General features: G+C 48.2%; 2 protein-coding genes across 3 annotated transcripts in view; one reads left to right on the forward strand and one right to left on the reverse strand.

The window, feature by feature from the left end:
- Positions 1 to 6748: 6748 nt before the first annotated feature.
- On the forward strand, positions 6749 to 24237 carry ACBD3 (acyl-CoA binding domain containing 3). The gene is made up of 8 exons (XM_048298801.1): positions 6749 to 7022; positions 14004 to 14145; positions 15174 to 15314; positions 16026 to 16184; positions 17607 to 17781; positions 20231 to 20423; positions 21085 to 21369; positions 22143 to 24237. Exons 1-8 carry the CDS (start codon positions 6764 to 6766, stop codon positions 22352 to 22354), a joined length of 1566 nt encoding a protein of 521 aa, XP_048154758.1. The 5' UTR covers positions 6749 to 6763; the 3' UTR covers positions 22355 to 24237.
- A 31074-nt stretch (positions 24238 to 55311) lies between these two features.
- Positions 55312 to 55361, reverse strand: part of LOC125322751 (histone H3.3A) — a 17741-nt gene continuing 17691 nt past the window's right edge. For both annotated transcript variants that reach the window (XM_048296823.1, XM_048296822.1), the window contains exon 4: positions 55312 to 55361. This exon is cut by the window's right edge and continues 600 nt beyond it. The gene's annotated coding sequence lies outside the window, so the exon portion shown is untranslated.

Raw genomic sequence — 55361 nt, forward strand, 5'->3', positions numbered from 1 at the left:
GAAGAAGTGTAAAAGAAAGGAGGCTGCATCTCACGGCAAGCCAGTATTGCCACTGAAACCCCCTCATACCAAAATACAGCCTTCTGCAATGATGGCGAGAGGAGCCACAGCTTTTCCAGAAGGAGCATCTGTAAGCCAAGAAAAGGCACAGTTACTAGTGCAGCCCCTACACAAACTTAGCTTTGTGACTCTGGCTTGCAACAAAGGATCTTGCACTACTAAGAAAGGATGTTGCTGCTTATCTCCCATAAAGACAGCCTACTCACAGACAGAGAGAATGGGAAGTCCTGGCTCAGTAATTTGTTCTGCGCTGTCCATTAGGAAGCTAAACTGAAAAGGCTTAACTCAAACTTTCCATTTTTGTTCACTAGCCTCACTCTCCATAATCTGCTCTGATTTTACTATCCTCGATAAGAAATAAAAAGAAATGAGAGGAGAAAAAGATGTCAAAAGACTATTACCAGTCTGGTGAGTCCTGTGTGATTCTCAGCAGTTCTGCTGTGCAATACATTTCAGTCTGTAGTTGTTGCCACTGTGAGTAACTTCCAAGGTCCACAAAAGCCACAAAGGAACAGAAGTCAATAGATTTAGTCCTGCCAGCCTCTCCACTAGCAGTCCACAAATCAGAAGAGGTTGAAATTGCCTGCTGGAGTGCAATTCTTCTCACACCAAATAAGGGAGATAAAAATACACTTCCTGTACTGAAAAGATGTTCATTAAAGCAGAAGAGCACAGGTAGGGAAGCAAACTGTCTAGTGATCTGACTCTGGCAGGAACAGCAGGATGGCTGGATAGGCGTGGCTGCTCTTTAGGCTGCAGTTTGGTATTGCAGCTGGGCTATGTACAAGCTGGTTTCTGTCTCTGTTTCCCGTTTGCATTGCTTTCCTTACGTTGCATTTAGTGGCTGTGAGGCCAGAGGGTTAATCTGTTCATCTGGCTGACAACAGGGGCAAACCAACCATGCCATAAAAATGAGGAGTTTTCAGGCATGTCAGCCAGCTGGATCAACTCACCCCGAAGCCACTCCACTGCTAGATCCAGTGCAAGGGAAAGGGCAGGAAACGCAGCTGGGAGCAGCGGTGGAGTGCAACCACTGCTATTTGGCATTAGCTTATGGCTGTAGCTGCTGTGCCCAAAGGGACAACCTGCTCCCATCCTCGTTTCCCTGCTCCTGGCAGCATGCTCTTGCTGCTGCCAGTGGTTTCCCGACGCCCTGGTGAGCCAGGCCTGCTCTCCAAGCCAGCAAAGAATTAACCCAGCTGCTTAAAAAGGTGAAGAGGATTGCTGAGAGGTTCAACTAGCTTAAGAGCTGGCAACCAGGATGTTGATGGGAGTGTGTGGTGTGTGGCTGGGAGCAGGCCAGGGCTGCAGACATGTCATGAAACCTCATTCTCAATTTAAATCAAAGCAAGAGAAAAAACCCCAAACAACAACAACATAAAAAAGTGAGCCACAGCTGGGAACCAGCCACATGCTCTCCACTAAAGAGTGCATCAGATAATCAGGTGAAGAGGGACAGGTTTAATGCATGCTTTTGAAAGGTGTGTTATCCTTCTGTTTGCTGAATAGAAGGAGTGACATGGATAGCACCATGTATTGCACACATAGCCTTGCTCTTACCGAGAGAGGCAGGAGGGGCAGCAGTTTTGCAGAGAAATCTCCTCTCTGCCTGTCATTTCCTGTGCCCCTGGACAGCTTGGAGTACCGGAGGTAGATACACTTCACTCGAAAATAAAGCCAAAAAAGGAAAGGACACAGGAGGGAAGACGCTGGTATGTAGCACAGCAGAGAAGAGGACATGTCTGGAACATTAGAGCTCAGCATCAGGTGTGTGCCACCTCTGTCCCCTTTGGGGACACATGTTAGTTGGGCTTAGATCTGCCACAAAGGTACAACTCACTTTCTGGAGGTGTTTTAAAAGAGCATCCATAGGTGCTCTGAATTTACATGGATAGAAATCATTTATCTGGCTGTTGGTTCACAGTTTTTTCTGGGCACATAGCCAAAAATGCAGTTGCTAATTGTATCTATTTCTCTGTTCTCTCTTCTGTAAAATGACTTTATTAGAAGAGTTGGTTAAATTCAGGAAGTGCTCAAATTCCTGGCCGTATCTCATTTGGCAAAGACTTGCAGATAAAAGTGCTGTACTGCTTCTCCCAGGTGCTGTGCCTGTGAAGGGCGTGCCTGTTTACACAGTTACACTGCAGCAGAGGTAATCATATCAGCGTGGGATAATGGAACTGGTATCACTTCATTTATGAGGCTGAACTGCTCTTTATGGTCACCTGTAGCTGGTAGAACTGCGTCCATGCTACGGGATGTTTGCTGTCTCTCAAAACGGGAATATTTAGTGAAGATGGACTTTAGCACGTGTATGTTTCCTCAGGAGTCACTCGAGCACCCTGTCAACAAAGCTGATTTCAGCAGGATTTGCTGACATGGCTAAAAAGGTATTGCCAAGATCCTACACCCCATTAACTTATTCTGCACCTCATATAGTAAATTAGAGAAATCAGTGTGAATAAATTACTACAGGAATTACCATAAATTGCTACAGAAATGCAAGACATTGGAGTGTGATCCTCGACTTTAATATGTCCTGCACATCTAAAGAGTTACTGAGAACATCTGCTGTCTGTCACACGTACATAAGGGTCACCATGAGCTCCTAAACTTTAGGAAAAGCAACAAGCAGACACAAAAAGAGCAGTTTGGTGGTAATGAGGTTGAGTGGTCACCAAAATGGGCAACAGTGGCAGATGATAATGATGATTCTATGATTCACTCTAAGTCCTGGAAAAAGATACTTTCCAACATGCTTCCAAAAAAAGTCAATTTCTATAAAATGACTGTGATCAAGAGAACTATAAGGGGAAAACAAAAATATACTCTTAGTCTGGATTGTATCAGACATAAGCACAAATAAAATTTGTTTTTCTTCATGTTTCTAGCAGAGCTGGGAGTCCACTACACTGTAACAGTGCCTCCCTGGGTGGTTTTACAGTGTCAGATCAGCTCCTAACCAAACAGCTTGTCTCTGTCGTGTAAGGAAAGGCATACAGACAAAGAGAAAACCTTTAATTAAACTAAAAGAGCTTGAAAGTTTCTTCCTTCTGGTCCTGGTTCTACTCAGCCAGTACAACTCTCATGAATAGAAAATGAAGACAGTAAGAAGAGGAATAGGACTGTCACATTATGGAAAAAGGTCAATCCTGTTAATACTCACAAAAGCAATTCAATTTCCAAACTCTGAGGAATTTAATTCATCTATTAACCTGGTCACCCTCCCAGAGATAGATATAGCCTTTCCTTCCAGGCACTCCACTACTTCCCAGCTGGTACCATAGCACTAAGGCTGGGACTGATGGTCACACCCATTTTATTGAACGGAGCCATTCCTGAGAAACTGATAAAAATATTTCCTGAGTGAGAGAGTTGCATTTCTGAGCCCATAGCACAGTGCCAGAGATGTTCATTTGAGACAATCAAGTATTTAGCAGTCGTTGCTGCAGCAAACACCGTGTTTGGCCGCATCTCTCAAAGCGGGGCTCTTCCTCTGTTAGACACCACCACTGTGCAAGTGGGACTCCTCCAAAGGACAGCCAAAGCCACAGGCAGCACATGGGTTTCACCTGTTGCTCTGGTACCTGCAAGAGGTAGGCTCCTCACTCTCCCACCAGGAAGAGTGGAAGAGCTGTTTGTTTACATGAGGCCAGTGCCCTATCAATGTTTTAGTTCTTCACTGTATAATTTCAGTGAGCAGGTTGGTATTTTTAACTGTCAAACATTCAGCAGCTTGAATTAAATAATTGATTTATTCTCTAAAATTTTCTAGGTCTGCATTTCTTACTGGAGAGCACTGCACTTACAGGACCAGACTCCCTCTCTGGGACTTGTATTTCTTCTGTGTTTCTTTTCCCACACAGAACCTGCTGTTCCAAGAAATGAATGAACTATTTCCTGGCTGAACTTAGCATTTTCATCTTATCTGTGAATTAAGCTAAGGGTTTTCTCCAACACATAAATTATTGGAAACTCTTTTGTCATAATCATGTGGGAAATATGTCTTCATTTACAGGATCGATGAGCAATTCACTGAAGGTGTTGCAAGTCATACTGGTTGCATGCCAGGGAACAGTCAGCTCAAATAACCATCACTGCAAATTCAAAATTTTCTTCTAGAAAAATGTTCCATCATTTGTTATTACATTATCCCAGACCAGGACTTCCTGACTCCCCCCCAAGATTGAATTTCCATTTTTTCTCTAAAATACAATCTCACAGCTATTCCCCTTCCTACACCTGATCAGACATTTAGCTGGTTGCACATCACAGCATTTACTGACACCACAGTGTAACAACAGTGAGTTTCCATATTTATCCAACCTGGAAGCACTATGAAAGAGAGGAGTGCTGATGTAACACGTCCATTCCATGCTCTCCAGAGCAGCTGCGCTATGAGAAGGTGCCAGCTCACATTCCTCTTGCATGGTAGAGCAAAGCTGGCACAGCAGAGAGGAATGGCCTCACATTTGCTAAGCACACCAAGCGTTCACTACAGGAGACAGCCTGGCAGGAGATAAATCAATTTTCCGTAATTATTCCCAAAATCGGCCCGTCGACACTCTGGATTTAGCTTGGCCTCCAAACACACAGACAAACTAAGGGCTGCCTGGTTTTGGGCCAATCTCCTTCCATGAAGCAGAAACACCTCTGGTTTAAACAGTATAGAAAGTGAGTATTTTCTTCCATTTGAGTGAAACAGAAAATCGGTAGGGATCAGTCAGAACGTCAGCTTCTCTTACTCCAAGGATGCATTTTAAAGGCAAAGAACTTAGAGTTTCCTACAGCAGGAACTATGGATCAGAGTGTAGAATTGATGCCAGAAGAAAATATTTATGAAGTGCAAACTCCTCAAGCCAAGCAGGAAATGTGTCAGACCAAAACTTTGAAAGCTGAAGTTTCAATAGAAGTGATTTATAAATTAACTATTAAGTGTTAAAGTGAAGCTGGATATGATGCCAAAGTGACAGACCCATAAGGCAGGGTGCAGGCTTGTATGAAGAGATAAAATCATCTGTTCTGCTGTTAGACTGGTCTGTGAGGTAGCACCAAGTAGTCTACGGAGAACTGTGTGCTCTGGAGAGCTCCAACCAATAAAAGGGGATGGTACAGCCTCATTCTGGAGTCTTTGGCAGGAAAAAGCAAACCATACCGTGTTACATTTGATTCTCAATAAACAAAAATCCTAGTGAACAGGGTACAAAGGATTTCCAGTTAGCTGTAAAATTTATTTTGAAGCTTAGGTGACTCATTATCCAAACCAAATTCTGCCCCATGTGTAGTAAACAGTGCCTTGGGTGGCAATCGGTCTCTCAAGAAATACTAAGTGGAAATGAAGTAATTTAATTTAAAGCTTTATGTTTCTTGTCCCTTTCACTCAAAGGCTTCAAAGCACTTTGTAAGTGTGACAATAAAATTTCTTCAACTTTCCTGAGAGATCAACAGATGTATCCAAATCCACTTTGAATGGTGGATAAACTAGGCAGAGTGACAAACTTCAGGGGATAACCCTAGAACAGGTGAGGGGGGGGAACAGGTGAGACCCACACCCCTGAGTTTCAGGAGGCTGCAGAGGTGTGCAGTTCTTTTCCTCAGCATTGGCTTCATGAACCACCAGACATGGATGTGGCACTTCCCAGGCATGTAGCCTGAACCTTGGTTTGGCTGAGAAGTCTCTCAAAATTCCGCAAGGAAGATTGTGTGTGCTGGGAATAAACCCCCTCAGCTGTGTACGAGAGCGACTCTCTCCCGTTCCACAGCACACAATAATAGTATTATTGTAAGCGGTGTTTCACAGTCACAAGGGAGTGAGCTAATTGCAGATACAGCTCTTGGAGAAGTGATTGCCTTGTGCTCTTTTTTCCTTTCTCTGGCTCATTGCGTTCCTCTCCTGCGTGAGGCCTGAAGCATGATTTCGGAGTGAGGAGGAGAAGAGGTCAGTGGCAGACCCCGCACCACCTTCCAGCTGGAGCAAAAGGCTTTCACAGAATCATAGAATTGCCAGGGTTGGAAGGGACCTCGGGAGATCACCCAGTCCAACCCCCAGCCAAAGCAGGGTCACCTGGAGCAGGTGACACAGGAAATCATGCAGGTGGGGTTTGAATGTCTCCAGAGAGAGAGACTCCAAGATCTCCTTAGGCAGCCTGTCCCAGTGTTCTGCCACCCTCAGTGCAAAAGGCTGAGGTGTTGAGGTGGAACTTCTTGTGTTATAGTTTATGGCCACTGCTCCACGTCCTGTCACCCTGCGGGCACCACCGAAAAGTCTCGGCACTTTCAGGTATTTTTATGTATTAATGAGATTCCCTCTCAGTCTTGTCTTCTCCAGACTTAACAGGCCCAGATCCCGCAGTCTCTCCTCATGAGGGGGATAACGCTGCTGAAAAAACATTATCCCGTCTATGAAGTAACCAAGAAGCGCGGACAGGGCGCCCGGCGGCGGCTCCCGCAGACAGTCACGCCCCGGGATTCCCGGGGTCCGGCAGCCCAGCCCCAGGAGCAGGCAGTGTCCCCGAGGGGAAGGGGCGAGGGGGCCGCCAGCCGCCTCCCCGGGCGTACCTCGCGGCCCGGCAGCCGCGGCTCGGGGCGGGGCGGGGCGGGGCCGTGGGCGGGCCCGGAAGATCCGGGTCGGAGGGGACGGGAAGTCGGGACGTGGCCGCCGCAGCGGAGCAGGAGGCGGAGGGCGGGCGGGAGGCGGCGGAGGATGGCGGCGGTGCTGAGCTCGGACCGGCTCGAGGTTTCGGTGGACGGGCTGACGCTGAGCCCCAACGCCGAGGTGCCGCCCTGCGAAGCGCGGCCGGCGCAGGGCGAGCCGGCGGCGGGGCGGGGCCGAGCGGGCCCCGGCTCCCCGGGCGCGGCGGAGGCCGGCGGCGAGGCGGCGGAGGAGGCTGCGCTGAGCCTGGAGCGGTGCTGGGGCTTCGCGCTGGAGGAGCTCTATGGGCTGGCGCTGCGCTTCTTCAAAGGTGAGCCCGGCCGCCGGCCCGGCCCGCACCGCCCCCCGCCAGAGCCGGGGCAGCCACCGGCACCGGGGAGCCCCGGGCGGCATCGCCTGCCGGGCCGGGCTGCGGGTCCCCCGAGAGCCGCGGGGGGCAGCCCCGGGAGGGCTCGGTGTGCCGTGGCGAGCAGCGTGTCCTGGCGGCCCGCGGGGATGCCCTTTTCCTGGTGCCGGACGGGAGCCGGGGCGGGGGGCGGGAGGAGAGGCTGCCCCGGGCCGCGGTGTGGCCGCTCGACGGGGCCGGCGGGCACTGCCGGGGGTCTGCAGCACCCGGCCGAAAATCGGAGCCACAAAGCTCCGTGCTGGTGGCACGGGAAGGGAAAGCTCGCAGACGTGGGCGAGGAGCGCTCGCCGTGAGTGGTGCCGCCCCTGCTGACAGCCCGCGTCCTGGCGGGAGGTGTCGTGCCGTCTCCTCAGCATGCCAGCTCCAGGGCTGGCTGTGCTGCTTCAGGACGAGAGGCCACAGCCTTAAGCTGCGCTAGGGGAAGTTTAGGTTGGACATTACAAAGAATTTCTACACAAAAAGGGTGATTGGACATTGGAATGGGCTGCCCAGGGAGGTGGTGGAGTCACTGTCCCTGGAGGTGTTTAAGGAAGGACTGGACGTGGCACTCCATGCCATGGTCCGGTTGACATGGTGGTGTTCGGTCATAAGTTGGGAGTCGATGTTGTCAGAGATCTTTTCCAACCTAGATGATTCTATGGTTCTGTGTGCCGCCATGACTCCAGCAGGTAGCCACAGAATACCTGGGGTGTAGACCTGGAGTGTTTTTCCCGGGATCCCCTGCAGCCAGGTTTGCTTCTGTGGGAAGCTGGAGTTAGCTGGCCACACTTGGTTTCCTCCGGAGGGGGAAGTGGGCTGTGGTGTTTCGGGGGAAGAGCTATGCTCACTGCATCGAGCACGTTTCAGTGATGTGTCACTCCCGTGGCTCTCAAGCACACACTGCTTCAGGTGGAGCAGGGAGCCCAGCCACATGCCTGCACTAGGGAAGGCAAGCTCTGCACTTGGAAAGGTCAGTCTTGTGGCAGTCAATTGCTAGATGACCTCCCAGAGAGGTTGCCTCTTCTAAGAGCAAGCACTGCTGGCCGGTGGAAATGCTGCTGGAAGGACAAAGTTGTCTTTTCTTCACATTGGCTGACCTGCACCTGCTAGCTGTTAGGAGCATGTAAGGCTCTAAGCAGTTTTCTTAAGCCCTGGTTCTTTGACTCTGTTCTGATGCCCTTCCACAAAGCAGTTATTTTGTTAATATGCTAATATACAGAGGTATTACTTTTTTAAGCTGTAAAAAAAGTAAGAGATTGTAAGATCTTATATTTTTTTTCCTCTTTTATCATAGGTTATCAGGTTGTGGAAGCATTGTACTTAATGTCTCTTTCTCCTTTCTGTAAAAGAAGTTGCTTAAAAGAGTTCTGATTTTGTTTAATGGTGCAGAAAGAAATGTCTCTGCAGTAGCAAATTCCTTGTCTCAGTCAGCTGTGGTCTTCTTCTGTCTTGGGTTGAATATTCTACAGGAACCTGTGTTTACAGCGCAAAAGTGCTGTGAATTACTTAATCTGTATTACTGCTATGTAGATAAGCAATAACCTATATCTATTATATCACGTTTTAACAGAATTTATGTTCTGACTTTATCTCCTCTTGAATGGTGAAGTCTGTGGGGTGTTACTTGTGTGTAGGTTCCAGTTCCTTGCCTTGTACTGTCTTAGCAATGTTTTTTTTTGTTGCTGTCTTTTTAATCAAAACTTAATATCGACATGTTTTAGCTTACTCCCACTCCTTTTTTAGCCTTCTGCAATTTCTTGTAACTCAAGGATTTGCTCGTAAGAGGAGAATTTTCCCCATTCAATTGTATTGTCAGTCTTTCCAGTGAAAACCTTGTTTCTTTATCCTTATGGCTGGAATAACTCACTCAGAGTCATTGGCCATCATTTCATCTGTAGATTTCTTCCTGAAAGTGACATAACACGAAGATTTTTATTTATAGATCTGATGGGGAGCTACAGGAGCTTGTAATACTTGGGTTACTGATTCTGCCGGCTTGTTCTGTATCTGCGCAGCTCCAAAAATAAGTGGTCTCGTTTCCAAATTATTTTCATGCATCTGCTGTTAGAACAACTGTGCGAGTGGGCATACTTGGTTAGCAGCCCCGTGCATGCCAAGGAGCAAACAGGGATTCCTCCTGTACTTCCAGAGGCCATATATCTATCTGAAGGGTGCCCCATGTTAATAGGTCAGTGCTGAGACCTCGTTTCTGACCATTCTTCTAAAAACTCCGCTGATAGTTAAGCAGCGTCTTTTCTGCTTCAGTGTGCAGCCTGAGTTGTCTGTAGCTCAGGGTGTACTTTCTTCCAAGGGAAGTTGAATCTGATCAAAATACTTCGAGTTTGCTTATTACAATGACTGCTAGTACTTGTCAGTGGTGGCATAATGCAGGTAACAGAATTGCTCAGAGACAAGACAGGATGAGCGTGTGTGTAAACAATGTGCAAAGCACGACAGAAACTAGGCTAGGATATTAAAGAGACTCAAAAGCTACTTTATTCTGTCTCTGATAAAGACAAATCTAAAGCAGATCTAAAATGCTTCACCCTGGGTCACTTCACTGTCAGGCCTTAGGCTGTGCTGGAGATGTGCACTATCTTTTTTTTTTTTAACATTCATTATGGCTTGTGAAGAGAGCTTTTCAGAGTAACAGAGGCATAGAAAATAGATGGTAACCATGTTCCAGTACATTTTTCTGTGGGAAACAAGAGCCTTCTTTCCCTTATTCACTCTTTCCCTTCCTGCTCTGTTAAGCCTAGTGCAGGTCAAGCAGCATTTTGGCTACCATTAAGAAGCTGCTCCACTGTGCTGGATCCAGTGTGCAGTGGAGAACAGTCATGTTACAGTCATTGTACATTTCTTTGTCTCTAGGACTGCCTGTAATTGTGAGCCCTGGGGCAACTGGCACAGTAGAAGTGTCTCTGATGGCTTATTCTGCTTGCTTGGTACAGGTTATGCCAGTGAAGGTAACCTGTTCAAGCTCTGTCCTGAAGCAGGAGAGGGTGGCTTGCATAGCTCTGCCAGCAAATCTCTCCCAGGATCAGCCTGGCTTTGTTGTTTTCCACATCCTGTCATTGAAATACCAATGCAGCCAACCTTCAATATATGACAGTCCCTGAAGTGTTCGTGCACTGTCTAAAGTGATTTGCAGTGCAGCACATCTGAGCAGACAGTACACAAACCATATCATTTTGGTATCTAAAAGCTCTCCTGGAATGTTAAGTACTCTAATTTTCTTTGACTGCTCTGAGTTATTTCCTCTTATCCTAACAAGAATGCATCTTCAGCCTCAGCAGAACGTCATTCTCAATTAATTGTTTGACCTCTTTTTTTTGGGCACTAGTTTGATGGCATGATTGTAATGCTTAAGTTAAGTAGGCTCTTGTTTTCAAGAATATGAAAACCTCTATAATGTATCTACATTTGTGAAGTTGAGCTTTGATCATATTTAATTGGAAGGGCCAGTCAGTAATTCTTCTGTTGATGCAGAACACACTTGCAGGAGAGGAGGATTAGGAGTGTAAGGGTGTACTGGGATCTGCAGGCAGCGGTTCAGTCCTTACACTTCTCAGTTTTGGTCTCGCTCATTAAAACTTTGCAAATGAATAGAATTAACATATGTGATTTCTGCTTCTAAAGCTATGAGGTGAAAAATCACACTTCACAAACTGTTTTCTAGCTGCTTCTAGATGACTCAACTGAATGCTGTCCCAAGGAAATCAGGCATTTAGAGTGGGTGCGGTAGGTGAAGTTGGCGTGGAAGGTGCAGCATGGTGTGCCATGTTTCTTACAGGGGGAGAAAAGCTGAAGTTACCCTGGACTAAAAGTGTCTTGCACAATGCAGTCTCTTAAGCATATTTCTTAAACTCCTTTGTGTCTAAACTTGTGGGTTTTTATCAATTCATGTCAATAATACAGTGCCACATAGTGACAAAAGCCCCTCTCATTACTAGTAACAGCTTCATCTTTCTGTTGTGGTTGAAAACTGAGTGCCTTCCTGGCCTTGTTGGGTCAGGGGTACCAGTGGCATAGGGAAGGTTGTACATTTGCTGTACTACTGCTGTGCAGGTCCTTTGGATTTCTCAGTATGTTCCCTGGAGCTCTTTGATGTTCTCCCACTTCCCGACAGCCGTATGAGGTGTGTGGGTAATGCCTGCTGAAATGGTGCGTTCACGGATGCTTGCATACATTTGGCACTTGTACTTGTCTAGACACACTAATGCTCCTTTTGGCATATTTGACTTCACAGATGAGTTCAGGTCCTCTGGTTCATTTAAACACCAACAATTCCAAATCCTTGGGATGATTGTACAGTGTGGCTCATGCTGTAGAGTTTAACTGCAAAATAGTATGAAACTTAACTTCACTGACTGGCTGCAAGTGTTTTTCTGATAATTTGCTTCTAAGCTACATTATCTACAAGTCACTGAAAGCCTGTCTTGTGTTTTTCTCCTCTGTCTCTTTCCCTCTCTTATTTAGCTTGTTTGTTGTTCTTCCCTTGGGTCACCATTCTTTGTAAATGCAGATTTTGGCTTCTCTCAGTAATTAGGGCATGAGGTCTGACTTCTCTGTTCTGTGAAAATGCAGATGTGCTGTGCATTGAATGGGAAATGAAGGGTTTTTCCCTTTAACTCTCTTCAGGAGTGAGTTCAAATACTGATGATGTTATCTGGCTTAGGTAGCAGGTTAGTACAGCAAATAGCTGTGTGTTTTGCCAGACAGATACAGGTACACAGGTTGTGAAAGTAAACTGTGCTATAGGGACCCCCTTGAGAACCACACTTTGCTCAGAAGCCTGGCAAAATTTCAGTGTAGTACCTTTGTCAATTGACTTGCTTTGTAGCACACTGCCCCAGGATATTAAGTATTGCTTAAAAGTACATGCTGTTTATTGAGGCTAATGGAAGTGCTTGTTACCTAATAAGTAAATTCTGAGTTGAGTGTGAAGTGTGAAGAATTGAGGAAAAACAGAGAGGCTCTTTGGAAGGCCTGAGAGCAGGAGTTGAAAGCTTGAGGTGATTTGCATCCCTTAAGGATCACAAACTTGGGGTGGGAAGGGACTGCTGGGGATTGTCAGGTTTAGCCCTCCTTTTCAGTTCAGGCTTCATGGCACTGTCTCCATTTGGGTTTTGAACATCTCCAATCATGGAGACATAAAAACTTCTCAGGGTAACCTGTTCCAGTGCTCCATCGCTCTCAGTTTAAAAAACAAAAACAACATCATAAAAAAAACAACTTAAAGCAAACAAACAAAACCCCACAAAAAATGCTTAAGTGGCATTTCCTGTACTTCAGTTTGTGTCAGGTGCCTCTTGTCCTTTCAATGTATAACACTGAGTAGACTCTGGTTCAGTTTTTACATGCCCTGCCCCCCACTTTCTACCCCACCAGATATTTTTGGAAGTAGATATTTTTGTGGAGAAAGGCTTCTGTTTGTGAAGCTGGCAGCTATATTTGCTGTAAGGTTGTGTGACACTGGGACAAGAGCAAATACTTGAAATTCTGCAAGAGAGATATGAACTTCTAGGAATGGATAATAAGTAATTAAATGTTTGCCTTCCTAATCATTTGATTGTGGCTTCAAAACAAATGGCATGCATGTAGTGGTTCCTTGTGATGTCTCAGCTGAGTAAGTCCAGCAATCTACTGAACTTTCTCTGTCAAAAATAGTGTCTTGCTGTGATCTGCAAGCACTTTGCTGCTGGGATTGTGTCTGATTTCCAGAAGTATTTGCTTCTTTTCCTGTTAATAACTGTTCACAAGTGTCAGCCAAGCAATTTTGCAGTGTGTGTCAGCCTGAAATTTAGGTGTGGACTGTTCAGTTTGGGGCTGTAAACAACTTGCTCCAAAGGAGAACTGGGAACGAGCGTCATCTTTGTCTCCAGCTCCCAGTTACACGGAGAGCCGTGCAGTCATGGGAAGTGACAGTCTTTTACCTCTGGTAGTAGCTTTCTCTTTTCAGCCCTTCCAAAAGGAGATGGTGCTTATTTATTTGTTTTCCTCTCCAAGAAAAATGTCTTTTTCTTAATGAGCAGTGTAGTCACATACAGCAATCCCTGTTTCTTTGATTTGTTTTGACAATTTAAATGTGCTGAAGTAAGTCCTAGCTGAGTAATTCATATATCATTTTAAATCAATGCAAGTATCTTCTTACCAGTAAAAGCGTGCTGGAATCTAACTGAGAATGCTTCAGAAGATGTTCCTGTGGAGCCACTGGAACATGTTCAGGCTTATGTTGCCTTCTTATTGTCAGAGTTCACTGTATGTGTTCGTGCTGATGGAGTCAGCTGCAAGGCTTTTCATTGTGAGGGGCTATTCCAGCTGCCTTGGCCAAGGGCAGCAATTGTATTCCCTCAGGGAAAGCTCTCCTACTCTCCTTGACTCTTAATTTTTCCTCTCTGGAGTTTTCCTTGTCTTCAGCCTTGGTTGTTCAGCTTTCATCAATGTGAAGAGCGTGAAAGGAGAGCAATTTATAAAGTTAACATCATGTGTTTCTTTATGGAAAATCCTTCCTGTGCACACTAGAGTAGACTTGGCAGACACACTTGAATTCAGTTAAGGTTTTTAAATATTTCGGAGATACAGATCCATATAGTGTGACGTTCAACAAATTAATGTAAATATTTATGTGATAACTGACTCACTAAGGCTGACTGTAGATAGTGGGATGCAAAGCACTCTGCACTGAAGTTTTCATTAGCTGAAGTAGATGTGTTTCTTCTGGACAGATCTGTATTTTATTTAAATAGAACTGACTTAATTTGTCTAACCTTTTGTGACTTGACTTTTTAACTTTTTTTTCTTTTTTTTTAATGGTGAAAATCATGGTAATGGTTATGCAACATCCTCATTCCTATTCTGTGCTTAATTAGTCACAACAGTGAAATTTTCTTTTTTTTCCTACAGAAAAAGATGGCAAAGCCTTTCATCCAACATATGAAGAAAAGCTCAAACTTGTGGCACTGCACAAGCAGGTTCTGCTGGGACCTTACAACCCTGACACTTGCCCTGAAGTTGGATTCTTTGATGTGCTGGGCAATGATAGAAGGTAAAAGGGCAGGTGCTTTTGTTGGTCTTAACTCTGCTTTTCCTGAGTGAAGATAACATCATCCAATTTCTACAAGTATGTGGGTTATCTCCAGTGTGTCTATGCTAGTGGAAAGTGAAAGTGGCCTCTTTAAGTACATCTTAGAAGTGTGAGTCACAGTTCAGTACAGGAATGAACAGAAGATTGTTTGGGATTTTTTTTCAACCACGCTAGAAGCTGCTGTGCTGACAGTCCAGTTTCTCATAGAAGTTTAAGATGCATTAATGTGCAGGCCCCTGTTTCATCCAGACTCCACACCATGGTTACAGCTGGCCAAGCCTTTTGCCAGCGGTAGAAGCATTTGCCATAGCTTGTCCCAACACCAAAGATAATTTCTGAAGTCAGATACCTGATGGATTCAAATTCTGAGTAAATATTTTATGAGACATGGGAAGTCTCAGGTATGTCTCTTGTGTTGCTTGCAGCTCAGGCTGTACTTCTCATGTTCATTGTTGCTCTTTTTAGTGATCTAGAGTGAAGGCAAGGTGCAACACAGCAGTGGCTTCTCTGAGATGGGTCCAGTACACTGCTTTTGCACAAATGGATGCAGTTTTTCTTAGGAAGAACAAGGCTGTTTCTTTCTACTGACTGAAGTGCTGTAATCAATAGTTGTCACTGTGTTTTTTCATTCAGGAAAATGTATACTTTTTTTTTCCACAAACTGGAGTGGAAGGAGGTTAAAAAAATACTTTAGATTCACTTGTAACTGGGAAGTTTTTGGACATAGTTCAGCATTCAAAGTAGGGTTGATGGGATGTATGAGATTTCATGTAAGAGCTGAGTTATCGCTCTTTGAAAGAGTGACTCTTGTGCAGGCAGAAGAGAACATTTTACTGTCTTTGGGAAGAAGCTGTTGGTTCTCTGAAACTGCACATGATAAAATTTGGTTCCCAGTTGCCCAACTTTTTCTTTCTTTGCTGGGCTGTCAGAGCTCACAACTGGGTTGAAAAGAGTTCAGTCTGTTATTTCAGCTGATTTCTCTCTCTCAGGAAGGAATGGGCTGCCCTTGGAAACATGTCAAAGCAAAAAGCTATGACAGAATTTGTCAAGCTCCTGCATAGGTGCTGCCACTTGTTCTCGACATATGTCACTTCCCACAAGATAGAGAAAGAAGAGCAAGAAAAGAAAAGGTAACATTTGGGTGCTTTGATGTTGGTATCTATGAAATGTGTAACTCTTGGCCTGTGGACGGTATCACAGCTTAGGTTGGAGTTGTCTTGGGAAGGGAAATGCTTGAAGTGTAGGTGGCTGTGGTATCATTTGATCTCTTTAAGCCTTATTACTTTGCCAGTAGTGAGCAGTTGTTTAGGAGTTTTAAAAATTTTGCTGATACTGTTATCTGCTTAAGAAGAGCTGCTTCACAAAATGTCTGTGGACTAAATATACAGAGAACATTAAATTGTCAGGTTTTAAATTATATTAAACTTTAAACTCCTAATATGGGTTAGCAGCTTGACAAAGGCTGTCTTATTATTGCTTCCAGATGTGATTATTAAACCATGATACCCACATCATTACTGAACATGTGCTAAAGCTTGGAAGATACGTTTAAAGCTTCCAGGCAGCTTTTTCTGCTGCTCTCTGCTACAGGTAGCACAGTAACAGGTTAGCATGAATATCAAATTGTAACACAGAATCTCCCCTTGTCGTGCTGCTGAGTGCAGTGATGTGGTTTTTTCGTGTGTCCGGTAAGACACTTCTCCAGGCCCGTTTAAGTGTGAGGAGATGATACCAAACAAAAAGCCTCACTGGGCAGGCAAAAGGCAGGTTGCAGCATGTTGAAAAGAACTCATCCTAGGATTGTAGGAATGCTGAAATGGCTTATTGAGTGGATGTTGCAGAAGAGAAGAGGAAGAGCGAAGGCGGCGTGAAGAGGAGGAGCGGGAGCGGTTACAAAAGGAAGAAGAAAAACGGAGGCGAGAAGAAGAGGAAAGACTGAGAAGGGAAGAAGAGGAGAGGAGGAGAATAGAGGAGGAACGACTTCGGATGGAACAGCAGAAGTGAGTAGTGGAAACAAACAACACTTCAAAGAAAATAACTGCCTTGCACTTGAGACAAGGAATATACAGTTCTAATTATATTGCATTGTTCCCATCGCATCCAGATGCTGAAAACACAGATCTGGCTTTGCACACGTGATATTTAGGAGAATAGTAAAGCTGTTCCACATCAGTCAGCAACTATTTTCCACAATAAAAATGTCTTTGCAGGGGGTGTCTCTGAAGTAGATCCTGTGCTTGCTATGTAGTGGTTTTGAGAAGGGAGCAAATAATTAAACCTCAAGTTTTACTGCTTGTTTAACATGGTGAGAGCCAGAGGAGTGTAAGAGACAGACATAAATTAACATATACAGTAGAAAGTGTTGCACAGTGCTAAGTAGCAAGAAGTGTGGTATGCCTTGAAGTTGAGGGGGTTTTTTACATGAATGGGAGTTGTGTATTAAGAGGGCATAGCAGGTTACAGAGATAAAAGAGTTTAGACAGAAAAGGAATGTGGATACCAAGTGTATCTAAACTGGTCACAGTTTGCTGAAGAGCAGTAAATCTTGCTCCTTGGGATATTAGACCAGTCTAATACTGATGCTTTAGAACATAATTTTTGGGGATGGAAGAAGAGTGGGAAGGAAAGAATTTTTCTTGCAATTGTGTGATACTTCTTCCTTCCTCTGAAACATTGATAGCTGGTCACTGAAGAATGTAATGTGAGACAGGCCCTGGATCTATCTAGTCATTTTACCATAGAGTTTCTCTTAGTTCTTTGGAGAGAGGAGAAAAACAGCCTGTACATGTGTAACCCATGTGTTCCTCCTAAAGTTTCAGCAGTTGAATTTGCTGGAGATGCAGATGCCTCATATGGCAGCATTTTTTTTGTTGTTCCTGAATTAGGCCACTGTCAGTCATGTTTTTCATACTTGTTTGCATACTGACCAGGGAAACTAAGATAGTAATGTGATGTGTTTTTCTTAGATTCACCAAAAAGCATTGGTGTGCTGTGCCACAGCAGGTTTGTTCTTACCAATATTTTTAGCAGGTCTGCTGGAAGAGTGGTTTCTGGAAAAAGCATATGTAGATTTTTTTCCTTTGCTTGTTTGAGAAATTCAGTCATGTGGGTTTTTTATAGCACTACCTCTTTATCAGACTACAGATTGAGAATTATGTAAGAGCTCTTGTTGTTTTAACATTTGATGTTTCCAAACATCAAATGGAAAATGTTGCTCCCTTCTTTAGGTTCTCAGCGTATTTTTAGGCAAAACTCACATTTGCATTAGCTGTGGGTTCTGGTCCGTTACATATGTAGGTTGATTTCACCTGGGTTTTGCAGGAATGGAATGAGATGCTTGAAGTGGCCCCAAAGCAGTGAAGTGCAGGGATTTCCCCAGTGCCCTGAGCTGTTGGTAACGCCGGGCTGTGCTTCCCCCGCAGGCAGCAGATCATGGCAGCGCTGAACTCGCAGACGGCCGTGCAGTTCCAGCAGTACGCGGCCCAGCAGTATCCCGGCAACTACGAGCAGCAGCAGATCCTCATCCGGCAGCTCCAGGAGCAGCACTACCAGCAGTACATGCAGCAGCTCTACCAGGTCCAGCTGGCACAGCAGCAGGTATGGCTGGCCAGCTGGGGAGCCTGGGCTTCGTGTCCCGGGCTGTCACTGGGATGCGTTAACTTGTCTGCTGTTATCGCCTTGAAAAGATAATTGCCACAAGGAGAGCTACTGTCATAGTGACTAGTGCTGCTTCAGATTCAAACACTAAAGCCCCTTTATTTGTTTCATCTTTTGGAGTAGTTTTCTGAAGCAGCTGTTAATTAAGAAAATTCTGAGCAATCTTTGCTAATGACTTGGTGCAATGTTATTGTTGGAGACCAAATGTGAAGTGCTCTGCTGCAGCATTGGTGATGTGTGTGTGTAATTTAATGACATACCAGTGCATGTGAGCATGAACAAACCTCTTCAGGTGACTCTCCTGGAGGTCTGTGCACAGCAGCAGGCTGTGGTCAGCCCTGTGTTCCTAGCTCAGCGTGCATGCACATCACTGTAGCAGCACTGCTGGAGATTGCTCCTCCCTGCCAGCCTGAGCACTGCTGACTTCTCTCTCCTTTTGCACCTGTTGTCTGACTTTAGCACCTGATGAAGTTGCTTGCCTGCGATAAGCTGGTTGTGGTTTGGGTGGGAGACAGACTGTGGCTGCCAGCCTGAGGTTTGTCCTTGAGCTAAAGACCTAAACTTCAGTAACTAATTTCCTGTTATGTCATTTGTATTGTGTTGAGGCTGATGCCCTCAGCAAAGAAATGTCCTAAAAGGGGAGCCATGTGAACCTCATGAAGTTCAACAAGGCCCCTGCACTGGGTCAGGTCTGGGCACTCCCCAGTATTGGTACAGACTTGGGGGTGAATGGGTTGAGAGCAGAGCTGGGCTGGTGGATGAAACACTGGATATGAGCTGGCAGTGGACTTCTGCAGCCCAGGAAGTCAATCATGTCCTGGGATGCAGGAAAACAAGTGTGGTCAGAAGGCAGAGGGATAGAGGTGATGCTCTGCTCTGCTCTGCTCTCATGACACCCTGCCTGGAGTGCTGCATCCAGCTCTGGGGTCTCCAACACAAGAAGAGCATGGACCTGTTGGAGCAGGTCCAGAGGAGGCCACAAAGATGCTCAGAGGGCCAGAGCACCTCTCCTATGAAGACAATATGAGAGAGCTGGGCTTGTTCAGGCTGGAAAAGAAGCTCTGGGGAAACCTCACTACAGCCTTTCGGTACCTAGAGGAGGTTTATAAGAAACATGAAGAAAGACCTTTTTACCAGGGCCTGTAGTGACAGGATGAGGGGCAAAGGTTTTAATCTGAGAGAGTGTAGGTCTAGATTGAACATAAGGAGGACTTTTTTTTTTTTTACAGTGAGGGTGGTCAGACACTGGCACAGGTTGCCCAGAGAAGCTGTGGAAGTCCCATCCCAGGAAGTGTTCATGTACAGATTTGATGGAGCTTTGAGCAACCTGGTCTAGTGGAAGGTGTCTGTTCCCATGGCAGGGGTGTGGAACTAGATGATTTTTATAGCTCCCTTCCAAGCCAAACCATGATTGGATGGAGCTGAAGTGGTGTAAGAAAGGCAGAGACTTCCTGCCCTGTTATAGTTTCTTTGGACTTCCCTCATGTAGCTTCCCTAACACTTCCAAGGAATACTTCATTTGGATGCCTGTGACTCAGCTGCATTGGGATCTGTTAGTGCAGTCAGAAAGTGCTGTTCTGCTTACAGATCAGCTTCTGATGCAATTAATTTTGGAAAGGCTGTGTGCAATAGTTTTGTAGAAAAGTTCACACCACATGACTTTCTCTCGGTGCACAAAACTGCTGTAGTAGAAAGTGAAATCTGGACAGCATCTCTGCAATTGCTTAAATTTGAAATCTGATGTTTTTCTATATTGTCTTCATATTCCTGCAGGATACCTATATTGCACTTGTTCATCAAAATCTTGTGATTGCTGGGTTATCCTTTAAAGAGTGGTGCTTTTATCTTTTCCCTGTCCCAAAAAAAAGCCTTTGTTGTCTCTCTGGACTGATAACGAGGGACAGGGAAGTTGCTCTTCTCAGAGAGTTCTCTGTTTAACTCATAAATTGACAAGTAGCTAGTAGACTTTCAATCCTCAGCTCTCTTTAGACCTGGATGAGCTCAGGCTGGGTGGAACCCTTCCAGCCAGCAAAAAAAAATTCCAGCAAACAAGCCACACTTCCAACTTTGAAAGAAATGTTATAGGAATGAAAAACTTCCATAGTTAAGTGCAAGAGTATTGTGTGTACCCTAATTAATTTGAAAATTGAATTTTTTTGTTCAGGTTATATCCACGAGCCTAGAAGCAAGTGACTTCACATCCCTTGGTAGTACTGAGTAGATGCAACTGGTTACTGTGTGCTGCTTCTGGTCTTTTGGGTCAAGCCCTCTTCTAGGGTGAAGGGAGAGGTTTTCTCTTTAAATTGTCTTTATACCTTCTGCTGGAAGGTGTAAAACTGGCATCTTGTGAGGGTTTGGTTGTACTTGACTTAAATTCCTGTCGTTTTAGGCAGCCTTACAGAAGCAGCAGGATGCAGTGGTGGCAGCGACAGGGACACCCCTGACTACTGCATCGAAGGTGAACAGCCCTGCCCCAGGGGACACCCCATCCATTAATGGGCAGGCCAGTGCACATGCAGACAGCCCTGAAAAAGAGTTGGATCCAGAGGCTTTGGAAGAAGCACTGGAGAATGGACCAAAAGGTGGGACTAGCTGAATTTCTTTATTAAAAATAAATAGCAAAAGCCTTTCTTAGGGTTCAGGTGTCTTAAGTGGGGTTACAGTGGTTCTTTGTTTGGCTTCTTTTGCCTGTGGAAAAGCTAGATTTGATTCCTGGGGCTGCTGTCTCTCATGGGAGAATAATACTGCAAAGGCAAAGCTCAGCTTTGGGAGGGGGGGGAAAGAGGAAGCAGCAAAAGCATTTCAGCAAGCTGATGGGATCCAGAGCCTCCTTTCACTCTAGACTTGAAGGAAAGGAGCATAAAAGTTCTAGCACAAAGCTGTTCTGGGCAGAAGTATGCTCAGTTTTATTTGAACTGGGGTCAAAACTGTTTAAAGTGCCTTCTAAGTGAGGGGTTCTGTGCAATAGAGACCTGTCACCTGTAGCTGTACATTTGCCTTCTGAGGCTTTTCTGCATAAGCACTGTTGGTTTAAATGTGGTGGATGGGTGAACTGGTAGCATTTAGTAGTGTTACAACTAAATTTGCACTGTTTAATACATTTTTTCAGAGTTGAGACTTGCAAAATTAATTGGAAGCAACTTTAATGCTTGGGGCCCTCCAGTGCTCCTAAGGCACATTTAAGTATGCAGCATAAATATCTAAAACAAAACCTAACTGGAGTATTTCCTCCCCTCTCTCCAGACTCTGTCCCAGTGATCGCTGCCCCGTCCATGTGGACACGACCCCAGATAAAAGACTTCAAGGAAAAAATCCGTCAGGATGCAGACTCTGTGATCACCGTGGGCCGAGGGGAAGTGGTTACAGTCAGAGTACCAACTCATGAAGAGGGGTCTTACCTCTTTTGGGAGTTTGCTACAGACAATTATGACATTGGTTTTGGGGTGTATTTTGAATGGACAGACTCCCCTAATACTGCAGTCAGTGTGCATGTCAGCGAGTCCAGTGATGATGAGGAGGAAGAGGAAGGTAAGCACGCTAATGTGTATAAACTGTCAGAGTTTGCTGTGAGGGAAGTCCCCATGGATGGTCTTGTGTGTAATCTCCCACTTTCCCTGGCTTCCCTCTGGCTGGAGTCATGTTTTTAAAGCAGCTGAGGCTGGGGAAATCCTTTTCCTAAGTTAACTATTCAGTAAACTAAACTGAAACCTGTGCTATAGTAGAGCACAGCAGATCTGCGCTCTGAAACCTTGGGAAAAATCCCATCCTGCTGTTCAAGAGATGTTTCTAGCCAGGAAGTTTCCTCGAGGCTGCAGCAAAACAGCTTCCAAGAGCAAGTCCTCATGGTGGCTGAGACACAGGTCACAGTCTTTGCCTATGGGGAAGTCCAGCATACCACCACAAAAATGTTTTGAAATGAGCATGTGATTTGCTTGGAAGGAGCTGCCCTGACTTAGGAAGCAGTGGCTTTCTGGGTATCAATACCAATAATCTGTGGTAATCAGTGGAGGGTGGTTGTCTTATTGAAAACTGGAGTTTGGCATCTCTACAAACTGACCTGGCTGTGCTGGGGAGACGGGTGTGGTGAGTTTCAATATCAAACTGTAAAAATCATGATAAAGTGAGCATGTTTGGTGATCTTCCTGCTTCTGAGTGCTTCAGCCCCAGCCTTGGTAGGAATCCCTGCGGCTCCCCTCATTCCTAAACTAACAAAGAGGGCCTTGTCCACTAGAGGTTAGTCTGACTTTCTCTTGTAAAGCATCCACCCATGTTCACTGACACCCTTTTTTTTTCCCTTGCAGAAAATACTAGCAGTGAAGAAAAAGCCAAAAAGAATGCCAACAAGCCTCAGCTAGATGAAATAGTGCCTGTGTACAGACGAGACTGTCACGAAGAAGTGTATGCTGGCAGCCACCAGTACCCAGGGAGAGGAGTTTATCTTCTTAAATTTGACAACTCCTACTCTCTATGGAGGTCAAAAACAGTTTACTACAGAGTTTATTATACTAGATAAAGGTGTGGCTGTGTCTGAGGCTGGGCTGTGCAGAAGATGTCATTTTATTTGGAATTTTCTTCAAGCATAATGGATCTTTTTGAGTCTGTGTTTTATCCTGTCTGTATCTGTATGATTTGTGTGAACTTCTAACAAGTAGACACTGGGATCTTCCTGCTCCATGACACTAATGCATATTGCATTGGGCTTAACACAGGATCTCCCTAACCTTTTTGGGGATTGGAGTCGTTGGCTCCAGTGCTGAGGTCACATCAGTTGCGCTTGTTAAAGCCTCATGAAAAAGGGGGAGGGAGTTGCTGGCTCACTGGCTGAGTTATCTGATGTTTCCAGGTCTGGATGCCTTGACTAACTCGTTAATGGTTAATTTAAAGGTCCCATCAGTAACTGGTAGATTTGGATGCAGTTTGCTGTGTAGCAAGTTTCTCTTAACTGTAATTGAATGTCAGATTTTTTACACCATTAAAACTTGAAACTTTTAAGTTTATGCAGTTTAGAAACAAGTTGTCTCACTTCTGTCCTCATCAAAGAAGAAACATTCAGTTCCTTAAACCAGTGTAGTGTCTCAGACAAGGGTGAACAACGTCCTGAAAGTACAGCAAATAACCTCTTCCCAAGGTGTAAGCTGAATGATGTTTAAAAGTACGTGTAACAAGAAGAACCTTAATCTCTCCCCACTGCTAGCCCTAGAATTAAAAAAGTCATTTTTTGATGCAATTGACTTTGAACAGGACACAAACTACTCCTGAATTTAATGGGGTAGACAAAAAGAAAAAAGGCTACAAACTTGAAACCAGTTTTCTGCACAATGTTCTGATTTGGTTTTGTAAGACCTGAATACGCATGTTGTGCATCTGGAGAGCAGTCAGTCACTTTTGATAGAGTATAGGAGTTAATGTTGCACTAATGATGGAAATCACTGCCACTCCATTTTAGTCTGAACTGGTGATAGTGGGGTGCAAACTTTCTGCTTTAATTTGTAACTGTGGGCAGAAAGGCCAGGTGCACATACAGATACTTAACGTAGCTTTAATGTCAATTTCATATGGTTTGGTTGGGGCATTTTGTGTTTTGTATAGTGCAAAAAACCCACAGGTGGCTACTTGGCTTGAGGCTGCAGTAAGAATCCGCTCCCCCTGGAGCCCAGGGGGGACATGTTGCAATAATGACTTGTGCAAGTGCTCTCTGCATGGGTGATGCACCTTGTTACTGAAAGGAAATGGTTGCTTTGGGTCTCAGACCAGCGCTTGCAGTCAGACTTCCATTGATCAGCTGCAGCATGGGCAGTTCCATGGCTAATGATGTTGAGTTGGCGGGGTTTGTTTGAATGGTCAGTTTGTACATACATGATACTTTACTTTTCTCATACCAACCATGGAGATACTTCTCCTAGAGTGCTTAACTTGTCATCTTGCTTTTTGGGTCAGCAACACCGTACCAGCTTACAGCTAGTTAGTGCTGCTTTATCCAAAAACACTGTACAATGTTCTGCTCTTGTGTACATACAGTATATAAACCATGAATTTAGAAAGTACCTTGCTTTTAAAGAAAATTGTATTTAATGTAAAAAAAAACAAAAAAAAACCAACAAAAAAAAACCCCCTTTTAAAAAGGCAGGCACTAATATATTTCTTCTGGTCTTCAAATTACTTTTTTTTTTGTCCATACAAAAATGTTACAACTTTTTCCTCTAAGAGTATCTGTTCTTGGGAGCGGTGTTTGTCGCTTTAAATGGCAGCACTTACTGTCATGTGTTGGATGTTAGAACTTCTACGTTTTCAGACTTTTTTTTTTATTGCCTCTGGCTGTTGATAGTACAGTACAAGTGCGATTTCAAGATACCTTGAGATAATATTTAATCCTAATTAAAATACATTTATCTGTAATGCTGTTGGCTTTTTCTTAATTTGCAAACCTTGGCATTGCTGTGTACGGCTCTTGAGCTAAGATAAGCTTGTCATCCTCTCTCCCATATTCAGAGGTTCAGCACTGTTCTCACACTGTGGTCAAAGGCTCTGCCCAGGAATGTCAGTGGCTCGCTGGATGGGGCCACCTGTCCATACTGGAAGAGCCCAGCTTAAACTGCATCATCTCTGGGTTTTGAGTGGGTAGCAGAAGGGGTTGGATGTGGGCAGCTGAAACCTGTAAGCTCTCTCCTCCAACAGAGTCCTGAAATCCCTCACCCAGAGGGCAAGAGACAGGACCATGCATGGTTTAGACTGAACAAAAAGAAAAGCAAGGACCTAGAGGCAAAAGGCAAGTTATGCTGAGGTCTGTGTCAGCCAGAATCTCCTTTTGCTGCTTACCTGCTGCTGGTAAGTAGCTTGTCCTGGAGCTGAGGCCAGGATGTGCACTAGTTTGGTCCTAGAGTTCACCTGGGGAGCAGAATTCTCTTCAGAGAGAACAAAGCAAGTGCTGTGCTACTTGCATGAGAAGCAAGATGCTGAGCTGTTGGATGTACCATAGTCTGGGTCTGCTACAAGCTAGTTTCACATTAAGTGTTCAAGTGCATTGAAAGCCAAAGCAATTACAGCAGCAAGCGTGCCCCAGCTGAGCCTCTTTTACCTGTCTCATGCATGTATAAATTCCCCTTTCTCCAATTAAAAGGGAAGCACTGTGCTCCTCACAGCTCTCTTTAGGCAGCTCCCTTCCACCAGAGAATTCCTATAAACACTGTGAACAGAGTCACTGGCAGTGACTCCAGGTGCTACAGCAGCAACAGCTTGACAAAGCTCAGTTCTGAATACACTGGTCCTTTGAGAAAAGCTAAATAATCCCAGGGAAAAGCCATTGTTAGAACAGGTTCTTCCAGGCACTTTTGTGGGAGACAATGAGCATGGTCTTCCTTGCCTCTGCTGTCCCAGAAGGATAAGCAGTGCACTCAAAACAACTTGCTAATTTAAGCCACTTGTCTGCTCTGTGAAATTATCCTTTGCCTATCCTCTTTGCTGTCCTTCCCACCCCTTGGCTTTTGGCACTTTCTGCCTTGTGCTTTGCTTTGTCAGTCACAGATGAGACGCTGTGATTTAGAGCAGCTGGGTGCAGCATTGAGGTAACTGGAATGGGCAGGGACATCAGACTCGGGGCTCTGCTCTAGAAGGAGCCCTCAGGGGCAGGGCAGCCGTTCAAGCTCCTCCTATTTGTGCGTTGCTTCAGGAGGTGTAAGAGGAGGCTGCACAGACCTGTTGAAGTACAAAGAAGTGAAGTATCCCCCCAAGTGCCAGCCATGCTCCAGACTGACAGCTCAGGACAGTTGTTATCCTTTTTAATCCAAAATATGAAGGCTTGAAGCTCTCTTCTCTCGAGTACCTCATCCTGCAATCCGCATCCCTTTCTTTCCACCCCCCACTACAGTCCCAGCACAAGGACTACCGGGGAAGTTGGAAAAAGCCCACTCTAATCCCTCCCATCCCATTGGACTCATGTTCCTGGAGGGTTTGAGCTCTGTCACTCCTGCCTCTTCCTTGATTTCCTCTGCCACCTTAGGCTGCCCCAGCCCCCCACTGCGGGGTCTGGGCCGGCACCTTCCGTACAGGTGCCACTGCCCAGAGGTGCCAGCTGGAGCAGGAGCCCAGTGAACACACGTGTGCCCCAGGATTCCTGGAAATTACAGTTTCTCTCATGCAAGCTGCTGCTCCCCTGCTATTTCTGCTCTGATCTCCCCCATTCCGCCTCCCCACCCAAACAGTTCAGTCCCTAAGCCCAGCTCCCGCTGTTGGTTCATTTGCAGACCCAGCTCAGCAGCAGGAGCTTCCAGCTTTCACAGCCAGCCTGTCTGTCTGCCTTTGCTCCTGCTCGCTGCAGACAGGCAGAGTACAAAGGGACAAATTTTAGGGCTGGATCATTGCTTTATTTGCCACACAGGTGTGTAAGTCCCTGTGGTAACGTTGGTCCCGTGCTCTGTGACAGCAGCGTACCGGCCTGGGGCTCTGGTGTGCTCAGCTCGCACCTACAGCCCAGTTCAGAGGGCAGGTTACAAATGCCAACCACCTGCTTTTGAGTCCATTGCTTTAAAAAATAAAACTTCTAAACTCACACCCCAGCTACACCCACCACCATGTACTGGAAGATTAAGCAAAGCATGAAATGCCAACCCAAATCTTTCCCCAAATACGTTCATCTGAGATCTGCCACTTGGACATCAGAAGTTTTATTGAAACATCAGACTGCCTTAAAGAAATATATTGAACTACTTGGACTAGTAAAGATATAGATATGGGCATGCAATATAGATATTGCATCTGCAAAGTTATCATCTGTTATCCTAAAAATAAGAAACTTGCAAGGAATGAGGAAAAACAAGGCAACACTGGTTCTCTATAATAAATTCTTCTCCTGGCCCCTGTTATTGTCATGTTGTACCTTCTCCATCATGAAGCTGGTGAGAAACCTGCTCCTTTTAATCAGGGAGCTCAACACTGGCATGCAGTCAGATTTGGAGGAATAATTTCTTATTTCAGCCTCCACTTTAGTGTTTTCCTCTGTGTTGGACTTCAGGTTTCCTACATGTTTGTTTTCAAGAAGCAGCTGCTGGGTGATGGCCACTGCTCTCACCTGACCTGGCAGCTGGTCCGTGCTGTGCCCAGGAGGAAGTTTGATGTTATCCCTCACTGTGCCTTTGAGCAAAAATTCCCCTTGGCTGTGCTCCCCTGATGGAGGAGCAGGTCTGAGTGGAAAAAGCCGATTCCCTTGGCCCGGACAGGTCACCACTCCCTTTCCCCAGGGATGTCTGAGCCGCTGTGCCCCCCCTCCAGGCCTGCTTGCAGCTCCTTTCCTGCTGTGGCTGCTTCCCCAGGCACAGCAGGAATGTCCTGGGGAAGCACATCCAGGGCTGCCGGCAGCTCGTCTGCCCAGGAAAGCTCAAACGTGGGCTCTCCCCCTGCACTCCTGGTGATCTGTGGGCAGGAGAGCGGCCACTGCTCGCTCATCGGAACAAAGGCTTGGCCCTCTGCCACACGTCATTAGTGAGATACCTGCACAGCCATTAAGGACGGCACGGGGTGCCTGGGACAGCCTTTAGGGCGTGTGGGAACGGGCTCTGCTCTACGGACTGAGGGGCACCTCTGTCCACAGGGCCTCGGGGAGCCCAGCAAAACCCTCTGCTGCCCCAGGGCTGGGCATGGGCCCCTCTGGCTGGGACTGCTCATGAGACTGGGGCAGCTGTCACCTCCAAACCCTTCCCGTGCCACACGAGCACTCGGCTGCGACCCCTCTGTGACCCCGGTGTCCTTTCTAGACCTGCCGGGATGGGCCTTATGAAGGGCTCTCCTTCCTCGTAGAAGGCACTCCAGGTCCTCCTGCCCTTTGCAGAAGTTGGCATTGGAGGGTGGCAAGTCTCAAATCCCATCTCTCAGGCTCTGTAAAACATTGGGAAGTTATTTGCAGCCTGTGTCAGGACAGTCAGAAGAGATCACAGAGTGAGTGCACAGCAAGTTGCAGAGTTTTGCTTGATGCTTGTTGAAGTTGGTTCTGGCTTGAAGAGAACAGGTTTTTGATGTCTAAAAGAAAAAAAAAAGTGACATTAAAGCTTGGATTGCTTCATGCTCGGGGAAAGTGACTTCATGAAGGCCTGGTGATGGGAGGAGCAGAGATCAGCTGTCCCTCAGGCTGTGCCCCAGGGCTGGCCTTTGCCACAGAGGGAGCATCTCAGCACAGCCCCGGCACAGAAACCACCCCCTGCCCCAGCCAGCTACACCCCACAAATGCCCCCCTTGGCCTGATGTGTCCCTCAGTGGGGAGTGGGGACCCACAAGCCTGCACCAGCCCAAGGTGGGGCAGCCTGGGTGACGTGAGGCAGCACTGAGGAGAAGCAGCATCCTTTGCAGGCACCCATCTGCAGCTGGAGATAAAGCTGTGCTGAGTATATCCGTGCAGCTTGCTCAAGCTGGCCAGGTGATTTTCCCCTGGATGAGTAATCCTGTTTTCCTAGAGCCTGTTGACAATATTTTTCTTTGGCAAAGGCTCTCCCAGGGGTTCTTGTGCCAAAACCAATTTTTACAGGTAGGCTTTGGTAGCCAGCCCGCGGGTACTGCATAAACAGGGGCTGGGAGGGAGAGTGCCCCCTGCCCGCAAAAGGGACCCCACAAAGAGCCACTTTTCTGCTCTGGAGCCAACCCAGGGGGAGATGGGCCAGGTTTCCCTTCCAGCCTCACTGGCAGGTCTTGCAGTGGCCACAAAACAAATGAAAACCATGGAGGAGCAGGGAGTCCCTGGCATGCCCAGCCCAGGCAGGGCTGGCTGGCCTGGTGGGTGCCAGCCTGGCCAGTCACAGCAGTGCCACAGCAGCTCCACAGCAGCCTGGTCCAGCCCCAGCTGTAGGAGGATCCCCTTCCCAAGTGGCAAGGGAAGAGCAAAGACTAAAAACAGTGGAAAAAAAGAAATCTCATAAGGCTCCAGCTGTTGTTTCCTGCATTTCTGTGCTTGCTCTCAAGCTGGGGCTTGCTCTCACCATGGTGCACGCTCTGCAGCCAAAGGGACAATGCCTGACGATGCCACCTTGCTCTCAATGCCCTCATGCCCCCAGGGCTCTCCAAAAGCCCCAAAATCACCATCCCCACTCAGACTCACCCAGCATGAGGATCTCAGGGACCAGGTCACATGGGAGATCAGGGTGCAGCCTCATGCATGGAGCAAATGGGAGGTGAAGGGAAGTACCCCAGCACTGGAAGTGCTGTAGCAAACCTGTTGCACAGAGGAGCTGCTTTGCCCAGCCACAGGAGCATTTCTCTCAGCCAGGCTTGGAAAAATCCTGGTCCTGGCTTCAACCCCGCAGTTGTTTTTTAAGGCAAGGAGCTGCAACTGGGTTCCTGCTGGGCCTACATCCTCTTCATTTCCCTGCTGTGCTCTGCTGTTGGCAGCACAGAGTCCCCAGCAAGCTTACCCAGGCAGGCTGGGCAACACCCAGGGCTGTGGATGTACACACGGTGCCAGTGCACACCTTGGCACACGTGGACAACGTGGCTAAAGCATCCCCACAGCCCCACAGAGGGCAGCAGGCACCTCCTGCCTGCCCACCTCACTCACCCTGGGTGGACACAGTGGAGCATCCAGGCTTTCCAGCCTGCTGTTAGGTCACCTCAACACCACAGTTTGGCTCTGGATGACAAGATCAGCCGCATCTGGCACTGGGAGTTGGGTTTGAGTCAATACCAGTATTTGAAGATGTGTGCAAATGCAGTTTAAAAAGAAACCCCAAACCAAACCACCCTAAACCAGCTACTGACCTGGCTGGCATGAAACTGCCCCCCAAAGGCAGCAGCAGCAGCAGCCTCCCCAGGCTCAGCACAGCCCCTGCCAGCAACCCACGCCCACCACCACCTGCAGGAGAGAGAGGGAAGCTTCAGCCAGCCAGGCACAGAGCAGAGGCAGGACCCCTCCTCCAGGCAGCAGCTGGGCTGAGCCGTCCTGGCAAAACAAGCCCCACTGCCCTGATTTCTCATGGTTTTTCATACCTCACCCATAGACAGCATTTAAATTCACTTAAGGTCACCATCAGGTGAGGTTTCTGTTGCCTCTGGCACACCAGAGCAGAGTTCCACGTGGCTACAGGGGCTCAGCCCAGCAGCAGGCAGCCCTGGGGGAGCGAGTGGCTGGCCCAGCTCTACGCCCCAGGGCCCACCCCGTGGCTTTGCCGGAAATTTTCCCGATTTTCCTTGCTGGAAAGGGCTGGGAGCCAGGTGTGTCTGGGCTTCCATCAGTGTCCCGGCCCCTGCAGCAGCCAGGAGATGTGTCCAGGCCGGTGTGTCCCCCTGGGCTGCTGTTCTGTGTCCCACACGTGCTCCTGCGGGAGCGCAGGGACCTCCGGACCAAGAACGCTGGCCAGCCTGGCACGGCTGCACTCGGATGTCAGGAGCCAGGACCCAGCACAGCCCAGCAAAGCAGCTGCTTTTTGACCCCAGTAAAAAGGGGGGAACAGCCCCGTTCTGGCACTGCAAGGAGCAGCCTGGGGCACAGCCACAGCCGGTGGCGTCCCAAGGGAGGTGACAGCTGCTGCTGTGCTCCCGATCAGGGGCTCCTGGCCGGCTGGGTACGGCCCTGCCAGTGAGGAACCCCCAGCTGCAGAGCAGGATTTGCATCCACCCGAGCACCAGCGCTGTACAGCGAGCTGCTGGGATCGTGCCATTAGATGGGGCTATAGTTAAAGAATTAGGATTTGTATTTCTGACTCCGAGTAGGACTTGCCCGGGGTCAGCAGGTAAGTCCTGGCCATCCCTGCCTTGGTCTGACGCCCTGAGACAGGAGGTGGATGCTCCTGGGGTACAGAGGGGTGGCAGGAGGGATGGGAGTCCCACAGAGTCTGTGGGAAGCTGCAGGTGGGAGAAGATAACAAATTTCCACTCCAGGTGCTGCAGAGTTTATCCACCTCGATTCCCCTGTAATACCCCTTGGTTTTCCCTGGTGTAGAACACAGATCACAGAAATGGCAAAGGCCCCTGGCAAAGTCAGGTGCCTGGTGCTAATCTGCCCATGGGCTCCTTTTGGCTCACAGAAGGAGTCTCACCAGTTCCTGGCCCAAACTGTCAAGGCTGTAGGTGCTGCCTAAATGCTTAGGGAAAAAAATAATAATCCAGCTGAAGACTTTGAAGCTGCAAAATAACACCAAGCTGAGCAATCCCCGGGGAATCAGCATCTGTGTGACACTGCTGGAGCGGATGAGACATGGAGCAGAGCTTGCCCAGGGTTTGCCAAGCCACAGTGAGAGCCCTTTGCCATGGGGCCATCCCATCCCTTTTGCCATGCCAGCTCAGGGGCCTCTGTGGTGCTGGAAGAGACACAGGACAAGCTGGGCTGGCCCTCGTCCCAGGAGCATCAGCATCCCTGCTACCACAGCGGGAACTTCTGGACTAGAAACCACAAAACCAAAGTGCAGGCACGACCACTGGCCTCCTCCCTGCCCAGGCACATTCTGTGTAGCAGAAATTCACTTTCCAGCACACAACTTGCTGCCCCTTTGAGGACACGAGCACCCAGGAATAGCTCCTGGCAATGCTATCAGAAAACACCAGGATTTTTTTGGCAGCTCCCACATCCTGTTATTTGTGGGAATAAAGCCATTTATCCCGGATGAGAAGAAGAAGGGGTGCCCTCAGCCTGCACCCAAACCCACTCTGCTCTCCCAACACCTGAATGGAAGGACATTGAGCAGAGCAAGGGCCATCCCAGCCTCTGGGAAGGATGGATCAGCCTGGCTGAAAGCCACTGTCCTTCACCAGGGCGGCCACACCAATGCCTGGCCATGCCAAGCGCATGGGGCATCGCCCAGACAAGCACTGGTGATCAAAAACCAGCCCTTCCCATCTTTCATAAAGCACAAAATCCCAGACATGCACCAGAACAAGGAAGGCCAAGGCTGCCCGAGCAGGCAGCACACGTGCCTGTATGAGGGGGGTGAGCAGGAAAAGAAATAGGAAGTGGAGACAAAGAATTTCCGCAACATCCCTCCAAACCGCTTCCTGCACGTTGGGAGTCAGGAAACACTCACAGGAGAGATGCCCAGCCCAGGCTGAGCAGGGCCCCAAACAGCCCCTGGGGAAACAGGCTAAACACAGGCAGTGAGATGGAAACTCACAGCCCACACCCACAGTAAAAATCCCATTTGATGTATCAAGAATCCTGGATTTGGGAATGGCAAGTAGATGTGCACTTCCCCTCAGAAAACAGATGAACCAAACTCTCCAGGATCCGTATCTACGCCCCACCTCAGCACAAAACCCCTCCCAACAGCCCAGTGAGGAGTAAGCTGCCAGGAATGCCACTGATCCCCTGTGAGCCTGCAGGGACACCCTTATTTCAACACTCCCCCTTTGCTCCAGGAGAAAAACAGAGAGACACGTTACTTGTGGGTTGAGAAATGTCATGTTTGGATAAATAACTCAGTCCCAACCCAAGGGGCAGAAAGGCTGGAGCCCCAGGAGATGCTCCTAATTCCTTGAAGCAATCTGGGAGGAGCTGGTGGCTGCCTGGCGCAGTTCCCTGCATCCCACAGCAACAGGTGACATTTCACAGCCCCCAAAAGCATTGCTGACCCAGGCATGGCTTTGCAGCCAATTGTAGGCATTTTTTCTGCTCCCATGGAAAGGTTTGGATTTAGCTGCATTAGGAAGCAGAGCTGCTTTTGCTTCCTGGGCCTGCAGCCCCTGCTCGGTATGGGCAGTGCCTGCAGCTGGCAACTCCTCCTCCAGAGGCAGGGCCTGGCCTTACAAATGTGGGACTTTCACATATTGGAAAGGTGTGTTGTGAGAGCACCTGTGTGATAACCTCTGTTTTATACATGCAGCTATGACAAATTCTGGGGGTTTTTTTCCTTCATTAAATTTCTCCTCATTTTATGGGCTATTCGTTTTGGGTTCCTACTGGGTTTTGTGGCTGGCAACCCCCTGCTCAAGGCTGCTAAATGAGAAGATTCCATTGGGGCTGGTTAAATAAACTTCTTCCTATCAGAAGGGAGCATCTCTCACACGTGGGGTGGGACCAGCCTCTGTCACCAAAGACAGGGTGGCACAGTAGGGAACTCTGACATGAGATTATGCCCTTTTTTTGTCCCCCTGATCTGTTTGGCAGTAGATGGTTAATGCCTGTAGTCAGAAGCCCTTCATTAGACAGCTCATTAGTTAATCACGCTTGTACGCGTGATTCCTCCTGTCCCCATGCATGTGACAAGGGAAGCTGAGGAATCCATGGGAGTTATTTAAATCACCCGCATCCAAAACCTAAGGCTTAAATACCCTGACAGGCAAAGGAGCATTAATTCATACAACCTCCCAGCCTTCTCCCAGTGTCACTACTGTACTCCAAAATATTAATAAGCCCTAAAGCAATAATGGTTAACACTTCAGCCAGTTAGAAGGAGGGGGGGTGGGGGGGGGGTGGGGCGCTGTTAAGCATTAATTTGTCAGGAAGATGACAAGATTATTTACACCATCAGAAAAGCAGCTCATTAAAGCTGCCCTCATGCAAATACTTGGCCATGCTTTGTTGTAGGAGCATAAAGCAAGGGGGGGGGCTGCTCCTGACAGCAACTGGCTGCAGGGTTGCAGCAGGAATGAATAGCAAGGGGATGGGACCTTCTGTGAAAGAAATCTGGGCACGAGTGAGAGAGACAATGTTGCAGCTGCTTGGTTTTACCCAACCTGTTGGGCAGGATGCGCCAGACGTGAGCTGACAGGATTTTATGGCTCTGAGATGTTCCCCCTCTCCTTCACGCAATGAACAGCAGAGAGGATCAGCGTGTTTCAATCCCATTGCTGGGTGCAAAGATGCAACCCTAGCCCTAACCCTAACCATTCCTCAGATGTGGGAATCCCCTGCAGCACACAGCCCTGCCCTGTTACAGCACACAGCCCTGCCTAAGGCACCCAGCTATGCACACAAGCGATGCAAGAGGTGAACCACATCCTAAAGTTCCCCCAAGGCTTTACCCAGTGACTGAGGGATATCTCCAAGCTTCCACTGTCAGAGAAACCTCTAAGGGTTTATTTTAAACCTTTATTATCTCAATACATAATTCCCTGATGCTGGGCTTGTGCAGAATTTCAGCAACCGCGCTGCACTCTGCTTACACACTGTGCACCCAAGGAAGGCATTTATTTTTGAAGGAGACCACGTCACCTCTTTAGTGTCCAGTGAAAGGATTCTGAGGTCCTCAGGGAAAAGAAACTTGAGAACATGAACTTCCAGACACAAATTACTCTGCCTATGCATGGAAGGAAAAGGAGCAGCCCCAAGTAGCAGCCACAAAAAACCCAGCAGTGCCACAGCTTGGATGCCTGTCATGCACAGAGGACCTAACTTTGCTGCTGGTGCCAGTGGCACTGGGGAGGGGGGAATGGGGTGCAGATGAGCTCTTCCCCACTTGGTCACTTCTAGGGGGAATTGGGCATTTACTGCTTTTAAATAAAGCTGAGAGTCTGCCTCTCTGAGTGGCAAGGGGCGTCAGAAGGGTCTCTGGTGCTCTCTGTGGATCCAACACTGTACCAAGGGTGTGCTGGGATGGGCAGGAGACGGGCTGCAAGCTGAGAATCCTCTCTGCTCCATTTCACCCCCAGATTTGCATTGTTTGGCACTGGGCAGCACATTCCATCAGGAAGGCAGGTTGGATGAGAGCAGCAGAGATGCTCCTCACACAGCAAGGAATGCTGAGTCCCTGAGGATGAGCCTACAGCCTCCACTGCAGCTTCTGTCTCAGGGCTGGGCTTCCCACAGGGCACTGGGATTGTCAGAGGGATCATCCCAGGAGGGTGAGTCTGAAAAAAACAGTGGATTTACCCTTGTGACTGCAGAGCTGCTGGGGCTTCACTCTGTGCACCCGAGCTACCCCCACCCAGCTCCCAAATTCTCATGTGGCCCTATTGCCACTGCCCCCTCCCCTCTGTGCCCAGTGTCCCAGCTTCTCCCAAATCATGCTCACCAGGCCCCTCTGGGATGCTGAACTGCCTGGTTTTTCTAGGAGCTGTTCAGTACCCAGGAGGAAAAAAAGAGAGGGGGACTGGAGTCCTGGTGAAAAATATGATGGCAGCAAAGCGCTGTTATAGCCACAGCACGGAGTTATTAAGGAGAGGCAGGGAGGAGTAACATCTTTTATAGGACCAATTTATAGTGTTGGGAAACAGGCTTATGGGCACAGGCACCCTCTCACAGGAGAATGGATGTGCTTCCTCTCGGGCAGCATCCATTAAAGGGATGTATTTGGACAGGGTGGTGAGGAGCAGCAGCACAAAAATCCTAAAATAGACATGACAATGTTTCTTTCTGCCTGGCTCAACTTGAGCAGGAGTTTCTGCTGCTCCTCCAGCAACTTGCCCAAGGGGAGAGGTTTCCCTCCAGCACCATACCCACCTCCATCCCAAAGCTGGCCCAGTGTGGTGGGCTCAGGCTGCAGGGCCGTTCCTGCCATCCAGTTCAGTGATCTGCCATTTCTGGAAGCTTTATACAAACACTGTACCCCTCACACGGCTTCCACGCTTCTCATCTGCCCTTGTCAGCCTTTGCATTATGTGTGTAAATTCAAGTGATGCCCCTAGCAGGAAATTTCAAGTCCCAAGGAGTTGGGTAATGCCCAAATCACAAGGCAGGAAAATTATGGGGGGTGGGAAGGGGAGGTGTTAGATGCCAAATTCTGACTTACGGAGTCAGACAGTGAGCAGACACGGATGGATGGAAATGAAAGACTGTTTTTGTCTTGTCTCTGAAATCCTGTCCTTTTTTATAGCCAACTTCTGCTGCAGAAGGGAGATGGGATGGGGCTGGGACTGGGATGGGACTGGGAAGGGACTGGGATGGCAGGAGATCAGCAGTGCAGTGCAGCTGGAGGTCCCTAAAGCAGACTGCAGTCCCCTGGGGTGACATCCAGCTTTTGTTCCCAACTCTGTTCCACTGAGCTGTATAATTAATTCTAGAGCTTTTATTTAAATTCTGGTCTAATACCTGTGACTTTTGGCCCCTTCCTTGCTGTTGCCATCAGTCCCTTCCCACCAGGATGTGCCACTCCAATACAGAGCAGAGCAGCACCTTGACCCTTGTGCTCCCAAATGAAATATTTGGCATGTTTCCTGCCACACTCAGGCAAGACAAATATTCTTTTCTTTGATTTGTTTCAGACATACCAGCCATAAACCTCAGTCTCTGGCCTCTTGTTTTCATGTGATCAGACTGGCTCAGAGGAAGGCAGGGATCCATCTTTCTCTGCACCTGGTAGCCTCAGCACATCTGCTGAGCAAACACCCTCAGTTTCTTCCCCTTGCTACCCAAAATCACCTCCCAGTCCCATCACCTTCTGCTTTCCAGCTCCAGTTGCCATTTTCTCCAGGTGAACCACCAGTGCTGGGTGCTCAGGTGGAGCTGCAGTGACCTTTGCTGTCACTCGGTGCCTCATGGCAGCTGAAGCCCAGCCAGGCGGGTGCTGGGATGGCCACTGCCCTCAGAAGCACTGCCAAAGACAGACACTCCTGTGAAAACCTCCCCTTGAGCCCGAGGTATTCCACACTGTTGGGAATGGAGGCCTGTGTTCCATTAAATCAGTTTTTTCCTGCACACAGGCACTCAAAGACATCTCTGAATTGACTCTGTGCCCCAGGCAGATTTTGTCCCATACGAGTCTTTTACCCTCGATTCTTTTTGCCTTATTGCTTAAAAGAAAATGTCCAAACTGACCTCATGCACACCAAATAACTCCTCACTAAATTCCTCAGAACCACTGCTCCCTGAAGAGGTGCATAATGAGCAGGAGCAATTTTCAACTACTTTAGAAAAGTAATCGGTTACAGAATCATCAGAGAAAGGTTTGGGTTGGAAGGGACCCTAAAGATCATCTACTTCTGACCCCCCTGTCATGGGCAGGGACAACTTCCACTAGAGCAGGTTGCTCAGAGCCCCATCCAGCGTGGCTTTGAACACTGCCAGGGATGGAGCATCCAGAACTTCTCTGGGCAACCTGTGCCAGTGCCTCACCACCCTCACAGAAGTAAAGAACTTCTGATCAGTATCTAATCTAAACCTACCCTCTGTCTAAATCTAATCTAAACCTACCCCCAGACCCTTTGTCCTTTCACTACAGGCCCTTGCAAAAAGCCCTTCTCCAGCTTTTTTTAGGTCTCCTTTAGGTACTGGAAGGTGTTACAAAAAGTCTCCCCAGAGCCTTCTCTTCTCCAAGCTGAACAACCAGCTCTCCTCACTCCAGCAAGTCCATGTCCTTCTTACACTGGGGATCCCAGAGCTGGATGCAGCACTGCAGGTGGAGTCTCACGAGGGCAGAGCAGAGGGCAGAATCCCCTCCCTCAGCCTGCTGGCCACACTTCCCTGATGCAGCCCAGGATGAGGTTGGTTTGCTGTCCCACCGAAGGCATAGCAAAGCAAGTGCAGGCTGGGGAGCAGGACTGGGCCAAGTTCCCATGGGAATGCTTCCCACATCCTTGCCTTGCTGTAAGTGGAGTACCTGCAGCTCAGGTGGCACTCTCTGGGTGGATGTAGGACTAAGGAGAAGCCCTAGGATAGGGGATAGCCTGTTATTGTGATGGGAAGCTGAAGCATTTACCCAAAACAGCTCCAAGCATTGTCACTACAAAGGATGCTCCTTGGGTTTTTTGAGCAGCCAAGCAGGGGAAATCAGTCTGGGATCTGTCACTCCTGCAGCATCCTGTGAAAGGCAGATGCTGCCTGGTGCAGCCCTGAGATGGTTTTTGCTGGAGCATCCCATTGTGGTCACTATTGTGCTGCTGCTGCAAGGAAAACCTTCCATAGGAAGTACATGGATTGAAGCGGTTCTGCTCAGTGCTGGATTTATTCTGGAACAGCTTTAATTGGGCACCACTGCCCTTCCATTTTCTTCCAAGAAATACTCAGAATTTCCCAGCCTGCTGCACAGATGCTCTGCTCTCCGAGTAGCCATTGCCTGTAATTTTGACCATTGTCTTTCTTGCACCTACATAGAAGTCATTTGTGCAGTTAAAACAACTTAAATGGGAACACGAGGGGTCACTTTAACAACTGCTTGCATAGATGAAGGTGGGAAGAGTGTGGCTAACCTGGCCAGGGGAAGGCTGACCTCTTATCCAGCACACAGGGCTGAGAACTCCCTGCTCTACTCCTCATGTCTCAGATGGAAAGGAGCAAACCACCTCCTCTCAACTGTGTCCAGCACAGGTAGAGTGGTGTTTATAGTGTCCCCAATTAACTAGAGCACATCTACACATTAATTAGCTCTTTGTGCCCAGTTATTCTATTTATAACCTTTATTACATCCCTCTGTCAACAGGACATCTCCCCATCACTGCTGCCTGGGGGTGAGGGCAAAGGTGTCTGGATGGATGCGAAAATGGGAGCCAAGATGGCTCAGCTCATGGCTAGGGCTGAATTTCTGCCACAGAGGTGCTGCGTAACCTTGGAGAATAATAACAACAACAGAAAATAATAAGCCTTTCACACAGGCAAGTTATGAAAAATTGAGCTGCTTCTGAAAGAAAGAAATAGAGAGTAGCTCGAAGGAGAGTTAAAGCGGTCACCTCAGCTGTGACACAGCCCCATAACACCCAAGCTTCCAGCATATTCTTCCAGCATTTCTTCAGTGCCTCTAAAGCATCCTTTCAGTCTATTCCACCTCTGCAGCTGGAGCCAGCCTCACACACACTCAAATATCCTGGGAGGGAGCATCCCTGCAATCCAGCCAGCAGCTCCAGCACAGCTGCTCACGCCGGGTTTGCAGCCTGGCGTTGCGAAGGCTGGAGCTTTGCAAGGGCATCACTGGCTGTTGGGGAGGAGAGAAAATCATCTTCTCCCTTCTCATTTCTGACTGCCTGAAATGAGGTCTGGAGACTGAACATCTGCTTAACGTGCCAGTCAGGCAGGGACACGCTCCCTTCGTTTATTGCAGAGCCACAGTCGGTTGCAGAAAGCCGAGTTTCCATGTATAGCCTGGAGACACACACATGGCCCTGGCTTCCCAGCCAGAGCCACAGCAGGGCAGGAGAAGGAAAGCAGCAGAAAGAAAAATGGGGATGCAGACCAGAGCAGAACACCCACAGAATGTCTGAAACCATCCAGCAGTGTAGGTCCTCCAGTGGCACCTGCAGAGTGGGGTGGCTGCTGCCTGTCCCAGCTGGGGTTAAGCCTCTGCCTTCTGAAATCCAAGCCTGGCATCAGCGGTATGGGGAGATTCATGGATCACAGTGGAAATACAGGAGCAGACAGCACAGCCAAGTTCATTCAGCAGAGCAGAGTGATAAACAGAGAGCAAACAGCCCATTGCATGCTAATTTCCCACGAGGATCAATTAACTGTAGTTAAAAAATATATTTTTAATGCCATAATCTTCAACTGTCACTGGCTGACTGCAGTCACAAAGTGGAGCCAAAATCCTCAGTCAAAGATGTTGCTTCCTCATTTAAAAAAACCCCATGTTTTTGGCTGCTATCAGCACCAGGCAGCCCTGCACCCAACAGAGACACAGGAACCAGCACAGGGGACACTGAGAACAAGTCTAATGCCAAAATGGTGTTATGACATTTTATTAAATAAAATATGCTTATTTAGCCACCTCTAAATAAGGTGGGTGTATTTCCCGCTGTTTGAATCTGTTCAGCTATGGAACAACATCATTGTCAACATCTAGGTGATCATTTAAAGCAGCAGGGAGCTCAGCAACGTTGCTGAAAGCTGGTTTCCATCAGCAGAAATGCACTCCTCTTTGAGCTTCCCAGGAGAGACTTCTGTGGTCCCACCTGAATTCCTTCTCTGCCAACAATGGAGCACCAATCCCAGCTTTCAGAGGACCTGCAACAGGAGGAGGGTGCATTTCAGGAGCTAAACTCTTCATCTCTGGGGTAAATCTCACCTAGTGGTTGGTGGCCCTTTGGAGTGTGTTGCAAACAGTTACAGTTGTCCCAGCCACGCTGCAAAGGCATAAAAGCAGTGTCTCGGTTTTGAAAGACAGGTGTCTGCTAAGGAAGGCAGAAGCCCCCCTTGAAGTGGCAGATACCTTTAGGCGAAGATGTGGGAAATAGGAATAACAGTTCTTTACTCTATATATATATGTATATAACCAGTCAAACAAAACAACAACAACTATGGCAGTAACAGCAATCACAAACCCAGTGCCAGCCTTCTCGGCTGTCAGGCCCTTTCCCCTCGGGTGCAGTTCCGCTCGCAGCCGGCAGGGGCGCTGGCGGCTCCCGGTGAGCAGGGCAGGTGCGATGGTTCCCCCGCGGCTGCAGGGGGCGCTCCGGAGCGAGCTCGGGAAACCCGCGGCTCTGGTGCCCTGGGATCCCGGGGAAGGATGGAACAAAGGCTTCACAAACCGCTGGGCAGCTGATCCCGGGCTCTCAGGAACAGCAGGCTGGAATGGCAGGGACGAACGCAAATCCCGGGTGGCAGGCGAGATGTATCCAGATGGGAGAACCCCACGGAGGCCCAGGCAGGCAGGGTGAGCAGGGCTACAGTGTAGCGAAAGCTCGAAGCAGCAGCGGGGCAGGGCAGCCACAGCCCGGTCTCCAGCAGGGCAGGGAAAGCGGCTTTTGGGGTCCCGGCGTTGTTTCCAGCAGGAAGAAAGAACGGCCAAAAAGAAAGCAGCAGCAGCTCCTTTCTCTGCAGCTTCTCTCTCCGGACGCTCAGAGCGAACTGACCCCACACCCAGGTGTAGACAAAGGAGTAGCCAGGCCCGCCCCACCTCCCTTTTTGTCTTTCTTAAATACAGCTATTTGTCCCCTAGCAACATGCATATGGGAAAAAATTCCTTTAACAGGAAAAAAACTAAGACTAAACTGAAACCCCAACATTATCCACCCCGAATTTTTTTCCCATACTAACATGTTACATGAAACTTAACTTTTTTTAACCATATAAATCTATGCATCACCCAGATTATATACAAATATACATGCTGATACTGATACAAGTACAGAGCCATGGGTAGTTCACCCTAAAACAAGGTCCCCTTGAGGTATGCATCAGGTCTCTCCATCCTTTTGCATCACCCACCACGTGCAACCTGGTCCCTGAGCAAAAACGACCCCACGGATGGGTTTGTCTTTGCTCAAGGCAGACTTTACCCAAACAGTTTTTCCAAGCATACCTCTCATGTGCACCACTGGAACCTTATCTCCATCTGTTGTTTGTAGGGGTTCGGATTGGGCAGGGCCTGCTCGGCTGGTGGAACCTCGAGTGTTAACTAACCAGGTGGCTCTTGCTAAATGCACCTCCCAGTTTTTGGAAGTCCCCCCACCCAGTGCCTTCAAGGTGGTTTTAAGCAGTCCATTACACCGCTCAACCTTCCCAGCTGCTGGTGCATGGTAAGGGATGTGGTACACCCACTCAATGCCATGTTCTCTAGCCCAGGTGTTTATAAGGCTGTTCTTGAAATGAGTCCCATTGTCAGACTCAATTCTCTCAGGGGTGCCATGCCTCCAATGGACTTGCTTTTCCAGGCCCAGGATGGTGTTCCGGGCAGTAGCATGAGGCACAGGATAGGTCTCCAGCCACCCAGTGGTGGCTTCTACCATTGTGAGCACATAGCGCTTGCCTTGGCGGGTTTGAGGCAGTGTGATGTAATCAATCTGCCAGGCCTCCCCATACTTGTATTTGGACCATCGCCCGCCATACCACAGAGGCTTCACCCGCTTGGCCTGCTTGATCGCAGCGCATGTCTCACAGTCATGGATAACCTGGGAGATACTGTCCATGGTTAGATCCACCCCTCGGTCTCGTGCCCACTTATAGGTGGCATCTCTGCCCTGATGGCCTGAGGCATCATGGGCCCATCGAGCTAGGAACAGCTCTCCTTTATGTTGCCAATCCAAGTCTATCTGGGACACCTCTATTTTCGCAGCCTGATCTACCTGTTTGTTGTTACGATGTTCTTCATTAGCCCGGCTCTTGGGGATGTGAGCATCTACATGACGGACCTTCACGGATAGCTTCTCTACCCGAGTGGCAATGTCTTTCCACTCTTCAGCAGCCCAGATTGGTTTTCCTCTGCGCTGCCAGTTTGCCTTATTCCACCTTTCCAGCCAACCCCACAGAGCATTGGCTACCATCCATGAATCAGTGTAGAGGTAGAGCTTTGGCCACTTCTCTCTTTCAGCTATGTCCAGAGCTAATTGGACAGCTTTGAGCTCAGCAAATTGGCTCGATCCACCTTCTCCTTCAGTAGCCTGTGCAACTTGTCGTGTGGGGCTCCATACAGCGGCTTTCCATTTCCGGCTAGCGCCTACAATTCGGCAGGAACCATCAGTGAAGAGGGCGTATTGTCTTTCACTCTCTGGTAGCTCGTTATATGGTGGGGCTTCTTCGGCACGTGTCACCTGCTCCTCTTCTTCTTCAGAAGATAACCCAAAAGTCTCACCTTCCGGCCAGTTCGTAATTATTTCCAAGATCCCAGGGCGACTTGGGTTTCCAATTCGGGCGCGCTGCGTGATGAGGGCAATCCATTTGCTCCAAGTAGCGTCGGTGGCGTGATGCGTGGAGGGAACCTTTCCTTTGAACATCCACCCCAGCACCGGTAGTCGGGGTGCCAGGAGGAGTTGTGCCTCTGTGCCGATTACTTCTGAGGCAGCCTGGACTCCTTCATAAGCTGCCAGGATTTCCTTCTCGGTGGGAGTGTAGTTGGCTTCAGATCCTCTGTAGCTTCGGCTCCAGAATCCCAGTGGTCGGCCCCGAGTCTCACCAGGCACCTTCTGCCAGAGGCTCCAGGACAGACCATTGTTCCCGGCTGCAGAGTAGAGCACGTTCTTCACCTCTGGTCCTGTCCTGACTGGGCCAAGGGCTACGGCGTGAGCAATTTCCTGTTTGATCTGGGCGAAGGCTTGCTGCTGTTCAGGGCCCCAGTGGAAATCATTCTTCTTGCGGGTAACCAGGTAGAGAGGACTCACGATCTGGCTGTACTCGGGAATGTGCATCCTCCAGAAACCTATAGCACCTAGGAAAGCTTGTGTTTCCTTCTTGTTGGTTGGCGGAGACATTGCTGTGATCTTATTGATGACCTCAATGGGAATCTGACGTTGTCCATCTTGCCACTTTACTCCCAGGAACTGGATCTCTCGGGCAGGTCCCTTGACCTTGCTCTTCTTGATGGCAAAACCAGCTTGCAGGAGAATTTGAATTATTCTCTCTCCTTTCTCAAACACTTTGGTTGCGGTGTTCCCCCACACAATGATGTCATCAATGTACTGCAGATGTTCTGGAGCCTCACCCTTTTCTAGTGCAGTCTGGATCAGTCCATGACAGATGGTGGGACTGTGCTTCCACCCCTGGGGCAGTCGGTTCCAGGTGTACTGCATGCCCCTCCAGGTGAAGGCAAACTGAGGCCTGCACTCTGCTGCCAGAGGAATGGAGAAGAAGGCATTGGCAATGTCAATAGTGGCGTACCACTTTGCTGCTTTGGACTCCAGCTCGTACTGGAGCTCCAACATGTCTGGCACGGCAGCGCTCAACGGTGGAGTCACTTCATTCAGGGCACGATAGTCCACAGTCAATCTCCATTCCCCGTCAGACTTGCGCACAGGCCAGATGGGGCTGTTGAAGGGTGAGTGGGTCTTGCTGACCACCCCTTGACTCTCCAGCTCGCGGATCATCTTGTGGATGGGGATCACAGCATCTCGATTTGTCCGATACTGCCGGCGGTGCACTGTCGAGGTGGCAATTGGCACTCGTTGCTCTTCCACTTTCAGGAGCCCAACTGCAGAAGGATTCTCAGATAGTCCAGGCAGGGTGTTCAATTGCCTAATGCCCTCTGCCTCCACAGCAGCAATCCCAAATGCCCACCTGAGTCCTTTTGGGTCTTTGTAATAGCCATTCCGGAGGAAGTCTATGCCCAGAATACACGGGGCCTCTGGGCCGGTCACAATCGGATGCTTTTGCCACTCCTTCCCAGTCAGGCTCACCTCAGCTTCCAAAAGGGTCAACTGCTGTGATCCCCCGGTCACCCCAGCGATGGATACAGGTTCTGCCCCCACATGTCCCGATGGCATTAAAGTACACTGTGCCCCAGTATCAACCAATGCATCATATTTTTGTGGCTCTGATGTGCCAGGCCATCGGATCCACACCGTCCAGAAAACTCGGTTCTCCCGTGCCTCTTCCTGGCTAGAGGCAGGGCCCCTCTAGCCCTGGTTATCATTCTTTCCCTGGGCGTACATGCTCGAGGTACCTTCAAGGGGATCCGACATATCATCCTCCCTTCTGTAATACCTGGCAGCTCGGTCACGGGAGGCTGAGGCTACCTTCACCTTAGCGGAACCCCCTCGGTTAGTGCCTCCCTCCTTGAGTTCACGCACCCGCGCTGCCAGGGCAGAGGTGGGTTTCCCATCCCACCTTCTCATGTCTTCCCCATGCTCACACAGGAAAAACCACAGCTCAGCTCGTGGGGTGTACCCTCTCTCTCTAGCAGGGGGACGACGGGCTCTGACTTGGGGGCCTGTGACTCTCACTGGTGCCACACTGACCCTCCTCATCTCCTCCCTCATCTCCTCCCTCATCTCCTCCCTCATTTCCTTCCTCATCTCCTTCATCTCCTCTTTGAGGTCCTGGACCACAGCAGAGACATGAGCTTTCAGCGGGCCATTGATCATGCTGTCGTAATGCCTGAGCTTGTTGGCAACAGAGCCCACTGTTTCTCGGGTATTGTCAGCATCAATCGTTGCAATGAAGGTGGTGTATTGCGATGGCCCTAGCCTTGCCAGGTTCCACATCATCTGTCCTGTGCACCTGACCTTATCGGGGTCATTATCATGCTGTCCATCCTTACCAAAGAGTACCTCTAATATTGCCACCTCTCTTAGCTGTTGGATCCCTTGCTCGAGTGTCTTCCACTGCATTCTATGATGATACTCCTGCATTCTTTCTTTGTGAATGAACCTTTCTCTCACACTCGTTAAGAGCCGCTCCCAGAGGGAGAGAGGCCCTGGCTCCCTCACAAATATCTGGTCCACACCTGGGTCCTGGGTCAACGATCCCAGATACCTTGCCTCACCACTATCCAGTTGCACACTTGTGCCCATAAGGTCCCAAACCCGAAGCAGCCAGGTGGTATAAGGCTCACGCCCCCTTCGCACAATGTCGTTTCGCATAGCACGGAGACTGTCGTGCAACGGGGACTCAGTGATGATTTCTGGCTCTGGCTCTCCTGCTGGTTGTGAGGGCCCTGGTTGCTCATCATCATTAACTGGTCGTACTGATTTGGTCTTACACTTCCTCCTTTGCACAGGGGCGACTGCTGCTGGCTGTGGTTGTCCTTGTGGTTCAGCTGAAGCCTGGACGGTTGTAACATCCGTGGGTTCCACTGCTGCACCATCGGACTCACCCTCTTTGGGGCAGGGAGAGGGTTTTTCACTAGCTGAGGAGGTGTATTCCCTTAGCAATTGGCATATCTCCTGGCGCACCTGGCCCATCTCCTGGCACATCTCCTTGCGCACCTGGCCCATCTCCTGGCATATCCCCTGGCGCACCTGACCCATCTCCTGGCATATCCCCTGGCGCACCTGACTCATCTCTTGGCACATCTCCTGCATCCCTTTTGCCAGTACCCCCACCCAGTTTGGGTAGTCCATTTCTGAGGTGGACTGTTGGGCAGTATCAGTCTGTGGGGTGGGATCTCTAGTGGCTGGGGCTGCGGCAGGCTCTGGCTCTGGGGTAGGATCTCTAGTGTCTGGGGCCGTGTCAGGTTCTGGGGCAGGATCAGGCTCTGGGGTAGGAACTCTACTCTCTGGGGCCATGTCAGGTTCTGGGGCAGGATCTCTAGTCTCTGGGGCTGGTGTCCAGGTAGATATCCAAGCCAATCTCAACTTATCCTTGAGTACTAAATAGAGTAGGCCTATCAGCAGCAGATGGTTAGTATTCAGAGGGAATTTAAACCCTTCGAAAATTGATGGGGTGGGCCCAAAGAACTGGTTGAGGGGTTGGGGAAAACTTCCCCTGGTGTCATTTCCTCACAGAAGGTACCATTGTTAACATAACCCCAAAAACATGTGCTCAGTGTGTGGTAGCCATTTATCCATGTGCCCACATTCCAGAGGAAGTTAAAAACCCATGAATTCCTCACCTTCTCGACCCATAACGCAAGCTGGATAACAGCAATGGTAGCCTTAGTCAGAGGACCCATATTCAAGTAAGGAGCTGCAAAGGGGAAGAATATAGCCACGGCTACATGCCACCCAAACCAGGGTAAACTAGACCACATAGTGCTGCCTAACAAGGTTCCAATATCCAGCACGCAAAATAAAGTTATCCAGGAACTGTTATTCCTTTTTCACCTCTATCTCTTAATGCCCTCAGGCCCCACGTTGGGCGCCAAGATCTGTCTCGGTTTTGAAAGACAGGTGTCTGCTAAGGAAGGCAGAGGCCCCCCTTGAAGTGGCAGATATAACCCCTTTTCCCTCTAAGTTATTATATTTTGAAATCAAGGGCCTTTAGGCGAAGATGTGGGAAATAGGAATAACAGTTCTTTACTATATATATATATGTATATAACCAGTCAAACAAAACAACAACAACTCTGGCAGTAACAGCAATCACAAACCCAGTCCCAGCCTTCTCGGCTGTCGGGCCCTTTCCCCTCGGGTGCAGTTCCGCTCGCAGCCGGCAGGGGCGCTGGCGGCTCCCGGTGAGCAGGGCAGGTGCGATGGTTCCCCCGCGGCTGCAGGGGGCGCTCCGGAGCGAGCTCGGGAAACCCGCGGCTCTGGTGCCCTGGGATCCCGGGAAGGGATGGGACAAAGGCTTCACAAACCCCTGGGCAGCTGATCCCGGGCTCTCAGGAACAGCAGGCTGGAATGGCAGGGACGAACGCAAATCCTGGGTGGCAGACGAGATGTATCCAGATGGGAAAAACCACGGAGGCCCAGGCAGGCAGGGCGAGCAGGGCTACAGCGTAGCGAAAGCTCGAAGCAGCAGCGGGGCAGGGCAGCCACAGCCCGGTCTCCAGCAGGGCAGAGAAAGCGGCTTTTGGGGTCCCGGCGTTGCTTCCAGCAGGAAGAAAGAACGGCCAAAAAGAAAGCAGCAGCAGCTCCTTTCTCTGCAGCTTCTCTCTCCGGACGCTCAGAGCGAACTGACCCCACACCCAGGTGTAGACAAAGGAGTAGCCAGGCCCGCCCCACCCCCCTTTTTGTCTTTCTTAAGTACAGCTATTTGTCCCCTAGCAACATGCATATGGGAGAAAATTCCTTTAACAGGAAAAAAACTAAGACTAAACTGAAACCCCAACAAGCAGCAACCTCATTTTTAGGAGAGAAAACAAAAATCCAGAAGTGATGTAATTTGCCCAAAAGAGATGAGAAAGTCATTCTCAGGGCAAGGTGGGGAAGGGAAATCCTTCTCCTGGGCTCATGAAGAGAATTTGGGTGTCTGTGCTGACTGCATCCCAGGGAAGCTCTTCCCAGTGCTCATTTTTTGCTTGTTGGTGTCTCCATCACACTTTTGCTCCACCCTGTGCTTTGTTGCACCGGGTCCTGAGTTTATTTGATACGGAAACACTTCCAGCATGCTCTTCCTCAACCTGTGAAGCACTGGTCACAGCTGTGGCATTGTACAAGTACCAGTGGGTAAAGGCTCAGTTAATTTTATTTTGACTGCCTCCACCCTGAAGCTATAGCTCAATATCTTACTGAGTTTCACTCAGGAGCTGAGATTTGGCACCTTGGTCCAGTGGCTCCCTGCACTCACAGGATGCAGCAATAGGTACTCTGCGAATCCCCACATCACCAGGATAAAAGCAGCCGCAACTCAGGACCAACATATTGTAATTAGGCCAGCTGAAGAAGTGATTAGTACCAGGCTGCATCTTGAGGATGACAGTAGCACCACGGTGCTAAATAGAAGTGCTTCTATGTGGTGCCAGTCAGCTCAGAGTGGATCTTGTCTGCTGCCTGTTTACCTTGCTTGAAAGAGAGCTGCAGACAGCAGAGCCATCTTCATCTGTCCCACAGTAAAACCCACAACCCCACAGATTTGCTGTCACAAAGGGAAACCACAGCTTTGTGTATCCCCAAATCCAGCCAGGAGCCTGTTGGCAGTGGACACCTGCTCTGCCACTGGCTTTACTGCGCCCCATTCCTCACCTACCTCACACACCATCTCTGCAAGCCGGAGGCTGAGGCAAACACCTTGATTCTGGGCTGCTCTGCAGAGCATATGCTGAAAAACCAGTAGGATGGAAGACTGTTGGAGAAACAAAATTAATTTTCTCATATTTGATAAAAGAAACCCAAGAAAGAAGCCATCATTAGAACTGTGCTGCATCTGCCTTGACACTGCAAAGGCAGCTCTCGGAGGAGGTGAGGAGAGGGCAGGACAGAGCAGGTACATGCACAAGAGGAAGAGAAATCACTGTTTTCCACGTTGCAGCCCTTCACAGCCTCTAAAGAAAGTGTCTGGGCTGGCCCCTGGTGGCTGTGGCCTGGGTGATAAATGTGAGCTCCACAGTTTGGTCGGTGCCATTTTAGCACTGTACATCAGTAAAAACATTTCTTCTTTCTGAAGAATCCATACAACTTTTGCCACTTTAAAAAAAAATACAGAAAAGGCAATATTAACAGGTAAACCTGGGGCAACTTACCTTTAACAACCCTATAGAAAAAAAAAATTATAGATATAGAGGGTTTTATATACAAAGCTAGCAGCAACCTTCCATTGTAATACTCCATTCCTCTCCCCTTGTGACGTTGGTATGAGATTGAGGAAATGTTTTTCTAATATGCCTAAATATATAATTATCATAAATATATTATAATTTAAACATTAAAAAAGCATCTGCCTAACCTCACATGCTTAAATAACAACAACATATTATTATTATACATTTTAGTACACACATATATAATTACATATAATTCACAATAATATATTTACAATAAATATATGTATATATAACACTGGTTTTTTAATGCCTGGGTGCAGTGGCAGGAGAGGGAGCCTGTGCATGTGGCAGAGCCTCTGCTCCCTTCAGACAGGGAATGTGGTGGCACTCCTGTTTTACTGGGAGCAGGGCTACGGATGTGCAGAGAGGGGCAGGGCGGTGCAGCAGGGGAGAGAGGAGGCTTTATGGCAAGGATGGAATTATGCCTCTCTGGTTTGCAGAGAGAGCACACAAGTCACCGTGACACGGAATTTGAGCAACCCAGGTTTCCCTGTACTGGGGACACAGGCTCGCTGTGTTCCTTCCATGCTGGGAGCACATTCCCTGCCGGCACACCAGCAGGGCAGCAGGAAGGCCAGGGCAGCCTCAGGAGCAACGTGACAAGGCCGATGGCACCCTGGTGTTAGCCCTGTATCTTACAGGATCTCTGGGGCTCAGGTGAGGCAGAGCAGGGGCACAGTTCAGTGCCAGCAGCAGCAGTGGAGCCAGGGCAGCTTCTCCTCGGCACGGCAGGAGCAGATGTGTTCCTACGGAGCTGCTACGCCGCGGCTCCGCGATGCTCCTGGGTGCACTATAACCCTCGTGTGCACCCACAGCCAGGGCTTTCACATTACAGAGAGTGGCTGCTGCACGGTGTGCTCTTCCAGCAATATCCAGGATGGCTTTAAAGTAGCCTGTGCGCTGTTGTGAACTTGAATGCTACCCTATTAGTGTTCATTAATTTATTGAATAAACACCAGCGAGGTTAGATGCTGTCTGTGGCTTTGGCTTCTCTTTTCCACAGCATTCAAAGCAATTACTTTCATGAAAGCAAATGATCCATTTAGCTGGAGAACCTATAAGGCAGAAATGAGATCAGATTCCTGAACAGATGTGCCCTCCTCTAGAGGGATTCGGTGTCTGCGAGGCTTCAAGCTGACACCAGGCAGAAAACACCTCTTAACTCCCCTACGTTTGAGCTGCACAGCAGAACTGGAGGTTTTATCAAAGAGCCAGTTCCACACTTCAGAACAAGGGCAAGCACCATAATTTTAAAGCATTTCATGTCCCAAGGAAGGGGAGGGAGGAAGGATGTCTTTCTCTTGGGGATGGGGAAGGCATCACCATAAAAGCCCCTAACCCCGATCCACTAAATGAGTCCGTCCTCCTCAACAGTGCACAGAAAAACGCTTTCGCTCATTTTCTGCACACACAGACCTGAAGAGGGGGCTGGAGGGAGCCCACAGCTCCTGCGTGTCCGCACACTGTGCAACGCTTTCCCTCGGCTGGTGCTGTGTTGTCTCAGGAAACACCTGAGCTCCCCACCCAGCTCAGTTCCAGTCCAGTCAGGAGCAAGTCACAACTCCCTTGTGTCAGTTCAGCGACTGCTCCGAGAGCCAGCAGCACACCACGGCTCAGGTCATGCCCTGGGAACATGGCAAAACCCTCCTGGAACCATGGACCTCAACCATGCCACGAAGACAGTGCATCCATCCACAGCAGGATCCCTCAAACCAACACCTGGGACTGCTCCTGTTGTTCGCATCTGCCTGGTGAAGTCCCAGCGTACACCCTGTCCTCCGGGGAGAGCAGTGCTGGCATCAGCCTGGCACCCCGTGCTCCAAACACTGCCCACACCCCCAGGACCTGCTAAAGAAGTCTCCCCTCCTCTGAGCATCTTCCCTGGCCCACGCCCTCAGCCCCAGCGAGGTGCAGATGGGCAGGAGGTACAAAGGAAAAGCCATCATCGACAGCCCCTCTGGGCAAAGCACGTCAGCAAGGCAGCACACGGAGCTTGTGCCGCTCCTGCCAGCTCCCTGCCCTGCTCCACAGCCGAGCCAAAGCCCGAGGTCCCAGGGATCCGCACGCCCGAGCCTGGCAGCTCTCCCGTGCCCCGAATTAGCCGGCACCGGGGCCGCTTGAAGCGGCTCCAGCCGTCAGATGTAGGGACACGCAGCCCCTCCGCGGTAACCGGTCCTGGGGCCGCTTCCAGCTGGGACGCCTCTCCTGCCATCCCCGATTCGTGCTCGCGCTCCTCACGGCCGGCATCCGTGCCCATGTGTTCACCTGGCAGCATTCCCAGCCTCGGGCTGCCTGACAGGGCCTCAGCTGCCAGGTAGTGATGCACTGGGAGAGGGAGGCCTGAGCAGGACTGTAAATACTGTTCCTTCAGCCTTCCTGCTCCTCCAGCACACGGAAAAGAAAGGAACCTCTCTCACCTGATGATGACTGCAGTGTTGTCTCAGCCTCTCCTCAAAGCAGCCACAAGATGAAGGCAGAAGGGGGAATACACCCCTCACCAACTCAACAGATGCTGAGGAAAACTAAAGTACCTGAAATCACATAGTGTCTTGCAAATCGAGGTTGGCAGGAGTGGAGATCAACTGTTCAGGAGCAAAGAGTGATGGGGGCAAACCCAAGGATCAGCATTTATCACCGAGGCTCGTGGGATTAGCTCTCACTCACTCTGGGATGTATAGGCCACAGACATTTTCCAGCTGGCTTGTGCTTGGGATGCTTCCATGAAACAGCACATGCACGGAACACAGCGAGGTGGTGAGGGTAGCTCCTCCCAAGGGAGCGGGGCGAGAACACTCAGTCCTGACACCACCAGGAGACACAAGTGGTTTCCAGAGCTGTAGGGATTTTTTTTCTTTCTTTTTCAGGATTTAAATTTTTTTTTTCTTTTTTACTTCTTAAATTTTTGTGACATCACAGGAGCTTTCAGTATCATAAAGCACCCCTGCTGCTAGAGGCCCTGCTGTGTGTAATAGCCTGCCTGCAGGAGGAGATGAGGGGGATGCTGCTGGCAGGGGACAGTACAGCAGAGAATGTGAGCACACGTCTCAAACCATGAGCTACATATAAGCCTAGAAATGTGTTCTCAAGAGAGATGGGCAAAAAAATCCAGGCTTATTTCCTCGTGAAGAGCAACTATGACATTGACTTGGAGAGCACACACCCCCTGCCTTTGACCCCAACCTCATCTTTTGTGGGATTTTATCCGTGTCCTGATCTTTGGTGTTACTGCTGCAGAGGGGCAGTAAGGCTCACCATCAAGGAAAAAGCAGAAAGCTTCAGCCTAGGTGTGCTGCAACGGAGAGAATTCCTGAGCCTCAGCATTTTGCAGCCATTTCTCAGAATCAGACAATTGTCTTCATTTAAAAAAAATAAAATCTTGTATGTTTATTTAGTTGTGATCATGTAACAGCTAATATTCCCAGGAAGGCAATCAAAAAGGCAGCTTCCATTAAGATCAGCCTATGCAGTCCTAACAATCCCTTTTTAACACTACTATTGACAGATGTAAAGCTTTTTTCACACTGAGCTATTTTTTGACATTGTATTACCAAGGTCAAAAGATCAAAGCCTCCTCACGGATTAAAAGAAAAAAGTACATAAACAGTGGCTTTTTGTTCAGCAAAATACTTGTCTGTTTAGAGGCCAACCTGCCACAAACAAGTCTGCAACATCCACTTCGTGCAAGAACATCTCACCACTGAGGATGATTCATTTTACATGGGAGTAAGACACAAGTAAAAGCTGAGCAAAGAGCTCCCCAATATCATCCTGATCTGGACCAGGGGAAAAAAGAGCCCAACAACTATCCTGACACTAGAATTCCTCCTCTTCATTCCAGCCTTTGAAACCAAGTTATACAAAAAGTGTTACTAAGTTCTTATTCCTATGAAGGCCAAGAAAAGTAGTGTGTTTTTTTGTCAGAGTAAGAAATGAAATTGCAGTGAACAAAATATTTGACCAGAACACTGCCTGTACTTTATTAAACCATGAAATTTAAAATTAAGCTCCAGAAGATACATGGAAGTAACCCATCACAGGGTCCCAAGGGAGGCAGGTGTGGCAAGAAAAGCTGGTATTGGAATGGTAGCACGGGCATGAGTTTGGATTAAGTGTGCTGTGAGACTGAACCTAAACTGTGCACTGCAAGGGAAAATGGGTGTTTCTCTCCTCCTGCCTGCTCCAGAGCAAGCAGATATGCAGAGTCCAATTCTGGCTAATTGACCAGAAGCAGTGGCACAGGGAGTATGGATGTGAGTGAGACTCACTGGTTTCAGTCACATCAGAAAGTGTAATCTGGTCCCTGGATTAGGATCACCTAATAGCTACTGCCAGGTGGGATAAAGGGCTGGAGGTACACGGCCCAGAGATATATAGGTACACTAGTATTAGTTACTTTATATTCAGCAAGTTGCTTTCCTAAATAAAATCTGAAATGCTGGGTTTAAGCTCCGTGTTAGCCAAGCTCTCAAGAACTGCCAGTTGAATTTGATAAAGCCACACAAGAGGGACTGATCTTGTGTCTGAAATTATTTTCCACTACATTAATTTTTGGCTCTGGTAAGCCAGTTGGGGTTTTGTGTTGCTAATACAAAGCAATCAACTTAAAATAAGGGTTTGTACTTACTTTGGGGGAAATGGCAGGTAAACACAGCTGTTAACATACAAATATAAAACAGAGACCTAAAACCCAGCTTATCACATACATATTATAAAGGACTTCACCAAAATAATTCAGAAATTGAGCTGTGGACATACATCAAACAATGTCTTAAAGAGATGTTCAGCTTCTGAATAAGACTGTTACTAACAAGGAGCCACCTCAAATCCACCCCTCCACTCAGTGCAGTTAAACTGCTCCACAGAAGTACATCCATAGGACCACAGCTTGTTTCTAGTATTCAAAATCTCAGCTGTGCCTGAATTGACCAGGAAACAGCAATTGGTATGGGGGGAAAAAAGAGGTAAACTATTTTAGAAACAGAAGTTTCTTGGCATTGATACAGACACAGACAGCTAATCACTAACAGGATTCATGGGGCACCTCTAGGACCACAGATTTCAAAAGGGCCAAGTTTATCCCTAAGCTGCAGGTATAGCACTGCACATAAATGTTGTCATCTGCTCAGACTCCTGATCCCTTCATCCTCCCTTAGGATTTCCTCTGCCTTGAACAGTTTAACTGCTTTGTCAGTAAAACTGGGATATTCTTCCCTCCAGTTCTCTCAAAGAGAAACAACTCACTATTTCATTTGAGAATCAGAATCTCTAGATTTTGTTTCCTAATATACCTAAAAAAGAAAAAAAAAAAATGAAGTTCCTTATCAATACTTCAATTCCAGGTTATTAAGCAAAAACCACCCAAATCTACCCAACCCAATCACATTTTTGTGTAGGTGCTTGCAGCACTGTTGACTGATATGTGAAACAGAATTCTGAAGTACAGGACAAAACAAGTAGTTAATTATATTGAAAAGCACTGATAGCAAGTTTAACAGGATTGTTATCAAGTAGACAGAAGTGACATCTTAAGTCAGTTAAGTCTCAATTGCTCACCTTTTACATTTCTGTTGTTCTGGATGCTCCAACACAGGTCTTCCTTAATTTTCAGTTGATAACTACGAACTGCTTGGCATCAAAAGGATGTGATCACATTTTGTCTAGCATTAGTCTTGCCTCTGACAAGCTACTCCATTTAAATAGACTTTACTTCACACAACCCTGGCAGACAGCATTCATTACCAAAGCCGAGCAAGTTATGAATAATGTGATTTATTCCATAATTTTTGGCTCTCTGTTCAAGATACCAAAGCAGATAATGTATCTCTATTAATCCTCTTTGGAAATCTTCAGACAAATTCACTCGTGTTTAGAGCTCACTCAAAACCTCTTGAAAGAAGTTAGCAGCGAATAAGCTCTGCAGGAGCCTTAGCATGGAGGTGAAATCTGTTCACCGCCTACGTATTTTCTGTGGAACTCATTTCATTATCTGCAAGAGCTATCAAGAACTACAGCACATAACTCGTTTCCAGACTGGTCTGCCAGAACCCTTAAACAAATTTCAGGGGGAAAAATTAAAACCAAGTTTTCACAGGGTGTAATTTCAGCAGTAAATTTCTTCATGTGTACTTTCATCAGCAATTGCGGGAGAATATAAAAACCCAGTAAGTTTTAAATGTGTGATCCTGCCCAAGTACTGCTTCTGCGAAGAATTGTCACAAAAATGGTACAAAAGTGTCTTTTAGATTGGAGTGTACAAACTGAAACCAATCACAAGTGGACTAAGCTCTCAAAAATGCTAGAGGGTGTGACTGAAATAGAAAGGTAGTCAACCAAAAATGGGAACAGCTACAAACCAAGAAACTAACAGAGTGGAAAAGGGTTAAAAAAAAAAAAAAAAAAAAAAAAAACACACAACAAAAAATGCCCAAGAGAAATAAAACCCCCAAACAGAAAAACCCAAACCACTATACCCCACCACTTATACCATACTAAAACCCCATGAAATTCAGAAATGCTTCCAAATTCAGCACTAAATCAAGTAAGAAAGGAATTGAAATGACAACAAATTGCTGCTTCTTAGCACTGTAGCTCAGAGAGCTCAGTTCAGCTCCAGACTCTACCTGGTACTATACTCACCAAATCTGCTTTCCTGTGGAGCAGACAAGTTTTACACCCTTAAAAGAACCTCACATACACACTACTTCAGCCAAGTCAGTATCCCCAGTGTTTCCTAGATCTGCTCCAAGGAATTAGGCCATGCATTGAAGAGAAAAAGAGGAGGGAAAGCTGATCACTTTTTAATCAGTATAACCTGTGTGTAATATTTAAAAATCAAGACTAAAAACAGGCATCATTTAATGTATTTTAATAGCAAACTTACAGGAACAGCACAGAAGACAG

This window comes from Corvus hawaiiensis, chromosome 3, assembly GCF_020740725.1.
Source record: "Corvus hawaiiensis isolate bCorHaw1 chromosome 3, bCorHaw1.pri.cur, whole genome shotgun sequence".
NCBI classification, from domain to species: Eukaryota; Metazoa; Chordata; class Aves; order Passeriformes; family Corvidae; genus Corvus; species Corvus hawaiiensis.

What these genes read in the sequence shown, in the direction of transcription:
- ACBD3 (XM_048298801.1), top strand. Translation starts at nt 6,764, where the DNA reads ATGGCGGCGGTGCTGAGCTCGGACCGGCTCGAGGTTTCGGTGGACGGG. An exon ending in GGCGCTGCGCTTCTTCAAAG is followed by an intron (nt 7,023 to 14,003) that starts GTGAGCCCGGCC and finishes TTTTTCCTACAG; the next exon opens with AAAAAGATGGCAAAGCCTTT. An exon ending in GAAGAGCAAGAAAAGAAAAG is followed by an intron (nt 15,315 to 16,025) that starts GTAACATTTGGG and finishes TGGATGTTGCAG; the next exon opens with AAGAGAAGAGGAAGAGCGAA.